This window comes from Epinephelus fuscoguttatus, linkage group LG1 (genome assembly GCF_011397635.1).
Source record: "Epinephelus fuscoguttatus linkage group LG1, E.fuscoguttatus.final_Chr_v1".
Taxonomy (NCBI): domain Eukaryota; kingdom Metazoa; phylum Chordata; class Actinopteri; order Perciformes; family Serranidae; genus Epinephelus; species Epinephelus fuscoguttatus.
In genome coordinates, this window is record NC_064752.1 from 49,890,369 (window position 1) to 49,962,457 (window position 72,089).

Consider the following 72,089-nt stretch of genomic DNA (forward strand, 5'->3'; position numbering starts at 1 on the left):
GACAGAGACTGTCAATTATATTGGACACAGACTGTAAAAAGAAGATAGAGGAAGGAAAGATGAGTAAAAAAATAAAAAAGAAAGGATAAATGGAAAATAAAAAGAAAAGAAGGAGATAGAAATCAAATATGGAAGCAGAAGTTGACAAATTGGCCAGACAGTGGCATTAACGCAAAGGTTAGGGAAAAATCAAAATCCTTTTGATTCATCCTCTGAGAATAATGAATGTTTATTATTTTAGTATTTTCTCTCAGCCAAGTATCTGTACACTTTGTAAACATGACAAAAACATGAGAGACAGTGCCATATCTAGCAGCAATATTTACTTTTAACATCTTGCAGGTAATCCCTCCAAAATGGAACAACATGTTCCTCTGCCCTTCTCTTGTTGCTTCCCACTGCAGACAGCCAGATGTGGAAAAGGTGATCCATTAAGTCAGCAGTGAGTGGGGATGGTTTGTGACACATTAAGGGTATAAAACTGTCTGGATGCATTCTGATTGCATCCAGAACACCAAGAGTCTTCAGCCCCTCCCGAAATCTATAAAAATGAGGTGCATGAGAAGACAAAAATGTCTGTTACAGATTGGGTTGATAATCATATCATTAGGCTAGCAGGGAGAAAGGGATGACTTCCTTCACCAGTGCAGAATTAAAGCTAAAAAATCCAAGATGGCAGCAGAAGTTAGGATGAAATCTAGGATGGCAAAACATGTGAAATATGTTCAGTGTCTTTGAGAATCAAAAATAAATCTGTTCAGACATAATTTCAAATCCAGTTCAGTCCCAAATGAACAAACTAACTATCATTTTTAGAAGAACCAGGAGAAAACTTTTACTTTTTTACTTTTTACTTTTTTTTACTTTTACTTTTTTACTGTTTAAAATTTTGTTTTTTGTATGTGTAAAATGTCTCAGTGGTGAAAATATAGTTGTTGTAATGTGTGCAAAAAGCTTATTTTACAGGGTACTTTACATGTAGTAAAGATAGAGATGTTTGGAACCTGTTTTTCTTTGAGTTAGCTATACAACACGTGGCCTATTTTATAAAAGCTATAGTGTCTTAAATAAAAAATATACACTACATGTTCAAATGTTTTGTTGTTCCTGTATTTATGCAGAGGAAAATGGTAAAAAATAACACATAACAGGTAAAAACAGGTCTGATGAAGGGCAGGGGCCCGAAACGTTACAACTACAATGCATGAATAAATTGTGCAAGGAGCAGCTTCTGGTGTGCGGACTTTATCTTTTTATTTCATAAAAAATAACACATACCCATGGAACAAAAACTTCACAAAATTTCTGAACAATAATGTTACACAAACCTTTCAAATGCCCCGTAGACTCTAAGGACCAACTGAAACATCAGAATATCTTGAACCAGAAGATTTTTGTCGTCAATGCATTTCAGTGGCTTGAGACACCCAGCATTTGCCAGGTAATCTCACAGTGGTTCAGTGGCGTCAATTATGTCAAAGATGTACATTCTGACACCTAGAAACACCACACAATAGAAAGAGGGAACCAATAAACTAAAGCATAGTTTGGCAACAAGAATGCAAACAGTATGTGTGATAAATCAGCAGCCAGTGTTTTGCTACTAGAAAACATCACCTGACCCCAAAAATTCGAAGCTTCGAAGCTTCGTTCGATGGCACGGGATTCGATTGTGAAAAAAAAAATTCGAAGCTTTTTTTCCCATTTTTTGGGGGAGGCCTTAAACACATGGTGCACGGAGCGGAGTCCACGTGGTCATAAAATCTGAGCTTTGCGCGCACAGGGCTTGCGGACGTCTGCTTTTAGTCATCGCGGATCTCCGCAGAGTCCGGTAGCACTCTGTCTACTGTAATGCAGTAAAAGTGAGGCCATACTGGTTCAGCTTAACAATAAAGAATGCTCTTCAACATTCAATGCTGAACTGCTATCAAGTAAAAATTCCTATTATCTTGCTCACTTTGCCAATCATATGTCATTTGTCTCAGAGGCCTGCATGTGGAATGATCAGGCCTGTATGCATGTTGATAATCTGTGTTCAAATTATTAACATTAAAATAAGTTTGTATTTGTTCAAAAATAATTCCATTTCCTAAAGCTGTTAACAAACCGATGCAGCGGCTATTTGTACGAGAAAATGATGCAGCTGGATTTTTTGAAAGTGGAATAACTTTTGCTATCTTCCATGCCAGTGGACAAATACCTTTTTCAATACTCAAATTAACTTATAATTGCTGTAAATTGTCATGTTTTTTCTTCTTGTTTTTCTGTTTGTTAGAGCAAATGGGACCCTCAAAGCTAGGTAAAATCCTAGCCTTTGCAACGGGTGCAAATGTCATCCCTCCAGTTGGCTTCTCTCCTCAACCATCAATTGCTTTTCTGCATGATCAGTCCATCAGCACCAGACGCCATTTGCCTATGGGAAACACTTGCATCAACTGCCTTAAGTTGCCACTGCTTGACACATATGAGGATTTCAGGGAGAGTAAGGACTTTGCATTAGGTAACACACAGGGTTTTGGTAGAGAATAATGTGGGAAATGTATGTCTGTTCCAAGTACCCTGTTGAGGATGTTTCAGATAGGTTTTTATGGACTGTAAACATAAGAGCTTCTGTTTTGGTTTTTTTTTTTGGTTTGTTTTTCTTTGAAAGATTAGCCATTTGCAGAAAAATCTTGCATTTAATGCAAACTACTACAGTTTAAAGGGCCAGTGTGTAAAATGGGTTGAAAACAGTGACATCAGTGGTCAAATTCTAGATTGCAGGGCTCACTCGCTCACCCCTCCCGTCGGGTAAATGACGGCGGCCTCGTAGGGACAAAAAGCCTTGCACACAAGTTTTTCAGGAGTAGGTCTATCTAGCGAAGAGGTGAATGTTTATTTAGAAATCTAAGCCATGTTACGATATTGTAATAAATCCCTCATGAGCAGGAGATCAGAGGAGCGTTCGGGAAAAAGGCCAGTTTATTTGAGCACTCCAAAAACTCCGGTGACACTCCAGGGGGTAAAAGACTCCGTCCCAAACTCTGACTCTTCTAGCGTAACAGACACACTTCATACACACATACTTGTTTACCGTAATGAGTGGGGACCCCCTCCCTCCCTGCTCCACCAACCTCCAGCCCGTATACTGACTGACAGCGTAGCCTATAAACAGAGCTCAGCTGTTTATTTAGCCTAGCAATATCTCCAGACTATAGTAGCTGCAATGGGCGACTGCTACCATCGCTGGGGAGATATATCATCAGGAGGAAAAGCGCAGAGAGTGCATCACAAGGAGTGAAGTTGCGTCTTCTTTTCCTCGCAGATGACGGTTCGGGTTCATTCTCTCCTGTTGCGTGGTAAGTGTGGTCCATTCGCAAACTTTATAACTAAAAAAACTTTTCACGACTCTCCATCGACAAACTACTAACACTCTCTGTTGTTTCCTCCTCCTCCTTCCTTCCTTCTGCTGTCTTCGTTGGTTCATTTATACACGTGAAACGCATTCTCTGGCTGGCTGGATTGTCCGCTCGGTCTGCCGTACATACATGGCGGCGCAAGATGGCAACCTCTCTAAAGCAAGGCCCTTGCTATATGTATATATATATATATATATATATATATATATATATATACATAAGCATAATTATAAGGCTACAAAAACCAAACAAATTTTATTTTATAGTGATTATACACTTGTATAAACATATTAATGGGCAGAATATTCAGATTCAGATTCAGATTGACAATAAACCATGCCAAATATTACACGCTGGCCCTTTAAAGCAAACAAAAACTTCACCTTTTTCAGTGATAAGCCATGATTTTGTTTGGTTTGGTTTTTTACAACCAATGTATTCATAGACTGTATAAAATACTATTTTTTCATTCAGTCATTTTTGATAAACTTTCGCTTTTTTCTTACATTCAGTCTGTTATGAGGCAACTTGTTTACTGCTTTGCATAAAAGTGCCACATAAATGTAGTAGTATTTACCATTTATCTGTTACAAAACAACGCACTGTGTTCTAGCACTCAAGCCACTTTGTTACTGTTGACTGAGAAAATTCACCAAGCCTGAAAATAATTGTATGCCATGGTTACCATCATCAGTCAGTGGGTCTACTGTCTCTTGAATTCTGTTAATACGTGTTTGATTTACATTGAAGTTATTTTCCGGAACAACAATATTGTTTTCAGTCTCTAACTGTAGAGGGATGTCTTCATTGATTTCCAAGGTTTCATTTCCTGCAAAGATGTCCTGAATTGCACCAGCTCCGGCACTGTTAAGAACTCCTCTCTGCCACAGTTGGAGAGGTGTTTGTCCTCCTTGTGTAGATAATCCATGGTGGTTCCACTGATTTTGGAATTCTGCCGCTGCCCTTTGAACTCTTGGCAAGTAGATGTAGTGTAGACAAAATAGATGGAGTTCATCTGTAGAGTCCAGTATGCCCTCATTTTCCATGAAGGTGAAGAGGTTACTGAAGTGGAATGAGACAACTCTATTTAGTTCTGCCCATGGACACTGCGTCCAGTAATGACACTGCATCTGTTTAACCCCCTTCTCTCCAGCATATACCGGGCAACCCCTGTGTTCTCCATGCCATGGTCACAGCGTACTCTTAAGGAAAGGCCAAAACTCTGTACACCAGTACAAAACAGTTCCAGTACACTTGATGCCCTGTTGTTATTGAGGCACTGCAAATATATGATGGCTTGACTAAAGCCATCAACGCATCCATGAAAGACCATTCTCCACCTCAGCAGTTTATGGTTTCCATCTATATGCCTGTGGGGAGAAAATCTGAGATCAGTTACTACTGTATTTAGCCCTGTGTTAGACTGGCAACCTTTCTAGGGTGTAGGGTAGGGTCTAGGGTGTTGTGTGGATTTCTGATGTGTAATGCTCCACTCAGATGTCTGTACAATTCGTTGACTTTTTTATTTTTTCATTCGTAGGTCATGACAGTGCATTATTCTAAGATACATTATTATTTATCTGAAATCTTTGTATTTTAAAATTGTGCCCCTGATGTGTCTTTAAATGTTGTAAACTTAATCCCTTTGCTGTCCATATCTGAGAGTATTTTTTTTTTTACAACACTTTGTTCATTTGAATTCTAAATACTCTTTAATTGTTTAAATGAAACAATTGTTTGAAATGGTTTCAATAAAGGTTGACAATTACCCGATCAAGTAATTTGAAATTTGGGTCTCCATAGAATGAATTTCAATAATTTAAGTTATTTCCTGACCTGTCCATAAGCACCACCCTTTGTCAAAACTTCTTTTTTCACTCTGCTTTGGCTCGCATGATGGCAAGGTCATGGGAATTTGTTCTATCTATGGTTCTACTCAATAGATATGCTTTATGTAAAATCTTATGGTGTGTTGTAGGCTTTGCAGCCTATTGGCTGTGAGCTTACAACTTTTTTAGTGCGCAATCAAAACGCATTGATTTGGCAAACCTAATAAGAAAACAGGCAAATTCACCTAAAACATGATAACAGTGGTTCCAACTATTTCCAGGTAATTACTATTAATATTAAGGTTTTTTGTGGTGTTGACTTTTATATTGTACATAAGTACTTTTACTCAAAAACTCTACTTATGTACTATTTTGAAGTAGTTGTACTTCATTAAGTGTTTCCATTTTATGCTACTTTATACTTACACTCCACTACATTTTGGAGACAACTGCACTTTTTACTCAACTACATTATTCTGACAGCTTTAGATACTTTTCAGATTCATATTAATACAAACTACATGTTTAAGTACAATTTGATGCTAATACTATTGCACTTTTGTATGCAGGATTTTACTTGTAATAGAGTATTTCTACTCCATGCTATACGTATGTTTACATCTGAGTACTTCTTTCACCACAGATGTAAAGCTATACTACAATATTACCAGTGTGTGTATTTAAGGAACCGAAGTTGATTTAATGTCACAAAATACTCACCATAATTGATTGGGAGTTTGAACATTGTAAATTCTTTGCCGAATTGCACACCAGTGACGGAAGGCCCCTCCAATTGGGTCAAGGTGTTGCAAGCAACGTCTCACACGCCATCGCTGTATTCTGATGTTGCGTGATTGAAGGCTTCCTAGCACATACTTTTCTCCTGCATTTGGGGTAGTTTGAAAGATCCCACTGACAATGTCAGTTAAGGCCTCATCAGACATTGCTGTGTAAGTCAGTGGTCCAATTTGAAGTTGCTGTCTGTGCCTGTACAATGTCCTCCTGCTGATTCCAAAGCATACAGCTATTCTTTGCCAACTCATTCCAAGAGACAAATAGTAGGTAATTTGTTGATGTAGTATATTGTACAGAGGGCGACCAGGATGACCAGTTCTGATTGTTGGCGATCCTCTTGAAATAAACATATCCCTTTGTCTCATTTCCACAGATCTTGAATTTTCATAAGAATTTATAATGGTACAAAAACATGTATACAGTGCCTCCAGTGCACCTAAGCTTCCTTGACTGTCACCCCCTTGTAGCTGCTGGCTATTTGACAGAAAGAAAGAAACTGTCCGTGCATATCCATTAAGCTCACAGAATAATCTTTCCAAAATCATGCTGTCATGTCCCACGCTGTCAGTTTCCCGTACAATGCCCTGAACACACCTCATTGTAGTCGTGAAAAAAATAGTAATGTTCTCCTCATTACCATTTACTTCCACAAAACAAAAAATGACTTTGTAAAAGAAGGTAAATAAGTGGAAAAATCATGGCTACGTTGCTACTGTACTTACAAAACTATAAAGTTATCCTTAAAAGTGCTGCAGCTTGATTTGAATGCTCCCACGTAGCGTCAATTTAGCTAGCAGTGCTCTGAGAAGGTACAGCCTTTATTTTTTGGGCTGTAAGCCAATCAAGGAATGAGGATTTAAACTGTCTTCCTGTCTGATCAAACTAACTTCCTGTTTAATTATACTCTCTCACACACAGTACTATACTCTCTCACAGTGGTGTATGTATATGACAGTATGACTGTGCATATAAGAGAGCATAGTAGTGTTTGTGTGAGAGTATAGTGGTGTATGTATGACAGTATGATTGTGCATGTAAGAGGGTATAGTAGTGTTTGTGTGAGAGTATAGTGGTGTATGTATGACAGTATGATTGTGCATGTAAGAGAGTATAGTAGTGTTTGTGTGAGAGTATAATGGTGTATGTATGAGAGTATGATTGTGTATATAAGAGAGTATAGTAGTGTTTGTGTGAGAGTATAGTGGTGTATGTATGAGAGTATGATTGTGTGTATAAGAGAGTATAGTAGTGTTTGTGTGAGAGTATAGTGGTGTATGTATGAGAGTATGATTGTGCATGTAAGAGAGTATAGTAGTGTTTGTGTGAGAGTATAGTGGTGTATGTATGACAGTATGATTGTGTATATAAGAGAGCATAGTAATGTTTGTGTGAGAGTATAGTGGTGTATGTATGAGAGTATGATTGTGCGTGTAAGAGGGTATAGTAGTGTTTGTGTAAGAGTATAGTGGTGTATGTATGAGAATATGATTGTGTATATAAGACAGTATAGTAGTGTTTGTGTGAGAGTATAGTGGTGTGTGTATGAGAGTATGATTGTGCATGTAAGAGAGTATAGTAGTGTTTGTGTGAGAGTATAGTGGTGTATGTATGACAGTATGATTGTGCATGTAAGAGGGTATACAGTAGTAGTGTTTGTGTAAGAGTATAGTGGTGTATGTATGAGAGTATGATTGTGCATGTAAGAGAGTATAGTAGTGTTTGTGTGAGAGTATAGTGGTGTATGTATGACAGTACGATTGTGCATGTAAGAGAGTATAGTAGTGTTTGTGTGAGAGTATAGTGGTGTATGTATGAGAGTATGATTGTGCATGTAAGAGAGTATAGTAGTGTTTGTGTGAGAGTATAGTGGTGTATGTATGAGAGTATGATTGTGCATGTAAGAGAGTATAGTAGTGTTTGTGTGAGAGTATAGTGGTGTATGTATGAGAATATGATGTTACATGTGAAATCAAGTATGAATTATGTCTCAAAGGGCCTTTCATACATAACTGTTGTTCTACTTGTTGTACATTTATTTTATTCAACTCAAATTTCAAAGAAGAATTGTTTTTCATGAGTTGTTTAATTCTGCACTCGTGATGGGGTGAGATTCATAACTGGAATCTCTTTTCTCAATTTGTCCACCTTATTAACAAAAACATATTTTAAGTAATTTGCAATTTCTTGCGGTTTTGTTAAAAATGATTCCCTGTATCAATAAAAGAAGGGGGCTGGTTAATTTTTCTTCCTGTTATTTAATTTAGGGTACCCTACAGTTTTTTCCCGTCATACTTACACTCATTTATTTTGACTTTGAAAAATAACTATTGATTTTAGTGATTTGATTTCTCAGTTTACAATAGGTTTCCCAGACAGACTCCCAATCTTGTTTGCAGTACCCTTTGCCACATCTCTATCAACCATAAGGCTCCGGAGCCCATTATCAATCCATGATGCCCTGACATTTCGCACAGTAAGTTTTTTAATAGGTGCATGTTTGTCCACTACAGGGTAAAATATGTTTTAATGGCATTATCAGGATAATCTTCCTTATTTACATCTGACCAACATAAATTATTACCATCAATACAAAAACATTCCTGAGAGAATGTTTTATATGATCTTTTGTAAATTTCTTTTGGTTTCACTTTAGGTATTTCTGCTTTCCTAGTTATAGCTAAGATGTTGTGATCACAACAACCAGTGGCAACAGATATGTCCTTGGAGCACATATAAACTGCATTTGTAAAACTGTGGTCTATGCAAGTAGATGTTTTCTTACCAACCCTATTGATAAAGATTCTTGTTGGTTGATTAATGACTTGTGTTAGATGATATGCATTAGTTATATTTAGAATTTTACTCTTTCGTGGATAGTCCTGTGACATCCAATTTATGTTCTGTTCTGTTTTGTACGACATCTATTGCACGTCTGTCCGTCCTGGAAGAGGGATCCCTCCTCGGTTGCTCTTCCTGAGGTTTCTACCGTTTTTTGCTCCCAGGTTTTTTTGGGGAGTTTTTCCTTATCTGCTGTGAGGGTCCTAAGGACAGAGGGATGTCATATACTGTAAAGCCCTGTGAGGCAAATTGTGATTTGTGATATTGGGCTTTATAAATAAAATTGATTGATTGATTGATTGATTGATTGATTGATTGAGTTGATTCAGGTCACATATTTGCAGTGTCACAAACACAGTCAATCATATCAAGCACTTCACTCAGATACAAGTTGTCTGCACATGGTGGTCTGTAACAGCACTCAACTGGTAGTGGTTTGACACAAGTCCTCAGTGCTGGCAGGCATGAAGTCTTGTCTTATCTTTGTTGGAATATGACTCTGAATGTATATGGTAACCCCTCCTCCATGCAAGTTCCTGTCTTTCCTGTGAACATTATAACCTTGTATATTCATTGCTTCATCTGAAGATGTATGATCAAGATTGGTTTCTGACACTGCTAAAATATGGATATTATTTGTAGTCAGTACATCTGTTATTTCTTCAATTTTATTCCCGAGACTGTAAATGTTAATGTGAGCTAGTTTCAGTCCTTTCCTATGTAATTGTATTAATACTGACATGATTTATCTATAAAATAACAAAAAAAACCCTAAACAAACAAATAAAACAAAACAAACAAAAAACATAAAGGCACTAAAGGAAATGATACAGTCTACGTTCCATTTGCTTAGTTTGATTTTACATTAGAATCATGTTTTATTTGTGATGGTGGATATGTGATTAATTTGACATATCGAAGAAATGCTTTCTCGCCCCTTTCTCTGCCAGCTCTCATTGCAGGCAGGAGTTCCTTCCTTTTATGACGCACAGCCTCTGGAAAATCCTCATTTAGATAGATGTTTGTACCTTTGAGATATTTTGCCTTCTCCAGTACAGCTTCCTTGTCCTTGTACCTTAGAAATTTAACCACAATGTGTCTGGGCCTGATGGAATTCCCATTCTTAGGTCTCCTTGTTCAATGCACTCTCTCCAAAGTGACTTCGCTGTGATCAAGTTTTAATTTCTCTTGCAACAACTGTCTGACTTTCTCCTCACTCTATTTCTCATTTGGAGACTCTGGAATGTCACCCACCACTATGTGATTCCGCCTGCTTTGCCCTTCTAAGTAGCTGGCTTTAGTGTCCAAGACCAGAAGAGATTTGGCCAGTTTACACATGTCCTGTGTGCTTGAGTGACATCCATCTGAGTTAAGTATAGTTAGTTTTCAATTCATCCACTTCTTTCTGAGTGAACTGCAGACTTGTTTTCAACTCTTGTACCTCCTTCAAGAGCTCATCCACTCTCTGATTAGTGGTGGCCAGGATCATTTGTGTAAAGCTTCAGTAACTGTGTTCTTGTTGCAGCATTCATTTTTTAAAATGAGCTTTATCTCACTCAAGCAATTCACGTACCTGATTTAGAGAGATTGGGTCCTCATTGCCACTGTTCCCATTGTTCCTCGGCATGATGATGCTTGTGACTGGTAGCTAATAACTAACTTGAGAGGTCGGTCTTAGCACACCATAAGCCCCTGCAACATCCACCAGCAGGAAAAAAATGAGCCGGCGCTCAGGTGTATTAATCTAGAGAGTAAATGACACTACACACGTTCACATTTCAACTCTTCAGTGATTAAAATGTGCACTTTGAATGTACATAAGGTGTCAGAGGGCATAAAGAAGCATCACAATAATGCCTGTTTATCAAAATGTTTTCTTAGGGCCAGGATCCCCAGAGACCTTCTGAGGTCAGGTCTAAGCCCCAAATGTCCTCAAAACCTAAAAAAAAAGACGCCCATTTAGCTAAAGATAAAAACATTAAACAGTTCATGTTATAGTGTGCAGTCCTAAAGATGAATTAATTTTGCCAGCCAAAATCTCTTACTGCCCCCACAATCAAAGCAGTTTAGAACCGGGCCTGATGGCTACATTTACATGCACACTAACTTCCACTATTATTCCAAATATGACAATAATCTGAATTTTACACTGGTCATGTCAACAGCATACTGTTTGGATACTCCAAATTAGGCCTTTTTCCGATTAAGACATGGGATATGCTGGCATTATTTGGGTTTTCATAGTATTATTTGACATGCATACAGTACATTCAGAATATGCGGGTTTTTACTGCAATTTGCGACACGCAGCCTCTTCTCTGTTTATGGCTGGCTCTGTGTGTTGTAATGGATATGGTGTACACAAACAAACTCAGCAACAGTTTGCAAGGCTGGTGTGGAGATTCATGCCCATAAGAAAAGCCTACTTTTTTGGTCAGAAGAAGAAACACACCTACTTTTACAAATTATAAAAGACTTGGATACCAACAGGTTTTTGGATATGTGCAAATATCACAACACTGACCTTTTCAAGAAGGTGATTTCAGGAATGAATGAGCTGACATTTAACTTATGTCATTTTTTTTACATCGTGTAAATACATTTTAACCCTTTCTACTCTGTATACTTGTGTCTGACATTTTTTAACCCTTTACACTCTGCATATTATGTTTGTTGTTTTTTAACCCTTTACATAAACATACTCTGTGACGCCATCAAGATACAAAGGAGACAAGCTTCCAGTCAGCCAGAACAACAAAACAAACACAGTCATGCCAGCACAGTCTAGCTCAAACTACAAGAACTACATAACTGTTAAAAATCGTTTGGCCCACCAACATTCCTTTTAGGATCTTTTTTGATGATTATGATGTGTAAAACAACAGCTGTATGTGTTGCCCTTTAAAGGGGAACTAATGTTTTTTTCAACCTGGGCCCTATTTTCCAATCTGCTTTTGTCTAAATGAGTGATAGGATGTTCAATATTTGACATTTCTCCAGTACGAAGCTAAGGCTGACCTGCCTGCAGCTCATGAGCGCGCGCTATATTAAATAATAGGGCACTCAGACAGCGTCAAACAACGTCAAAATACGTCCACTGAAAGTGCATTTTTTTAACACAGATAGGTTCGGATTGTTAGTATAATTATCTGACAGCATAACTGAGAAATGAACGTCTGTGTATACCGTCCGTGTACTCCGTATTCAAATAAATACAGGCGGTCATCAAATTCAAATGGCTCATCCAGATCCAGTTGGTCAAAATCGGGTAAAAAACTCTGACATGTTTGTTGTGGCAAGTCAAAACACTAGCCGTTTCTCAATATGCGTTCTTGTGCGGACTTGTGTTCTTGTGGACTTGAGACACGTCATCAGTCAAAGCCCAAGTACTGTTCCAATTCAAAGTTCACATCTAGCCAAGTTCAGTCCAAATGCCCGGATGTGTTCTTGCCACGCCCCTTTTACCGGGAATGCATCGGAGCAGACTTGTGGGGACTTCAGACAGCCAGGTATCCCAGCATGCATTTCGCAACAATCATCGGAAATGGCAAGTGAGGGAAAGTCGTAATTACCGATATGTTACTGTTGTTTTGTCACGGAACGTAGTGTTTTCATGCGTAGTTTAAACTTCAAACCCGTGGTCGATGTGTTAATACAGAGCCCACTTGAATGTGAGGTCCGCTAGATGACAGCGGTGTCAGCGCTCATAGATAATAAACGTATGTGTATGAGCGCTCAGGCTGCCCCACCGAGAGCAGCCTCTCTCAGGTAGTCCTTTTAAATTCGTCGCTGATATCTCTGTAGTGGTTAAATATGAAATGTAATTCGTTTGAGGTACTATGTCTAATGGGCAACATTCAGTCTCAGTATATAAGATATATTATTATATTATTAAATGTTGTAACATTGTTCATTTAATTGTTGTTCTTTGTATGTATTCTTTTGCTTATTTATGTGTTTTTACCATTCAATAAAGATTTTAATTTAAGAATTTATTGTAATTAATTTATTTTATTTAAAGATTAATTGTATTTATTGTAGTATTTATTCAACAGCATTTTAAATATTGATTATCTGATATGAATTGTATACCTGATGTCTCAAGTGTGGCTGAATAAACTTTTCCTCTTAACATCTGACCTGTTTGATCCCATTTATATTGGTGAGGATAGACCAAATGAAACTGCTGTCAGTATAATCCAGTACAGTTCAATAGCACCACAATCTACAACTCAACGCTTCAATAAAATGTTAAACTGCTTTTGTTTATTTCTAGGTGTACCAAGTAAACTGTCAAGTCTCCGTAAAAATGCAGAGAGAAAGCATAATGATGAGACAAATGCAGCGATGGACAGTAACTAAGTATATTTACTCAAATAGCCACTGTACTTAAGTACAAATTTTATTTGATGTACTTGTACTTTGGGTATTTCCATTTTGTGCTACTTTATACTGAGAGGGAAATACTGTACATCCTACTCAAGTTACATTTATCTGATAGCTATAGTTACTTTTCAGATAGTTTGTTTTATATGTTGTAAGTTTCATATTTACAAGTTGATGTGCATTGTAATAGATTAGACTAGTACACTAGTGAGTGTTAAAATTAGTTCTACCATGACAACATCTGAATGCTGCTTACATGTAGCCTACATGTAAATTGATCAATTAATACTCAATACATATTCATGCATATGATGATTACAACACATGAAATTGGGTCACTCTGCATAATGAGTACTTTTAACTTTTAATTTTAAGTAGGCCTACATTTTGCTGACAATATCCATATACTTCTACTCAAGTCAGATTTGCAGCACTTTTACTTGTGACTGAGTTTTTGTTCTTTGTTGTGATATTACTACTTTTTCTGGGGACTTTGTCCACAACTGGACAAACATATTAAACAATAGAGACATGCAAACATAGCACGTCTCATCCTCATCCTCTGCATCATTCTCCGCTGTCTTTCTCGGATCTGCCTCCTCAGCTGGGCAGCCTCCTCCTCAGCCTGCAGGTACAGCAATCCTGCTACTATAACTGCACCAAGACGCCTTCTCCGATCCATGTCCGTTATTGATTTTTGATTTCCGTCTCGCCAATGCTCACGATCACAATAACCACCAACTCTCAACCATATACAAAGGCTCAGTACTTGCTGCAGTGGTTGTAGGTTCACTTCCAGCCTGTGGCCCTTTGCTCAGTCATCCCCTTTCTCTCCCCCCTTCACGCTATGCTGTCCTGTCATTAAAGGCATAAAAAGCCCAAAAAATAATCTTTTTTTTTTAAAAAAAAAAAAAAAAAAGAGTTTATTTTCTGTGATACTGTTATCTACTTGAAATTTTGACTGTGTGAGGCTTCATGCTTTGGTCCCATTGTGTTTTCTAGCAAATGCCTCCCAGTTCTTGTCATCTGCAAAAAAACCTTTTATTTCATTTTATTTCATTTTTATTTTGTTTTAAGTCAATCAATCAATCAATCAATCAATCAATCAATCAATCACTTTTATTTATAAAGCCCAATATCACAAATCACAATTTGCCTCACAGGGCTTTACAGCATACAACATCCTCAGGAAGAGCAACTGAGGAGGACGGACAGACGGACGGACAGACGTGCAATAGATGTCGTACAGACCAGATCAAATGAGAGATTAACAGTAATCCACATGACACAATGAGACAGAAAGAGAGAGAGAGAGAGAGAGAGATATGCAAGACAGACAGTAATGATAATAGCTGACAACAAGGTGAATTTTACAGGACCACTATTTAAAGCTTTTCAATAAAGTTGTTCCATAAAGTGCTTATGTCTGCCACCATTACCCTCCTCAATATGAATGAAAAACAAGTTACTTTGTTGTAATGATATTTGCAGTTAAGCAATTAAGGAGACAGTTTCCAGTCTCACATTCCTAAATGACCACGATGTGCAAGCCCCAATCAAACTCATACATAACACTTCATCTATCATTCAAAGTGCTAAAAGTTGGAAAACACATTCCTGTGTTTACTATTATGATTTGGTTTCTGCTGCAAGATTTGGTTCATCGGGTTCATCACTCCGTATACTACATTACTCACTCTCAGTACGTAAATGAATCAGTTTTTGCGTAGCTAAATATCTCATATCAGTCATCTTTTGTCCGATAAAAATATCTCACACAGCTGGAGCTTAGCAGGAAGAGACAGATGGTGATACATGCTTAGTTTGGATGTGAGTTTTATGGATATGCGATAAATTACAGTTGTGAAATTCTTCAGTGTAGTGTAGCCTACATGCAGTTGGAACAACTGTCCATGTGTAATTTTTATTTTTTTTTACTTGATAGTCTTAAATGATGTGAATGGTATACATCAGTGTTGCTGAAAAGGCTGTTTAGTCATAGGTCATGTAGGAGCATCCGTACATGTCAGGTGTATGTGAGATTTCACGTCCTCACTCCACTCCACCTTACACTGCTGTCTTCAGTGTGCTTTTTTTTCTCATACTGCTTTATTTTAACTCTGTTTACAAACTCATGGGCAGTCTGTCTCTTTGGTGAAAAGACTGCACAAGTTAATTAAGGTCTGAGACCCTGGTAAAGGTTGTTTGAGATCCCAACTTTTTGCATGGTGCTTCTTTCCTTTTTTCACTCTAAAATTGTACAAAACAAAAATAATACAGTAATCTTGCTTACAATGTTGAAAAGCATGTTTCATCTTTGGCTTTATGTCTTTTGGACATCAGTTCATCTTCTACTTTCTTAACTATTCACAGTAAATTAAATTTTGACCAGGGGTGCCCAAACTTTAGCATGCACTGTGAAGATGGATGACATAACAGCTCCCTAAAAGTTAAGCCAAACTATCTCAACCCCTGGTGGCTGGCTGTAGTATAGGTCAAATCCCACAACATCCATGTTAACAGATGGGACATGGACCTACAGCTTACATATCAAACAGATTTTTCCCAAAGATGGTTTCTGTCATTTAGATCATTCTTATTATGCTGATGTTTGTTAAAGTTTTCTTTTTTTTCTGGTAAGTTTGGTTATAACTAGAAATTCTATGTTAAAAAAGGGAAAACTGAGGTCATGATTGACAGCTGTGTATGCCAATCAGTGTGCTCGTGATTAATGGTGCTGACGGGTGTTTGGGCAGGAACTCAATACTAGTGAAGATTGCTACTGCACAGACTCTGGCTCCAATTGACATCACCAGCAAAAGATGGCAGCAGCCGTATCCAAGATATTTTGGCTTCATTTTTGTACAGTGAGAGAAAGTGGAAATGCATCGTCCATCTTTACATCCAGTCTATGGCATGTAATGTGTTAAGACTGACTTGAAAAAAATCTAAACCGATCCATTAACCTTTTGGGGTTCAATATAGAGATAGTTTTGCCAGCTGGAATGTAACATTTTTGATTCTCACAAAACTTCACTGCATCTAGTCAGATAGAGGCTGACCCCCAATCCAAGCTTGTGATTTAACAAATGTTTTATAGCAGAAACTCAATACAAGAAGAAATTCCAAGCCTTGTTATCAGCTGTAGCAATGGTAAGCAAGTTAACTTTGTGCATCCACCTTTGAGAATGTGCCACAGTCCAGTGGAGCAGAAGTGGAATTCCACGTCTGCAATTACTGAACAACAGGGTGCAAAAGAAGTTTTTGAGCTGGAGAGGAGGAACGAGTCAGGGGGAGTGGGAGAAAAGTCAGGCGAGGGTGTAAAGTTAGGAAACAACTAATAAAACACTGACTCATAACCAAAGCCATTTTTATGTCTCTGTTTACTTTATTCTAAAAGGAAACAGACAGGGGTATACTGTAAATGAGATGATACACAACACTGAGGAGGTAAATATTAAAGAAAGGAATGGCATGGTAAATAAATGCAAGCATCAAAAGGGCATTTGAACACTCAGCAAACTGGCATTCCTTAGTACAGGAGACAACAAACAGTACAGTGCATCCTTCAGAGTCAGTAATACAGTGACTCTGTCATTCACACAAATCATATTGGCACTTAACAAAATGAAATGAATGTGCTTGGTATATCCTCAATCCAGGCTACTTGGAAGCAGGCACACAGCTTATTCCAAACAGTGGCATAAGGCACTATGCTGAAGATTTATCGTCTGTATGTCTTTGTTGTTTCATAACTGGTACTGTAGAGTAGCTTCACATTCATTTTCAGAAATCCAACAATAGAAAAGGGCACACAGAACTGCTGGCAGAGGAACTTTGGACACACATCCCTCAGATGAGATGGGAGACTATAAAGAATCCATGAAGTCAAAAACATACATGTGCACAAACATGTGTTACAAGGCACTGTAGTTAAACATTATATATGTAGTAAAAAAAAAAAATAAGAAAAAAGAATAGAGTAGGTGGTATATACACCCGGGCATTTTAACATGTTATAGAAAACATACCCTGAATCACTGTCTCTCCCAAAGTCAACAAAACAGACAAGACAAGCATATCATCTTTCTCAATCACCCTATTTCAGAAAATCTACCACACATTTCTCCAACAAAGACTCATGTTAGACTTAGGTTGTTGCAATATGCTTGAAATGTTGCTGTTCATAAATTCTTTCTTTAAAGATGTCTGTCTGTTTTGAATTCCTCAGTGAGAGGGTTTTGTCTGTTGACAGAATCTAAACCATGGTAAGGCCAGAAGACTCTCCCAAACTACAAGTACTGCTCCCTTTTCTCTGGTGGGGTACTTTTAACATTTGGTCTGCAATTCAAAAGGGAAAGAAAGACATGTTTCAGTCAAAGTACAGTCACAGTGCACAAAATAAACCCAAAAGACACATTTACAAAAACACCCAGAGGTCATAGGATATAAGTGAAATCATAAATCAGCGCAACAGAACCACAAAGGGTTTCAACTCATTGTTAACTTTCAGCCAATGATGAGACAGAGAAGGGTGTTGGCGGTGTAGTAGAGGGATGAGGGGCTGAAATGGAGAAGGCCACCTCAGTTCTTAAATAGAAGATCTGAACACATATCCTTTAAGAGTCCATATTTACAGAGAAGGCTCAGAAGGTAGGGAAATGGGAGAAGACAGCACATCTTGGTCCCCATTAGAACTGATAATGTGCAGTTGTAGTGCTGAGGACAGGGGAATATTTTACTACATGAGGTCCAAATTTGGGGTCTAATAGATAACAGGAAAAAGAGGGGAAAGACAGTGGTTGGACAGTCGGGCAGTCCTCGATAAAAAGGCGGGGGCTGATCAGTCAGGGAAACTAGTTTCACTCAACAACTCTGCCCTGAATTAGAGGAGAGAAGAAGACAGTCAGAGAAGAACAGGATTAGAAGACAGGAGGGGAAATAAGAGACACATCAAGAGCTCTCAGATTCTCACAAAAGCTATGAAGTGTTAGAAAGAAAGCAGGATGTTTGATGATTATAAAGATGTTAGTAAAACGATGGAAAGTCAGTGAGAAGGAGCATGGGAGGTGATGTCAGATTCATGTTTACTGGACTAATACAAGAGTGGCATTAATCTTTTTATCTAACTTAAGGCAAAAAGGAATAACTATACTTCCCAATATGTCAAATTATTACTTTAAATGTATGTTTTCTGTTCTTTGGACAGCTTTACATGTAGTTTTGATCAGACTTCTTGTTGAGCAATCCCTATTCAAAGCACAGCTGCTAATGACAGAGTAGTGACCCTTATGCCCCCCTTTATTTAAAGGGCACAAGGAATTTTCTTTAGACCTACAACCCCCCAGTCTGACAATAACAGAACACTCAACAAATAAGTGTCTACCAAGAAGAGAGGCCATACGACTGGGAAATGGAGGGACTGGGAGCGATTCTAAGAAAAGTGAATGGCTTTATTATCTGGAACAGCTCTTTTGGAAACACAAATGAAGGCAATGTGATGTGAGAGCATCAAGCGGGAGCTCAAGAGCCAATTATGGCCCACTGTTGAGTTTTACAGCCTATAATGTGGTGCGCAGTTTTTTAACATGCTGCAGGATTGTAATTCATCCTTGTGGGGAAGTCAGTGATAGTTCTACTGCAGTAAAGTTAAATATGACATGGTTTATATTTACAGCTCTGTTTAAAGCATCATGTTAGCTTATAGTCTATTGACAAGTAATGATACTGTGCTGGTGTTTTATATCTTATAATCCTTAGTGAGATTACACCTGTGTGAGAAGTACATGAATTAGCTTAGATCTTAGACATTGGTGTAGTTATACAAGAGATTATGATATGAAGGAGCGTATGATCTGGAATGATGGTGTTAGTAAATGGAGTATAGTGATGTGTGATGAGAACCTACACTTTTTCTTAGTGCAGAATAGTGAAATGATCATTAACAGCATTCATACTCAGTCAAACTCAGCAGATACCTTTTACTAACAATTCACCTCCACTCCTGCAGTTCACACTGTGTCTTCATGCACAGCCCTCATCAAGTGATTGTTGTGAAAAACAGAACTAGATCTTTTTATGTGAGGAAGTTCCTCAGCTGTTACAAAATGGCTGCCTGAGGCCTTGATTACACAGGACAGTGAACACACTTGCTTTTTTATTGTAATTTGGGTTAGCTTAATCACACATCAGCTGTCTTCATCAGGGCCATTAGCACAATGAGACAGGGTTTTGCATTTCCATAACAACAGGGCTACCCACTTGAAGGTGTGTCTTAAACTGATGACAGCTTGTCTTGAGTGGTGACGTTTAAAAGCAGAAGGCTGATCTATAGCTGAAGTCCCGTTATTTTTGCTGCATGTGTTTTTTCATCACACAGCATGACAGGTACAAAGAAGTTTACCTGTTGAAGGTGGGCTGTTTGCAGAGGTGCAGTAAGAGCCTTTTGTCTGCAGTTCTGATTCTAACAGCTCGCTGTGAATGTTTTTGCTTTTACTCTTCCTCCCTGCAGTATTATTAGACTATGTTTACATGCACAGTAAAGTAGAGCTACGGTTAAAGCTTGACTAGGCCATTTAATTGGAACACTGTCCTTGTCCCAGTATACAAGCACAGGAAAGTAATCAATTTATTGACCAAAGTATGTCTGACTCTGCTATGATAGGTGGCTCCTTTCAGCTTGTTAGTATTGGACCCTTTTCAGTTGACATATTACGTCACAGACCAAACAATCAACAAACAAGTTACCTATGGTTAGCAAGCGGCAAACCACGGTGGACAATTTTTCAGCTCTGTACATTTTGTCTGTCCAAAAATGCATAGCTCTGGATGTAGATTTCGTCATGTTGTTACTGGCTTCTTCTTCTGTTACACATGCAGAGCGCCTATGCCAGTGTGGGTCCGATTGACTGTATACATGCAGGAGTAATTTGACTCCCAAACACATTATCTGAGTGTGTTAGTCTGTCTTTGAGAAACTTGATTTAGTCAGACTAACATGATAAATCAATTTTCTCTGATGTCATGTAAACGCACTCAGTGTTATTTGGTCCACCTGTGGTCTAAATTTTGCCATAAAGCCTGATCAAACCTGCAGATGGTGGGACAATTTTGAGAGTGTTGATGGTGTCGATGAGTCTAGGACATTGCTCTGCAGCTGTGGCTCAAAGGTAGAGGGGGTGGTCCAACAATCGGAAGATCAGCGGTTCGATCCCTAGCTCCTCCAGTCTGCATGTCGAGGTATCCTTGAGCAAGATACTGAACCCCAAATTGCATCGCTGTGTGTGTATTTAAAAACTGAGTACCAGGTGGCACCTCATATGGTAACCTTGGTCACCAGTGTATGAATGGGTGAATGTGACTCATAGGCCTCTAGTTTCGCAGACCGGACAAGGCCAACTGGGCCAACTGGCCAACTGGGTGTGGTCAGGCAGATTTTGCAAGTTTGGCACACCGTGTGCCCTGGTGCAGCTACTCCTCTTTCCCACCTCTGTTCCTCCTACCTGCGCAAGTCGGAAAGAGGGAGGAGAGAATGCGTGGAGTGGGTTTTACACATCCGATTCGCGTCACACCAATCAAATGAGCCCCTCTCCTCGCCCTTAAATGCGCCGTGCGAAGGCGTAATGAGAGTTTACTCAATTCGCCATGGCAGAAGAGAGCAGCAGCATCAGACGGCCAAACTTCTCCCAGGAGTAAAGCCAAACTTCCACTTACATCGGCTGCGCTCCGCCTGCGCTGATGGTAGACCTGGTTTCAGCTGGCAAGCTTTTAGCGCACCTTCGGCGAAGCCTTTTGGCACGAAACTGTCACTGTTCCAAGCTGGATCTGTCGACACCTCCCCCTGCTGCGCCGCCACACCCATCTCAGTACACCTCGGTCTGCCAAACTACCAAACTGAGCATGCCTCGGGTTGCACTGCTCGAAACTAGTTCTGCGCAGGGTTTGCCACCCTGCACCGCGCCGGGAAATTAGAGGCCATAGTGTAAAAAGAGCTTTGAGTGGTCGGATGAATAGAAAGGCGCTATACAGTACAAAATGCAGGTCCATTTACTATTACTTGTATCTTTGAGCAAGCTCCTTCATCCATATATCAAAGGTGAATTATTGGTGAAGAGATCTCTAGTAGGTGTTTTGAAAAAGGTAGGTTGTACACTTTATTACTTTGCAATTAGGGGAGGCTGGGCAAGACAGCTAATGCCAGCAGGTTTTTGCAGTCGTTGCTGCTTTCTAGTGTGTACAATAATGTAATGTAAAATGAAATTCCTGCAGACAGATTTATTTCTTTTTTAACCAAAGGGGGGAAATGTCAGTTTTTGTATACATGTCGACAGGGCCTTAGACCTCTGTATGGCTAAACTTCTAGCTGGGCCTGGTCTCCATTTTTTGCTTTAGAATGGGCTCCTCAAACTTTTCATCAAGCACATTTAGACAGTTCATTTTATCTTGCTCACTTTCTTGTACATCATTCTTCTTTTTTTGCTTCATGCAAGGTACAGTACTGTTAAGTGTATAGTTGCACCACAGTAGGCTAGAACTAACTCTGAGAGCTCCTCTGCCTAGTCCCTCTCTTGCGCTCTGTTACCTGCAGCTGTTCCTAAAGTTTGAGCAGAAGAAATCAGTGTCCTCTGTGATCAAAGTCTAACTGACCCATTCTCTTGGGTGACATTGTACAAGTAATCCTCTGTTTCTGCCGCAAGAGCACAGGAAGCTGCTCTGTAACTTCTAAGTTTTTGCACAGTGATTTAGGACTCTCCCCTTTCACAACAAAAGTGCAGTACTAGTATTTTTAGCTCCATGTCCGTTCTCTCTGGGTATCTGCTGTGATACACCTTACATTTTGCCCTTTGGTGTTTTGATTTGTTTCCTTTTCTATTGTACTTTAAAGTGGATGACTCAGAGTGAGTGGTAATGATTTTTGGGGTCAGACTGATCAGCTGCACTCATTTCAAATAGATAAAATAATGGCGCTAATGGCCTTTATACACTCAGGGTGTTTTTTTGTTTTTTTTTGTTTTTGTGCACGTGTGATTAATTCACACCTGACTATATTTTTTTCAAATTGTTGTTTCTGTCATGAGAACTCTGATAAAGGGAAATATCACATGACGAAACAGTGACAGAATTTTTTAAAAAAAATCAGAAAAAGGTCAATTTTTCTGAGCTTTTGCACCACCAATAAAGGCATCAATCAATCATGTTGCGCCTGTACCTTTCAGGATTATATAACAACAACACGGAGGCTCTGTAGTCTGAACCAAGATGGCAAACTCATACCAGTGAATACCAGATTCACTCCCTCTGTTCTTACCTTTCACAGTAAAAGCCCTTGACATGTACGATGCAACTGTTAACCAGAGGGAACTCAAATCCATTCAGTATTTGGCATAAAGGAAACAAGATAAAATAACTTACAGTAGCTTAGGCTTTACAACAACCTACCATAGACAGAATGCCAGATGCTGCTCTGGGTCGATAGAATCCAAGTAGTTGTCACAAATTGCCATTGCTGCCCTTATGAATAGTTTTGTTGAAAAATATATGCACGCAAGTATTTTGCATTTTCCTGTTATTTGTCATGGCCCTGGTATGTAAAGGTCTTACGGCACATGGGAGGTTTCCATTCACAACTGCAAGCACTATGTCATTATATAAGTAAGCTGGACGATTGACATGAAATGTAAGTTGTCTGCTCACAATTAATTTATTAAAGTTGGCAGTCTTTTTAGCCACCAAGATACATGCAACTGGTGGATAATGTGTTGTGAGAAATATCGTGTGAGTACCTGCGTCTGCACGTGTATGCCAGTGTTTAAATATTACATCACTGTGATAATGGCGTGTATGTACACATGATAGTCTTGTTTTGTTTTAGCAGATATAATTTGAGGATAAAGGGGGGTTCTGCCAAGTGTGTCCGATGCTCTCTGTTTGAGTGGTTGCTGGAAGGGGGTGGGGTTTACACGTACTCCCTTGCTGTGGAAGGCTGTGATTGGCGATAATATTGCTGCCCTCGCATATCTTCTTTAGAGCAGGAGCAACACAGCAAGGAGCCCCCCAGGACCGTCAGACTGGCTGCCGCCCAGCCCACAAACAGGGCTGAGCCGAACTCATACCTGTGGAAGAAAGACAGAGAAAAAGATTGTTGAGAGGACAAGGCTGTGAGTCTCAGAGATCTGACTGTTTCCACTGCCATCAAGATGTTTTTATCATTAGCTCTAACTCATTAGAAATCAAAAACAAGACTTGGAAATATCAAAGAATATTAAACACAGTAGCCTGTATGGAAGATATTATACTTTTACTTAAAAACCTGATGTCTGTGAGAGTGTGACACTGCCTGTCTCGAGATCTTTCCCTTGCCACCTCTGTACTTCCACAGTTTTAATAGGCCCACCTCTGAGGGACGGCAAAGCAGACCCCCAGGAACTGTGCTGAGCTTTGCAGCTGAATTTCGCAGTGACCAAACTTTGGAATTACAAAATCTAAGTCTGTCACATAATGCCATGGGCCCCAAAATGATTTTTTCCCATAGACATACATTGTGAAAGAGATGTCCGAAAATCAGTGTTTTTTTTTTTTTTTTGAGATTTACAAAATGACTCGATTTACAATCAGGATTTGATTCATTTGGTCTGACAACATTTGGAAAGTGTGTGCCATATGTTTTATCCCCTTTCAAGTTAGTGGTAAATATCATTGTTTTCCAATGATGTGGAAGCAGGGCATTTCATACATGGAAGTTGAATGTGCTTCATGCACCACCGAGCAACTTTTATAACAAAAGGGTTCCCGTCTCCAATGCTGTATCCACTTCCCTTTATACATATATCATATGGGTCAAAGGCACCTCCAAAATCAGATAGGCCTAACCTTTTATGTCGTAGTCTTCATCTTCATCTCACTACATGCTAAAATGGAAAGTAGCTTACGCTGGCATGGATAAAAATAATTTTATTTTATGGTAGGAAACACATTCAGGAGTAAAATTTAAAAAAAATAAATCCATTTAAAAAAAAAAAAAAAAAAAAGGATACTGTTTTGCTGTTTTAGATAGCTACTACCAAAACAATGATGTTGGCATCATGATGATGATGTTAGCAGCTAAAGCAAGCATTGTTTACCAAGCATAACATTAATTGTCAACGGTTAGCCACTGATGTAAGACATTTCTATCAACAGTAAGTAGGAACTCTTAGCAGCTACAGCTGGACAGTTATCAACCTTAATGTTAGCTGCTAAAACTAGTCATAAGTCAAAATCAGTAAGTGTCACAATTAGAAAGTGCTAGCAACTGAAGCTAGCCATATTTATAAGTCACAATTAGAAAGCATTAGCAGCTAAAGCTAATTATGTTCATAACTCAAAGTTAAAAAGTGTTAGCAGTGGGGCGTCGGTGGCTTAGTGGAGAGAGCAGGCACACCATGTACAAGGCTGCTGCTGCAGTGGCTGGTGTTCAACTCCAGCCTGTGGCCCTTTGCTGCATGTCATTCCCTCTCGCTCTCTTCCCCCTCTCTCCCCCCTTCACACTTAGCTGTCCTATCTATAAAGGCAAAAATGCCCCAAAAAATATCTTTAAAAAAAGTGCTAGCAGTTATAAGCATGTTTAAAAGTTACAGTGAGAAAGTGTTGGCACCTAAAGCTAGCCATGTTGCTCAGTCACAATTATAAAGTGTTAGCAGCTAAAGCTAGTCATGTTTATAAGTCATAATTAGAAAGTGTTAGCAGCTAAAGCTAGCCATGTTTATAAGTCACAATTATAAAGTGTTATCAGCTAAAGCTAGCCATGTTTATAAGTCACAGTTGAAAAGCATGAACAGCTAGAGGTAGCTATATTTATAAGACAAAAAGAACATGTTGGCAGCTAAAGCTAGCCGTGTTTATTACCAACACTTCAACAACAGGAAACACTTTACAGTTTTGCTCTCAGTTTGTTGTTCCTGCCTCTAAAAGGATCCTGGTCCTCATGTATTACTTTCCAATAGTCCTTTAACTCTCAAGATGAATTCTGCAGCACTGAACATCTATGACGTTTGAACTCAAGTGTTAGGGCCCTATTTAGATGGTCTAAAGCGGACGGCGGACGGCACATAATCCATGTCGCAAGTGTCATTACTATTTAGATGCCGGCGCAGTTGTCATTTTCACACCCTGCGCCCTCTTCGTCTAACTAGCAAATGAACTTGCGCTTCTCTGGGTGTGTTGGTCTAAAAATGAGGAGTGGTCAGGCGCAGTCATGGCGCATTGCTAGTTAGATGACGGGAAAAGCAAATGCGCCAGTGACCAACAAAAACCTGGTCTAAAGTCAACGGTGCAATATTTCGCTGTTAAACAAGTTAGTAATATGCGTCTCTAGGCGGGTGCACAATGCACGGAGCAGCCACACATATGCAAAAGATAACAAATAAAAATATGATTACAATGTGAAAGGTTATTATTGTGCACATTAAAATATTTATCAGAAACACGTCTTAATGGTCAGTCATTAATCAGAACAATCTAATCGCAGTAATAATGATCATCATAATCCGGGAGGTCCAAGCTAGCAGTGACCGAATATACGGAACTGTGAGCAGACATCCACGGGCTGATGATGCATAGCCTGTAAAATGAACTTGTCTTTCCCAAATGAATTGTGATCATTTTGGCATGTAAATCACAAAATCAAAGATGTGAAAACGTTTGATAAACTTTATTTTGACATAAACACAACAATAACCAGCTTCTGTGAACTAAAAATGTAAACTTAGAGCCACGTACAAATGTAGCTATATTTAAAAAAAAAAACTTTTAAAACGTAAAACTGAAGATCATCTTGTCAGGAGGAGGAGGAGGATGCACAGCGGCCGCACAGCCCGCTGCACAGCCGGGGGCACCCAGGGGAAGCTCCGCAGCCCGCGCGCAGCCAACCAGATGGGCCCGGGTGCAGCCATGGGACCAGCCCTTCCTGCACCTTCAGGCGGGGGGGTTCAGGATGCCGGAGAGGAAGATGGGCTCTCTAACCTCCGGGTTAAAATAAAATTGAATAACTTACAATTTGTTGACAGGGTTTCTCCCGTGCGTGCGCGCTCTCTCTTTCTCTCTTGCAGTCTCACTCTGTTTCTTTTCTTTTGACTTTTCTAAGATGACAGATGCTGAATATATACTCCCTATCTGATGCTGTGGCTGTTTGTGGCTGGCTGAGAGGGATGTGAACTTATTAGATTGCAGCTGTGTTAATCAAATCAGGTTGGGTTTCCATTACGCGTGCCAAACGGTGCCAATCCCCTTTGATCTCACATCAGATGTAACGGGACAGTCGATATAGAGATACATTTATCGTCTCCTCAGCTGTAAAATCCTCACTCTTTCCAGTTGGAAAGAGTGCACGCTGTCCGCTGTCCGCCGTCCGCTTTAGACCATCTAAATAGGGCCCTTAAACTGCTGTAACAACACAGCATTGATTTAGGCTAGATGCATTTGGCCCACTGCTTGTCACTAGTATCAATATTAGGGCAAGGGATGGAAATTAATTTAAATGTAAAACAGCTGTTACATATCCAGCTTCAGATTGGTTGTACAATATGAGCTACAGCAAAAGTTGTGAAATATGTCAATGAACAAGATAAAAAGAGAGTGGGTCAGCAAGCCATAGAGAGGAATAACACATCAGACAATACAATTTCAACAGATCACTATTAGGCTACTTTGGAGGCAGACAACATCTTCAGTTTCTCTTTTCTACCCCTGCACAATCAATCTCTTTTCACTAACAATTCAAACAAACATCAAACACTTTGTTGTCTCATTATATGGATAATGACTCAAATGAAGCAGAACTTTTATAATTTTGTATAATGTGCCTACCTGAATACCTTTGGTTATTCAGATGCAGTAGAAAGACAACTTTAATGAAGAGGGTTTTGTTCAAAGGCTCAATCACTCTTGGATTTGTCACAAGGCATGGTAAACACAATAATGTGTTTACATAGCAGTACCCAGTATTCCATTTTCCACACAATTCCACACAAATAAACAGAGATTAACCAATTAGATTGTGTCGTGTTGACCCTGTGACAAAACCTCCAATGGATAATTTGATGGTTGGATTATGGAATGAAACCGGCAACATTTGCCCAGTGCCTCAAAACAGTTCCATACAAAATAGCCTGTATACAAAAAAATCCCTTTTGTCAGCCAGTTTAAATAATTTTGACAGTAAGCATTTCAATGGCACATATACATGCTGAATAAAATGTGTCCCATTTGCCATCAGTTTATTCTTATCTTTATTCTAGTGCGCATGCGCCCGCGCGTGCAGCCTGTTGCAGTCGCTCCTGCTCGTTTTTCTCAGTTTTCTTACTTTTTTTGCTTTATTAAGTTTGGTATTTGTGCTTGCTTTTTGTGATTGTAATTTTGAAACTGCGCCCTCTCAAAACATGCTGACTGAGAGAGTTGTACTCGTTTTCCTCACCCTGGAATTACTTATTTCATTCGGACCCGGCACCATTGCGCAACAACTTCATGGCCGCATTGTTTACTCCAGAGATCAGCTGATCGCGCTGAGGCCGGCTGGCTTGGCGGCCGGAACATCGGAGATACCAGCTGAACTGTGGAGGAAAACACACAGAGGATGCAGGGGAGGAAGTAAACAGCGGCGGAAAAAAGCAGGGTTGAGACAACGGAGGCTTATGGAGAAGAGAAGATATAAGCCGTGTCTCCCCTCTCTCATCATGGGCAACGTGAGGTCACTGGCAAATAAGATGGACGAGCTGACAGCGGTTGCCAAAAGTCAGAAGGAGTACCAGGAATGTAGTCTTATGTGCTTCACTGAGACATGGCTTCACTAGGACATTCCCGACAACAACGTCTCCATCAGCGGCTTCCAGACTGTTCGGGCCAACCGGGACTGCACCGAGAGCGGTAAGTGCAAAGGAGGGGGGCTTGCTGTTCTAGTAAATAACCGCTGGTGCAGTCCTGACCATATTTCTATTAAAGAACGAATCTGTTGCCCGGACATTGAACTGTTTGCTGTTGGACTCAGGCCGTATTATTTGCCCAGGGAGTTTTCACATGCCATTATTGTGACTGTTTACATCCCCCCCTCTGCCAACCCGACGTCAGCATGTGACGTCATTCACTCCGCCATAGCCCGCCTGCAGACTAAACACCCGAGTGCCTTCATAGCTATCTCGGGTGACTTCAACCATGTCACCATGGCAACAACATTACCCACATTCACACAGTATGTGAGCTGCCCTACCAGAGAGGAGAGGACACTGGACTTGCTGTATGCAAACGCCAAAGATGCATACAGCTGCTCTCCCCTCCCCCCTCTGGGTAGGTCAGACCACAACCTGGTGCACCTCAACCCCTGCTATGTACCACTAGTCAAGAGCCAGCCTGCGACCATGAGGACAGTGAGGAGAAGGTCGGAGGAGGCTTATGAGTCACTGCAGGGCTGTTTTGGTGCGACAGACTGGCAGGCACTCTGTGAGCCACATGGGGAGGACATCGACGGGCTCACAGAATGCATCACGGATTACATCAGCTTCTGTGTGGACTCCACTGTCCCAGCCAGGACTGTCCATTGTTACCCAAATAACAAACCGTGGGTAACAAAGGACATCAAAGCCATCCTAAATGCAAAGAAGAGGGCCTTCAGAGCTGGGGACAGGAGGAGGTGAGAACAATACAGGGGGAGCTGAAGATGAAGATAAGGGAGGCTAAGGAGAGGTACAGGAGGAAGCTGGAGAGGAAACTCCAGCAGAACAACATGAGAGAGGTCTGGAGTGGAATGAGGACCATTACTGGCTTCAGGACCAACAACCACAGAGGAGTTGAAGGCAGCGTGGACAGGGCCAATGAATTGAATCTGTTTTTTAACAGTAAACTTAGAGCCCCCCCCCCACCCCCCAACCATCTCCCACTCCACCCTCTTCCCCCACTCCTCCCTCTCACACCTCAACACCCTCCTGCTTGACCCCCCCTCCTCCTCCTCCTCCTCCTCACACCTCCTCCCCCCATGGTCACACTGACTGCTCTCTCCATCATGAGGACTACACCCCTCCCCCACGTGTCGTCACCTCCACGATGTGCTTCACTGCTGACCATGTGAGAAGACAGCTGATGAGACTCCACTCAAATAAGGCTGCAGGCCCTGATGGTGTCAGCCCCAGGGTGCTCAAAGCCTGTGCCCCCCAGCTATGTGGAGTACTTCAGCATGTCTTCAACATGAGCCTGAGTCTCCAGAGGGTCCCCTTGCTGTGGAAGACATCCTGCCTCGTTCCTGTGCCAAAGATGTCACGTCCCAGTGGCTCCAAGGACTGCAGACCCGCGGCATTGACCTCCCACATCATGAAGACCCTGGAGAGACTTGTCTTGGAGCAGCTCCGGCCCATGGTCAAGCCACTTTTGGACCCCCTCCAGTTCGCCTATCAGCCCCGACTTGGAGTTGAGGACGCCATCATCTACCTGCTCAACCGTGTCTACACCCATCTGGATAAGCCAGTGAGCACTGTGAGGGTCATGTTTTTTGACTTCTCTAGTGCGTTCAACACCATACGTCCAGCTCTACTGGGTGACAAGCTGACAGCAATGCAGGTGGATGCCCCCCTGGTGTCCTGGATTGTAGACTACTTGACTGGCAGACACAGTATGTGCGCTTGCAACACTGTGTGTCAGACAGAGTGGTCAGCAATACTGGGGCCCGCAGGGGACTGTCCTCTCTCCTTCCTCTTCACCCTCTACACCACGGACTTCAGCTATCGCACTGAGACCTGCCATCTTCAGAAGTTTTCTGATGACTCTGCTATAGTTGGATGTATCACCAAGGGTGATGAGGATGAGTACAGGGCTGTTGTGGATAACTTTGTCACATGGTGTGAGCAGAACCATCTGCAGCTCAACGTGGCAAAGACAAAGGAACTGGCGGTGGATCTGAGGAGGACCAAGACACCGGTGACCCCTGTTTCCATCTTGGGGGTCAGTGTGGACACTGTAGAGGACTATAAGTACCTGGGGGTACACATTGACAATAAACTGGACTGGGTTAAGAACACTAATGCTCTCTACAGGAAGGGCCAGAGCTGTCTCTATTTTCTGAGGCGACTGAGGTCCTTCAATATCTGCCGGACTATGCTCAGGATTTTCTATGAGTCTGTGGTGGCCAGTGCTATCCTCTATGCTGTTGTGTGCTGGGGCAGCAGGCTGAGGGTGGCGGACGCCAACAGACTCAACAAACTGATCCGCAAGGCCAGTGACGTCGTGGGAATGGAGTGTGACTCTCTGATGGTGGTGTCAGAGAGGAGGATGCTGTCTAAGCTACGAACTATCTTGGACAATGTCTCACACCCACTCCACCATGTGCTGGTCAGGCACAGGAGTACTTTCAGTGGGAGACTCATACCACCAAGATGTACCACTGAGCGCCACAGGAAATCATTCCTGCCTGTGGCCATCAAACTGTACAACTCCTCCCTCTGAGTGGCCCTGTGACTATTTCACCCACTGCAATAATTTAATCTAACTTGTGCAATAACCCCATTCACCCTGACTGTATATATTTTGTTTGTGTAAATAATCTTGTTCAGTTTACAATATATATATATATATATATATATATATATATATATATATATTTATTTAAGTTTATGTTTGTTAATAATTCCTGTTTATTTAACTCTATATTTGTTAATACTAATGTTTAAATTTCTTATATTTTCACGTATCTTTCCTCTCTTGCAAGGAGCACCTGTAATATAAACAATTTCCCCTCGGGGATCAATAAAGTATTTCTGATTCTGATTCTGATTCTGATCAGTTAGCCTATTAACAAGGCTCCCGTGCTTGACATAGAAAATTCCCTTTTCCCTCATTTCTGAGACCATTTTAGGGGCCACAGCATTCTGATCTAAAGAAAGGGATAGTATGCATACATAATCTCCTGTCTGAGTCAAATTGTTGAGCTATAGAGTTTGTCAGCAGTTCTTTTTTTATACCTGGCATTGGGCGGTGTATTTGGGTTGAAGAACTGATAGGACACCTGAGTGGCATACCAGGACACAGACACCAGCGTACATAGACCTGTGGAGGGAGAAAAGATTAATAAGGGTGCATTAGTCCTCTGAATCAGTAAGGCCTGCAAGCATTCACTGCAGTTAAAACAACACACAGATGAATTGGGGAATCCTTATTCAGTTAATTTTGTCCCCTAGGCTTGTGGTTTATGTCTGAGGTCAGTAACTAATGCCTCTAAAATGACCACTTCCTGTTTACGGCAGGGACTCTAATTACAGTGAAGACTCCCAGTGAGAGATTCAGGCTAGAAAAATACCAGACTACTCTTGCTAAATGCAGTCATTGCAGGAGATAGCCTACTGCAGTTTATTATTGTTTGAAAGAGCATATACAGAACACAACAGAAATCCCACCTGCAAGCAGGAAGAGAACTCCTCCAGTCACGGCGATGCGAGTTTTGGTAGCTGGATTATTATCGCCCACCTTGGTGCACTTCATGCCCACCACGCTGACGATGATGGCGATAAAACCCAGCAGTACTGACACTACCATAAGGGCCCGACATGTCTGGATGTGGACTAGATTAAGAAAAGGAAAGGAGACAGGGATTGCAGAGGGGACCACAGAATGGTGAAGAGATACAATAGAAGATATATATGGAAGAAAGGTAGGAGAGAAATAAAAGAGGAGGAGGAAAGAAAGTGGTGAGGAGATAGGAAAACAAATAGATTCTTTTAGTTCATCACTTGGAATAAAACACACATTTCTGGACATTGAAGTGATGATTATAATGGAATGAAGCAACACACGCCATGCAGGGCTGAGGGGAGACCACATGCATTTCTGACAGAAAGCTCATTAGGAAGATTTTACCACTGCCCTTTTTTCCAGCAGGGTATTTCTATTTTTTTCTTTTCCAGAGGTGAGTTTCTCAGCCAAGCTCTGAGACCTTAAATGATCCTGTAAATCTTCTCCAGTGTGGTTTTGCCTTCTCAAAAATCTAATGTGCTGCCCACACAGGCCTCAACACACATAACTTAGTAGGAGGAACATATTTGCACATATTTACACACACACACTCACTCACTCACACACACAGACACACAGACACACACACACACACACACACACACACAAATATATATGTAGAAATACACAATATCTGCACACACACACAATTACTGTAGGTGGAATAACCACAGATGAAACACACAACTCTCCCTCTCACACAGAGCAGCTGTAGGAGGGCCTGCTTTACATGTTTCACACAGTGGGATTAGTGTGGCTTTGTCACAAAGCAAGATTGTTTTCACGGGGTTGTCGCCAGAGCGATCAGACATTGCTGCCTCAAACACAGCCACTCACAAACATGTTAACGCAAAGCAATGCTAAGCACTTAATGATACTGTCAAAGTACTGATGTAGTGTGTCTTGTTTACATCAAGCGTGGGGACTGTTGAAATCCCAGTAGCGGCGGAAAACATGTAAAGTCCTACACCTTGATTCTGATGACTAATGCTGACTAATGTGGTTTTTAATGTAAACTTAACAGGGCCTTTCATACAGGTTTATCAGCCATGACTCAGGCATTAGCTTCAAATAACAAGGACTTGAAGTGTTAGTGTTTATACATCACAGAAGAGACGCAAGAATGAAATTACACCAAAGCCACAAGCACAACATCACTGAACAGGTGAAGGTCAAGACAGGTCCCCTCACTAGATTTATTCCAGGGGTGGGTTTTGTTTTTTTTTTTTTTTCAAACTATATTTTTCAAAGTCAGGAACGGACTTTTAAGTTCAGTTAGATTGAATGGGATCAATAAAATAGAACAGAATAGGTTGACAATAGTTTTGCTTTTATCTCGAGCTTTCAGTCACATTTCACTGTCCTAAAAACTATCAAACTTAAAAACTAAGCTATCAAGAGAACCTTCAGTGACATTTTTTTGTAAAATCTACTGTTCCCTGGTCAAGAATTGACTGGTCTGCTTCACTAGAATAGAAAAGAACAGAATAGATTACCAAAAAACAAACAAACAGTGTGCTTCCAAATGTGTCTTCTTTTTTTCTGGAGCTTTCAAATGCATCTCATTATCTTCAAAGCTAGAGTAAAAACCTAGTAAGTAGATCTCAAGTAAAACATTTTATTTCAGAAAACTCTTTCCAGGGTCAAGAATGAACTTGTGTATTCTACTAAAATAGATTGACCTAAACAAACAAATAAAAAAAACATAAATTAAGTGACAAATGTTACTTATTTTCTGGAGTTTTCAAAGCTCCAGAAAAAAAACATTAAGTGGACCTTGAGTTAAGATTTTTATTTCAGACAACCATTTCCAGAATAGTAGAATAGTTTGACAAAGAAAAAAAAAAAAAAAAAAAAACTTAACTCATGGCCCATCTACTAACTTCTTCCACTCTCTTAAGTTCTAGAAAAAATCTCGTCAAGCTATTATTTCCAATATCAGGAATATAATTAGATTTGAAGAGAGCAGAATAAATGGTTTAGCTTTTTCCAGAGCTTTCACTCACACGTCATGGTCTTAAAGGCTTCAGACCATGAGCAATCATACCAATAGTTAGGATTCTTTTGTCAAATTATTATTTCCACTGTCAAGAATAAATGTCATGCTGAACTAGAATATAGCAGAATGTGACTTTATGTGTTAGAAAAAAGAAAATGACTTCAAAAAGAGCTGCAGAGCAACAGCCTGAGCAGGAACCTGAAGTCATCATTTGTCATTGTGACAGAAATACACACACCATCATTCATGGTGCTCTGAAGGGACTCATGATGGGATAGAACAATCTTTGAAGTCTGATTTATGGCTCCAGAGCTCCTTTTGATGGACTCTCTGAATAGTCTTCAACAGAGAGAGGTTTGATTTGCTTTGCTTTCATCTACTCCGAGCATTCCTCTTTTTTGTGAGTGTGAGCAGGGGTTCAGGTCAATGCTCTGACCAGTTTCACTTAATAACAAACCAGAAAGGGTGTTTGGGGGCTTTTGGGGTAAATTAAAGGCTAAAAGGCAGCAGGAAGATCCGGGTAGTCTGGCTCACCCCCTAGGGCCTCTCTCTCCAGTGCCAAGGTTGGCAGTGCCAGCCACTAGCTTTCAATGAGTATGTGTGCTTACTGGTGTGTGTGCGTGTGTGTGAGTATGGGCACTGTAAGGTCCCATTGTGAGGTCACTTGTGACTCTGTCATACGTAATATCTGTTTGCCCACTCACTACACAACTCTTAAACTGAACTTATATTTGACACCGTCACCCCTTACCTCGAATTCATGGCACTTGCTCACAAATTTAATGTTCTTAATTGTATTACCACACTTAGTGGCTTAGTGACACTTAGGGCTCTAGTTTCGCAGACCGGGCGCAGTGCACCTGCGCTTCGCCAACTGGGTGTGGTCAGGCAGATTTTGTAAGTTCGGCACACCGTGCGCCTTGGCGCAGCTACTCCTCTATCCCACCTTCATCCCTCCTACCGGCGCAAGTCGGAAAGAGGGAGGAGAGAAGGCGTGGAGTGGGTTTTACACACATCACACCAATCAAATGAGCGCCTCTCCTTGCCCTTAAATGCGCCACGCGAAGGTGTAATGAGAGTTTACTCAATTTGCCATGGCAGAAGAGAGCAGCAGTGTCAGATGGCCAAACTTCTCCCAGGAGGAAACTGATGTTTTGGTCCGAGAGGTCCAAGCTCGCAGTGTCCGAATATACGGAACTGCGAGCAGACCTCCACGGGCTGATGATGCAAAGGTAGCCTGGGAGGAGGTCACCACAATTGTAAATCAATGTTGCGTTTCTCTCGTGCGTGTGCGCACGCTCTCTCTTTCTCTCTCGCAGTCTCACTCTGTTTCTTTTCTCTTGACTTTTCTGAGATGACAGATGCTGAATATATACTCCCTATCTGATGCTGTGGCTGTTTGTGGTTGGCTGAGAGGGATGTGAACTCATTATTTTGCAGCTGTGTTAAGCAAATCAGGTTCGGTTTCCATTACGCGTGCCAAACGTGCCAAACTGTGCCAATTCCCTTTGTAACTGACATCAGATGTAACGGGACAGTCGATATAGAGATACATTTATGTGCTGATTGCAGATAGTTGCATTGAATAGTGGTTTTTGTGGCTATTTATTGCATCGTTAATGTGCCTGACATTCTAGAAACCTGCCTGTGAGGTTTTGGTGACACGTGTGCGCGCTGTTCGCCGGTCAGCCAAACTTTGGCTTACACTGGCTGCGCTCCGCCTGTGCTGACAGTAGACCTGGTTTCAGATGGCGAGCTTTTAGCGCACCTTTGGCGAAGCCTTTTGGCACGAAACTGTCACTGCGCCAAGCTGGATCTGTCGACACCTCCCACTGCTGCGCCGCCACACCCATCTCAGTGCACCTCGGTCTGCCAAACTACCAAACTGAGCTCGCCTCGGGTTGCGCTGCTGGAAACTAGCTCTGCGCGGGGTTCGCCGCGCCGGGAAACTAGAGCCCTTAGTTTTCTTAGGATAATTGAGATGCCAGCCTGCACCAGTTTTCCAATTGTTTGAGACTAAACTATTAAATCTATCAAAAGAGACAAACAGAAAAGACACTGTTAGTGTTCATGACGTGGGCACACACATCTTATTCCCTCTTCTGGATGGGAAGACATTAACTTCATAGAATATGTTTGCGATGTGGAACTATTATTCACAGTCATTACTGAACCTGAACACTAACCAATGACAAATACCATTCTAGTTTTAAAGGATAAGGTTTTTAACAAATCCCATGAAAAGACTAAAACCCACACTGAATGTGTCTATTTACAAATGCTGTGTATGTCACAGTCTAATATATCCTCTTCCTCAGTGCCATAAAGCTCCACTGTGTCTAAAAACTATGAACCCCTTGAACTCTGCCATAGAAACAGTCCTCCAGTACATATGTTAGTATTTTTGCTCATTGTGATATCATTTCATTATTTCAAGTCAATAAACCATAATTGATAAACATATCATATTGAAACTGACCCTTCACTAAGCCTCACCACTGGAGGCAGGCTGGCCAATCATAGCAAGGAATTGGGCCAGCTCAGACCAAGATCCGACAACATCACGGCTGTGCTCCATTTCCTTTTTCACAGGAAATGTACCATTTGCACAGTCTTTTTCAAAATAAATGCACTACGTCAGTACAACACCACAAATTAACATTTTCTTTCAACAACAAACACATATAATTACATTTTGCATATACGTGTATGGCTTTAGGCAACAAAAGCATGTGGTTGGATTTAGGAAAAAGAGCAGGGTTTGCCTTTACAATCACAGGGGATGCAAACACAGACCTCTAAGGTGAAAGTCAGTGGTTGTTGGACCCATCCAACAATTCTCCAGCCAGCCCCCTTAACTTAGATTGTTGTCCTGTTGCATTCCCCCTGACACCGCCAGGCACTGTAACAGAATTATGGCGACCAGCTGCATCATGCCGACATGAGAGGACAGCTTCTTTCGTCGGTGTCAGGTTGCATTATAGGCTGGTTTTGTTGATTTCAAGTTAAACATCGTGCCTTGGGCATGTTGTGTATTAATGACACTCGTTACCTGGAGAGGTTGGAAAGAGATATGATTCTTCCTCCCTTTACTGAAACCAAAATCAGACCCTGAAAAGTGTAGGGTTGGCTAGCCTACTGAATGTGTGAACATGTTGCTTTTGATTTTTAATGATTATAACAGTGAATTAAGTCCTACCCTGTTCTGCAGGAACCAGTGAAGGGAAACTGCTGTGTGTCATCACAGTGTGTGCAAATGAGCAGTGTTTGGCTTCCCCCAGAGCTCCCTGCATGTCCAGTGATGAAGGTCTTGGCTCTGGTGGCGGCACAGGGAGAAGCCAATCATTGTGCATGAGCACATGCGGTGATGACACACAGCTGGTTGAATATTTTGAATATTCTCTCATAAAGTCTCCCTTTATATTCATTGTCTTCTGTCTCAATCAGCAGTGATGTGGTGGTTCACTTTTACAATGTGATTTGTAGCCTATAGTTAGGCTTTTGCTTCTAATTATCTTTATCTTTTTAACCTGTTATCACTGTTTGACATCCTGGATATATTCTTTAAACACATATTGTAGACCCCTCTGTCTGCTTCTCTCTGAAATCACCTTTTTTTTTTTTTTTTTTTTTTTTTTCCAAAAAATTGATATTTCTTCGGGGAGTGCAGTTAGTTACCATTTGACGGACCATCACAAAGGGGTGGGGCTTAGCAAAGGGTCAATTATGTCATAAATGTAATAAATACAAAAAATGTATTTATTGAATTTGAAAAATAAACAAACATATTGATCCAACAGATTTTTAAAAATAAAAGTTATCTGAACCATGTACATTTTGCAGTTTTTTAGAGATGCTTGTTTTTATGAGCAGAGTGCAAAGCTGCTTTGCTTCATCTGCAGTAGAAATATTTCCCCAGGGCCTACACTGGTATTTTTAGGTATTTCATATCCCTAAAGTCTGTACAACCTGAAAGCTAAAAGGTTATGTAAGTCAATAAACCATAATAATTGATAAAGTACTGAAATAGTGTAATAATTAAAAAAGAAAAAAGTACAACAGACATTCCTATCAACCTGTTTCTCACCACATGTTTTCACCATCTTTTGAATTGCTTGTAGAATAACATAAGGAGAACATCGCAACTGGACAACAAAATGACACAAAAGACAGAAGTCTCAGATTTCTGCTGGGGAAAAAAAGACAGTGATGCAAGCCAGACTAACACATTGTTGGTTTTCATCTTTTTATACGACTTATGGACCATTATAAACATAAAATAACATGGATATTATCCTCTAATAAGTGACAATTAATGGGTATGTGTGCATGTGTGGATTGGTGTTAAATTATATTGACAATTTAAAAAGTGCAGTGTCCTCATTGTCTGAATCGCAAGCTGCATTCAGCAAGCAGAATTACACTTTTAGATGAGTGTACATTACAGAAGCAGGGACAAAGAAAATGTCTGTCAAAACAAATTGAATATGAGGTTACTGTGAAACATGACGGAACAGGTTTGCAGAAGCAGGTTATTATGTCTTTAAAGGTAGGGTCTGGAGGATTTTCCAGTTGCTGTTTACAAACACACATTCAAATTTGGCCCCTCCTATCAGGGTCAAATCTCCAGGGTGTAGGGAGCCCGGAGGTACGGAAGAAGGCTTCACAGAAGAGGTTCAGGCAAGGCTCGCGCTGGTGCATGCTCGGACATGCTCGGACACGCTCGGGCACGGCACCTGCGCTCTCTCATTGGCTGGGGAAATCTCCGCCCAGAAGCAGTCCGAGCTCACAAACACATCAAAATACAGTTAAAGGGCAAGAGCTCTGCAAACAGAGTCACCACCACACATGAGTAGAAGCCCATAGGTGATGATTAAGCAGGATTTCATTTGTATATGTCTATATTTTGTTTTGTTTGAAAATCCTCCACCTTTAAAGGGATACGCCAACATTTTTTTTGTTTGCGTGTCTTGCCTCACTCCCGAGTCCATGACAAGCAGGTAGATACCATTCTTTCGACTATACGTGCAGTAAAAAGGGAGAGCCGGGCAGAGCTCGCCCACCGCTAATTAGCTTAGCTCAAATGCTTGGAGTCAATGGGTATTGTTAGCCTGCCTCTGCCTGCAGTCATCAGATAAACTCTTCAGCAACTCTAAACGGTCCTGTGTGCTTGTTGTGACTCGTTTTTACCGCGTTATGTTACGTTATCTATTTTTAGACTAAGATTAGCACTTTATGTAAGTTTTGAAAGAAGTACATAGAAAACTAAACCGCAGTTCTGCGCATTCGCGCCAGTAAACAGCTGAGGAAGAAAGCAGAAGAAGAAGAAGAAGAAGAAGAAGGGCGGTAATGCACCTGAGAAGTTGTTTGCCAACCGCCATAAAAAGAAAGAAGAAGAAGAAGAGGAGAAGAGCTCATCAGTGGATCGGTGAAGGAGTTTGTAGGACACTGTGACACTTTTTTTGGAAGAGAGGGACTCATAAATCCCAATTTTACAAAATGCCTCGTACGTGTGCTGTACGGGGTTGCGACAATAAGCAGAAGATAGCGTCACATCTTATTTTTCACTCAATTCCAACTAGAAATCCGGAGAGGATGAAACAATGGCTAGGTGCTCTGAACATGGATCCCAACACCCCACAAGAAGCAGTCAAGAGGATGCTAGTTTGCTCAGAGCATTTTTCACGGACGACTACTACGAAAAACTGGAATTCAGAACCCAAACAATGAGACTTTTCTTGAAGGACACGGCCATCCCATCACTCGGTGTCACACAGACAGTAAACGAGGTAAGTACTTGTGTTTTGTTTTCACGTTGTAACGCTTAGCACGGCATATTATCTTGCGCCAGACAAGATAAATAGGACGGCCATTTTACTGTATTCGCCTCGTAACTCCGGGGGTCACATCGTGTTTCCCCTTATTGAGTACCGTTACAACTATGTTGGCAGGGAAAACCAGTGTGAGAATACAACTGCGCTATTTTTATCTGTAAAATCAAACCAAGTTATGGTAGCTCTGAAGTGCATGTAAGCTACATGACAGTCATAACATACATAACGCTACAAAAACAACAATACCAAAAAGCGATGTATGTTTACATTGTTTGGCCCAACAACCTCAAGGCTAGCCCAAGTAATTTTTCCAAGGTTACAGTATGCAATGGTTCAGAATATCTATCTATATATTTTTGTTTATTACATATGTTCATCTTTTATGAAACCTGGATAGTGTACAGTAATTGGATTATGGTACATGAATTATGCCTAATACCATTTTTTTTCCTACTGAATTTCAATACTTTTACTAACTAAGATGTTATTCTTTTCATTTGCCATTGAATGTGTAGGGTATTGGATGATCTGTAATGAATTGCATTCAAATGTATTGCCTTCATGTATGTATTGTGAGTAATATGAAAAGTAATCCTTTTTTGTTGAATAGTGTTATCTTACCTATTTCAGGACGAGGTGAGAGATGTCCCGCTAGATCCGACAGAATTGGTGGCTGATTTCAGCTATTGTGCCAGTGGTGTACCACAGTCAACCCCCCACAAAAGCCATGCTGCTGAGGGCCCCCTACTCACTCTTCAGCTGACTAGTCCTGAGCAGACAGGTCCACGCACAAAGCCCTCAAGATCTGGGAAATATTTTGCCCTGGCACCAAGTTGGAGGGGACAATCGGTATGCTACTTACTCTGTTGTCATGTCTACTTTGTGATAAATGCAACAATTTCTGAAATCCATCTCTTTGTTGTACAGGGCATCGTCATCCACAATGACTGCTTCAGGCAGGGCACGAACAAGCCTACTATTTCATGTAAGTATATGCTACAAGCCTAGGAGCCATGACAATAAAAACTAATTTATCAATTTATTGCATCATATTTATATTTCATGCTTTTATTTAGCAATTATCCAGAGCACCAAAAATTCAGTAATTGAACAGGCAGATATTTGTATATTCTCCTTTCTGAGAAATGCAGTGAGAAACAGTCAGTGCTGAAAAACAATACAATTGAGTAGAGAGACTAAATATTGTCATGTTGATTTGCCAACCACAGGAAACTAGTGAAAAGGAAACAGATGAAATGGATATTACTCCACAGTCATCTGCCTTGGACATCAGTATGACTTCAGAGCCTGGTGATGACCCTGCTGATTCCAGTTTTGTCCCCTTTACAAGCCCCTCCACCTCAGAAAAGGGATCTAGCTCGGAAAGCGCATCCAGCGTTCCACAAAAAACAAGAACATGGATGGAAAAGAAGTGGATAGTGAATGAGTCCAGACTTATGGAACTATTTCAAAGATGCAGTATTTGTGGAGCTGAAATGTGTGACAACAGCCTAGCATCATCTGGCAGCAGACTCAAAGTGAGATGGCAATGCAACAACAGTCACACTGGAGAATGGGAGTCATGTCCAAATGTCCGTGGGATGGCTGAAAACAATCTGCTTAGCAGCAGCAACGCTGTTCACTGGTGCAACTTACACTGACATTGCTGATTGGGCAGCGGTTTTGAGGCTTCAACTGCCCAAGAAAACCACATATTATAACATACAGTCTAGCTACCTGATTCCTGTCATTGAGGAAGCATACAAGATGCAGGAGAATGCCATCTTTGCACGGCTCATCTGCCAGACTCTGGATGGTGAGGCGGTGCATGTGTGGAGATGGAAGAAGTGATAGCCCGGGCCATTCAAGCAAATACACAACCTACTCCTTCATGGATGACTCCACAAATGAAATCATACTCTTTGAATTGATTCAGGTAAGAAAAACACAATAATAGACAAAAATATAACAGTTATTGTGCTCAAGTCTCTTTCAAAAATGTAATCACCAGTAACTCGTAAACCTTTCTTGTTCCCCCAAGGTGACCCAAGCAAAAAGTTCTGTTGGTATGGAGCCATTAGGTTTCAGGAAAGGACTGGAAAGGCTCTTGGATGAAGGGATCCATGTAAAGGTCGTAACCACTGACAGACATCCGTCCATCAGGAAAACTTTGAGAGAGACTTTTCCAGACATAGACCACCAGTTTGATCCTTGGCATATAACAAAAGGTTGGTCTACTTATAACAATATTGTATGTGCCCATATAGCACAATACCTGTCACTTAGTATAATGCTGTGCTGTGTTTTCACTGAGAACAGCCATAGAAAATAATTTGTCTGTGTGCCATTTCTGAATTGTAATGTCCGTTTCTAATCCTTTTCCCCTTTTATTTTAGGAATAAAAAAGAAATTGGTCCAAGCCTCTAAACGCAAGTACTGCAAAGACATTGGTCCTTGGATAAAGAGCATAACCAATCACTTGTGGTGGTGCTGCAGCACATCGAAAGGAGATGGAGAGGTAAACACAATCACACCTCGTTGCAGACAGCCCTACAGCATTTCACTTTTCCTTGCGGACCTAGACCATACAGTACCTCATTTTCAGTACTTCATTCCTAAAATGATGAAACATTATTACTGATTTGCTGACATGTCTATGGCATACAATGTTTCTAATTTTATTCAGTGTATAGTTAATATGGAATGTTACATCAATGCTACAATGATTTCTTCTTGTGGGGGAATGTTATTGTCAGGAGTTGATTCGGATGGAAGTCACTCCTTCATCATATCCGTGGAGTCCATCGCTGGGAGGAAAATGGAGAAGAGCACAAATGCTACCACCCGATTTGTCAGCAGATGAGCAAAGGAAGAAGAGATGGTTGTTGGAAGACTCAGCTGCGTTCAAAGCCTTATATGAAGTGGTGATGAACAGACGTCTCCTTCAAGATTTGGAGCAAATGACGCTGTTCAAGCACACGGGTATGTATATATGTGTTGGAAGATAGTGAAAAGGCCCAATAAAATGCAATAAGATGTAAATGTGTGTTCAGGAAATCTTTCTGTGAAAATGATTTACAGTAAATGGGGTGGTTATGTAGCACCACAGACAAGAGGAGCATTGGTATGCATACTGTTCTACGTTTTTAGTTTTTATACATACTTGTATGTTTATATACATACAAGACATAAATACATTATTCCACAATGACAATCTTCAACAGGTCATGCACACACACTGTGATAAATATTGCATAAAGTATGTGGTTTATAGTTTGTAGTTTGTAATGTCAATTATGTTTTTGTGTTTTCAGGAAACCTTGAGGTTTTCCATAATGCCCTCCTGAAATACTGTCCAAAGCGCCTGCATTTTGACTATCCTTCGATGCAGGCACGCACAAGGTTGGCTGTCATGGATCACAATGAGAACCACAACACAAAGCGTGAACAGGCTTTGACTGCAACAGGTAAATACTAAGAATATAAGTAGTGGCAAGTTTACACAAAATACCTAAAAAAAGATCATTTTAGTTTTTGAGAATTTTCATTGCACAAGTTGTCTACCGTAATCACTGTAAACTAGAGCTATATAGGACTTATTTCATTCTGCTCAAGGCAGTAAATAAAATGTTATGGAACAGCATCTGTCAAGAAGTCATTGAACGTTTTGAAACATCTCAATTCATGCTTCTATATCATTTCAGGCCTCCAAAGACACAACGTTGTCTTTCAGAAGCAGTCCAAGCAGTGGGTTTCCCGGCCAGTTTACAAGGAGACAACTCAAAGATTCAGAGATGACCTGATGGAGCAAGTACTGCACAGACGGCTGGATCCCTCAGTCATATTCAGAGACTCCACATCAAAAGTGAACGTCCCCCGTCTAGCTGCCAACATCGCCCCATTTCCTAAACCCAACAAGGAGGATGTCATAAAAGCACACAAATCTAGGTTCACAGGCTCCTCAGAGGAATAATATTCAAGTTGCATGTTGCCCCCCCTCCCCCCCCCCCCCTTTTTAAAAACCTGTACCATCTTCCGTTGTAAACAACAGGGCTAACCACGATGACACCCAAGTGCCTTCCACACTATCCCAAAAGCAGTCATAAGCGTGCCTTTTATTTATTTGTTGATTTTGGTGTGATACATTGTAAAATAGGATGCTACAGTGTGATATTTTTTTTATTTGGGACAATGTAATATAGTGTGATGTAGTGTGACATAATGTTATAGTTTTATAGTGTGACATACAGTAATATAGTGATATAGTGCTACTTTTTCTGTCCCAAACCAGTCTGTCGACTGAACAAATAACTTGATTACAAAAGACTGCAGGTTCATCCATACCTGTCCATTTACCGCAAAGTATTCATTCTTACCTCATACATGTACATATTGTAAATTAAATAACACATTTTATCATTTTGTGAGTTGTCATTTTACTTTTGAAAATCTGATCATGTTATTTACAAGTTGTACATTGAAATGTTTGATAAAAATAGCTTACAGATGTTATTACACAGCAATCTCAAACCCTGCCCTCTTCCTGATCCTCCCATCACAACTGTTGATGTCCTCAAACAAACAAGGAAAACAGTTATGGTGGAAGGATTGAGAGAAGAGGGCAGTGTTGGAGATAGATGAACTTGTTACACAACAAAAGAGAAACTATTTTGAAATTATTTAGCTGTCAGAAGGCCGAGTATTGAACTAATATATGGTGTGTAATCTATTTACAATTTCAGGAGTCACCTGTCTGTTCACAGATTGTTACTACGCTGCATGTAATAATAACAACATAATGCTGTATTGAAACTTTTATTAGGGTAAAAAGAGATTATTATAGGAAGGTAGTGAACACAATTATTAGCCAGCAGATATGTCACAAGGATATGAATAGTGAATGTATCAACCAATTGTGTGATCAAGACAAGTCTTTATATAGTGTTTTGATAACTGGAATGGCTTGTAAGCTTTTGGGTCTACAACATATCCATAGCATCCTGTGCCTCTTGGAATCCTTGGTATGTTCCCGTTGGTGAGGATATCTTCTACGAATAGCACTGACGACACACGATGGCAAAGGTTTACGATTGCCTTTCCCCAGCGTTTCTCCCTTCAGGGCCCACTCCAAAACAATGCGGTAGGACACCAACCTGTATTGTCTGAGAAACAAGAATTTTTTTACTCAATAACCACAAATACATAAACGATTGTAACTTTTTTCTTTATACATATAGAGACTAATTGTTCATACAGCTTGCTACAACAATATGTGCCCCATGCATCTTTATTATAGTTATAATGATTATATTATAATTTATAATAAAATTATAATAGTCACTTACTCTACAGACAACTGTCCGTTAGGTCCAGATGTCCTGGGGCGTTTTTTCCAGTTTATTTTGGGTAGATGGAAAAAAGTTTCAACAACTGCGGGATTTACTAAAGCTGGAAAAGCATCATTCGTTGTGACACAATCTCTTTGTGTACTGTCCTCTTCGCCAGATATATCAAGCCTCCCCTTCGATGGCAGCACCAACTCCCACTCAGTACAGCAGAAGCACTCGTTTTCTGTCGGCATAGGTTGACAAGCCCCACATCTACACCACCAGTCCATGCCGGTTCTGACTCTCCTCCGGCCCCAGGCTGTCTCAGCTTCTCTTCGCACGCTCAGCTTCCAAAATATGTAGTTCCTCCTCTGTATATTCTGGTTCAAATAGGTAAGGTTGTGGATCTTCGTCAGTCCCGAAAAAATCATCTTCGTCCTCTCTTACAAAGTCGGCCATAATCCGTAGTTGCAATCTTCTTCTTCTCCTAAACAGAGGCTTTGTTCTGTTTACCTACTTCCAAGCACGTCCGCGGTGGTTTGCGCATGCGCAAAAACTGCGGTTTAGTTTTCTATGTACTTCTTTCAAAACTTACATAAAGTGCTAATCTTAGTCTAAAAATAGATAACGTAACATAACGCGGTAAAAACGAGTCACAACAAGCACACAGGACCGTTTAGAGTTGCTGAAGAGTTTATCTGATGACTGCAGGCAGAGGCAGGCTAACAATACCCATTGACTCCAAGCATTTGAGCTAAGCTAATTAGCGGTGGGCGAGCTCTGCCCGGCTCTCCCTTTTTACTGCACGTATAGCCGAAAGAATGGTATCTACCTGCTTGTCATGGACTCGGGAGTGAGGCAAGACACGCAAACAAAAAAAATGTTGGCGTATCCCTTTAATAAACCTTTAATATCACATTCAGATAATTGTGGCTTTACAGAGCTGTCCTTTCAGCACCACCATCTGCACTCCTCTGATAATAAAAACCATCTTTCTCAACTGTGTACTGTATCCTGATCATCATCTCCTTTTTGAGCAGATCCAACAGTTTCCACTACGACTGCTTGGCTGCATCAGTAGAGCGCAGCACAGTCTGGTGGACAATTATACCCTCCATCACATGCTGCTCCTGCTGTGCATGTAGCCAGGGAGGAGAGTTCCTTCACAGCTCAAATCAGTGTTACTGTTGGATCAAACCAAGAGCAGCCATGTGTTTATTCAAGGTTCAGACCTGCAGTGCCTTCTCGACCCCAGTCACATGATTGGGTGCTGATCTGCTCCATTTCATTATCTGTCTGGGGAATCACCTGGATAAACCTGTGATTGATCAAGAATGCTGGCCACGACGTTTCACCACTGTGTTCATTCAGAGATACATACACGGATCAGCCAAAACCTTGAAACCGCTGACAGGTGAAGTGAATGATTTTGATTACTTTGTTCCAATACATTGTTATGCTGGGAAACCTTTGGTTCTGACATTCATGTGGATACCACCTGACATGTTCCACCCACTCAAACACCGTTGCAGACCAAGTACCCCCCTCAAGGCAATAGCACTACCCAATGGCAGTGGCCCCCCAGCAGAAAAAAACAACATGCTACACCACAAAAACTGTTTAGAAATGGCCTGTGGATTGTGACAAAAACCTCAAGATGGTGCGTCGGTAGCATAGTGAATAGTGCTGGCGCCCCATGTACAGACGTGATGTCTCACTGCAACGGTCGCAGGTTCAATTCCAGCTTGCAACCCTGTGCTGCATGTCATCCCCACACTCTCTCTCTCTCCCCATTCCACACTGTCCTATCAATTAAAGGCAAAAAGCCCATTCATTCATTCATTCATTCATTCATCTTCTAACCGCTTTATCCTCTTGAGGGTCGCGGGGGGGCTGGAGCCTATCCCAGCTGACATCGGGCGAGAGGCAGGGTACACCCTGGACAGGTCGCCAGACTATCGCAGGGCTGACACATAGAGACAAACAACCATTCATGCTCACATTCACACCTACGGACAATTTAGAGTTATCAATTAACCTAGTCCCCAATCTGCATGTCTTTGGACTGTGGGAGGAAGCCGGAGTGCCCGGAGAGAACCCACGCTGACACGGGGAGAACATGCAAAGTCCGCACAGAAGGGCTCCCACGCCCAGGATCGACCGGCAACCCTCTTGCTGTGAGGCGAGAGTGCTAACCACCACACCACCGTGCCGCCCAGCAAAAAGCCCAAAAAATATAATTTAAATTTTAAAAAATAATTCAAGGTGTCAACCAGGCTTCTAAATTTCCCAGGTCCCAATCTGCTCAAGGATTCTTGTGATGTGTTGACACCCTAGATGACCCCAAACTTGGCTCTGACCTGTCGAGGTATGGACACAGGACCTCTGGGAGTGTCCTACAGTGTCTGGCACCAGTGTGTTGGCGGCAGATCCATTTTGTCCAATGGGTTGTGAGGTGGGTTAATGGCACGTGCCAAAGATGCTCATTCAGATTGGGATCAGGGGAATTTGGAGGCTGCGTTGACACTTTGTGTCTTTGTCACATTCCTTGGGCCATCCTGAGCGATGTTTGCAGTGTGGCATGGTGCATTATCCTGCTGGGGGGCCACTGCCATTGGAGAGTACTGTTGCCATGAGGGAGAGGTACTTGTTCTGCAACAGTGTTTGAGTGGGTGGAACATGTCCAAAGGTTTCCCAGCAGAACAATGGATTGGAACAAAATAATCAAAGTTTTTCACTTCACCTGTCAGTGGTTTTAATGTTTTGGCTTATCAGTGTATATGTAATGGGGTGGGGGAGAAAATCGATACGGCATAGTATTATATAATATTAATAATATTTTGCATGGCGATATTGTTTCAATCCACTGATGTCAAGTATCCATCTTATATTACATACATTACTAAGTTTTGCAAATACACATTTTAATACAACTTTTGGTACAAGAAATCAATTGTTTTTTCAGTCCACTAGATGGTGCTGATTTTTTTTCCCTGTTGAGGTCAGCAGAGGTTAGAGCTTAGTTTCTCTGCCCAAGCCTGACCCGGCCCGCGGGCCCAAGCCGGGTCAGACCGAGAGCCCCCCTCCCTTTTTTTAAAGCTATGATTTGATAATGTTATAGGCTATGTATTGTAGTGACCCTGCAGTAAATGTTCTGTTATAATGTCGACGTTCTGTGAGTTAATGGCATGTTTGGGATTGAATGAGGTGCAGGGTGCGAGTGTGACGGATGATGAGAGCTCTGTGAGTGCGCGTGCTGGTGTGTGTATGAAGGAGCTGGAGGAGAGAGCAGGAGTGCACAGATGGAGTTACAGCTAAGTTGTTGTTTGTTGGTTGTTTTGGCGTTGTTACGGCCAACAGTAACCTGTACTGTTCAGTAATAAATGGTGGTTTAATTGCCGAATAACTGCGTCATCCTTTCCACGCGTCCTGGCGGACGCTACAGTAGGCTATTATAAAAAATAAAATTAAACCACACTTTGTATGACACATAAAGTTACAACAAACTTAGTTACAATGTTGCAACATTGTGCACGCACAGCCCTTCACCACCTGGATCCTAAAATAAACACCTGTTTTATTACATAATCATGCTTCCGTGTTGCGCCATTCATTAAGATCCTATATTTCTGTCATTCAAATAACAAGAATTGTGGTTTAATACTCTTAATTATAACAGCCAACTTATTGAAAATGTCGGGTTTAAATCGGGCTTGGGCGGTTAATTAGGCCTACAGTTAATTGGACGGGCTGGGCCGATCTAAGCTCTAGCAGAGGTCTCAGTCAGTAGCATTTAGCAGGAAGCTGATTTAAACAAAGATGGAGACACCAGAGAAAGAAATCAGAAATGCACCGTTGCCGTTTAAATCAAATTTATGGACTTATATTTGATTTTTTAACATGAATCGAATTTTAACATGTAACTTGCAAGCAGTGTCATATGAGAATAAAATACTCTGGAAATACTACGAACATGAGGGCTCACCTCACGCTCCACCATCCAGAGATAGCGTTAGCTGCTGAGGCAAAATTTTAATAATACCAAATCAATTGAAATTTATGCTAATGGAACACTCTTGAGCAATCCAGCTGAAGTAGCGGTTGCTCTCAATCACCATTTCATTGATTCAGTAGATGATATTATCAAGTGCTTTTCCCCTGAGCACATTATTTCCAGCCAAGTCAGACATACTGAACCTGCTTTCAATCTAGAAACTACTACAGAGTCTGATGTTATGAGAGTGTCTGGATCTCTTAGGTCCTCCAGGGCCAAAGATGTCTTTGGTATGAACACAGTTATGCTCAAAGAGCTCTCTGCATCCCGAGTATGTCCTATTACACAAATTGTAAACCTTTCAATTGACCAGGAAATATTCCCAGATGTGTGAAAACTAGCTGCAGTGTCTCCCATATTTAAAGGCGGCGATCAATAATCCATCTGCAACTATAGACCTGTGTCTTGCCAGTGGTTTCCAAAGTGGCTGAAAAACTTGTTGCTGAACAAATTATAAATCATTTACCAAATACTAGTTCCTACCCATTGCATCCAAATCAATTTGGCTTTCGTACTAATCATTCCACTGAAACAGCTAATTGTTATTTCACTGAAAAAATTAAGTCAATGCTAGATAAAGGTGGAGTGGTTGGTGCCGTCTTTCTAGATTTGAAGAAGGCCTTTGATACCATCAATCATGGCGTACTTCTTGGTAAACTCTCTAACTTTTCCTTAGGCACCACCAACTGGATACAGTCATATTTAACAAATAGGTCTCAGTTTGTTTGAATAAAGAACCATCAGTCAGATGCTATTTCCCTGGCTGCAGGTGTTCCCCAGGGATCCATTTTGGGTCCACTGTTATTTTCATTATATGTGAATGATTTGCCAACTGTTTGCCCTAATTCTAACACCATAATGTATGCAGACGACACAGTAATTTTTATGCATGGTAGCAGCGCAGCCCAAGTCGCTGATCAATTAACCAAATCAATGCAACACATCACAGTATGGTTAAAGCAAAACTGTCTTCAGCTGAATGTCTCTGAAACAGTGTGTATGTTTTTTAGTAAAACTAAATCTCACTGTGCAGAGCCTGATGTGGTTGTACAAGGGGAGAGACTACGTGTTGTTTCAGATTTTAAATACCTTGGTGTGCTCATAGATAATAATCTCACGTTTAAAGAACATCTCAAAAAGGTTACCAAGTGCATTAAATTCAACTTGGCAAATTTTAGACAAGTCCGCAGTTGCATGTCAACAAAGGCTGCACTAATGTACATGCACGCAATGATCTTCTCCCACATAACATATTGTCTCACAACCTGGTCTCAAGCTAGCAACACTGCTCTCAAACCACTACTTTCTCTATATAAAAAAACTCTCAAAGTGCTGGACAGGAAATCCAACAACTATCATCACTGCCATATTTTATTGAAATACAAGTTGCTACACTGGGAAAACCTGATTAAGTATTCACACTCCTGTCTTATGTACAAAATCATACATGGACTTGCTCCACCTGTATTGAGCCAGTTTATAAAAATATCATCAACATCCACACGGAGTGCAGCTAGAGGAGACTGTGTTGTTCCATATAGAAAAAGTGCTTTTAGCCAGTCTGCATTTTCAATCAGGGCTGCTCATGAGTGGAACTCCATCCCAACTCACATTAGAAATTTATCAAATTATGCTTCTTTTAAACGTTTTTTTAAAAAGTTGTTGATTAGTGGTCAAAGCTGTCAACATTAAATTTTAGTGCTTAAATTTTCTCCATGTTTGCTGCTCTGCATGCCACTGCTTTTTGATGCCATCTGTCATGTCACGTTGTCTGTCAGTTTACTAATTGTCTTGCATCATTGTTGCTCTTTGTGCATGGCTTTTTATAATGTGCTTATTGTCTATGTCCTGCTTGCTTGTGGCCTGTCAGTTTGTTTATGTGTTATGTGTAATCAATTGTTGATGTTGGTGCTGCTACTCAGTGTTGTTTTTTGTCTGTTGCAACTGTTTGCTGTTTGAGCTGAGTCTCTGTTAGCATGCATGTGTATGTATGAATTTTTGCATTGTTCGTTGTATTTTAATTCTTATTCAGATTTAGTTTTCTTATTCTTTAATGTATTATTTGTATGTGTGTAACTAAATATTTTATATTCTTTTAGGGTGACTATTCAACATCAGTCCAGGGACAGCAGATGTAAAATAGCCTTTTGGCTAATTCTGGCATGTTTACTTTTTTTTTTTTTTAAATTAAAAAAAAAAAAAAAAGTTTTATTAATGTGCATTGTCCCTGATCTCTAAACCTTAAATAAAAAAAATAAATAAATAAAAAGACAGCCTAGCTAACACTAAATACGCTCCACCAAAAAATCAACCAACACTGGACACACTTAGCTTGACAAAACTACCATCCAACTCTGAGAGAGCTAAGTCTATCACCTACTTCATGTGCAAAGATCTGCGTCCACACAGCGTTGTTGAAAACAAAGGCTTTTGTTACATGCTAAAAACACTGGAACCCAGGTATGTGACTCCGTCTCGACATTTTTTCACCGACCCAGCCCTACCCAAGCTTGACAGAGAAGTGATGCATAAAGTTGAAGAATATTTGAGTACAGCAGGAAGGGTGGCATTAAATTGTGACGCCTGGACTTGGATTCATTCAGTGGATTCATATATGACTATAATGGCACATTATCTCACAGAGGACTGGCGACTGCTGTCTCATGTTTTCCAAATTTGAGCAGTACACAAATGTCTCACCGAAGCAAACACTGCAGACCTCCTGCAAAATGCAGCACAAGAATGAGGGATTGTGGTTTTAAAGACAACGCTTCTCACATGAGTGTTATCATTCAGTTAGCAGGATACCTGCATGTGAAGTGTTTCACTCACACACTTAATCTGGCCTCACAAAGAGCGTTAAATCTGGCAACAGTTCAGTTGGTCAAATCAAATCAAATCAAATCAAATCAAATCAGGCTTTAATTGTCATCTCACCAAACAAACAGTAGTAATGCAGGTAACACATAACAATGTTTGATGTATGCAGCATTTCTAACAGGTTTTATGATGGTGTTGGTCAGTCTGTCTGCTTTGCATCACTTTTTGCTGCCATAAAAATGATTGAAGACAGATCACCAGAAAACTTTATCTTATGAGGTAAAACTGATGTTGCAAAGTTTTCCTTTGGGGAAATAATTTGCAGTTAGAAAAAAAAGGTGATAAATCACAATGTACCCCAGTATATTTTATCACAATATTCAGCATATTGCAGTATCACAATAATATCGTATCTTGACCTAAGTATTGTGATAACATCGTATTGTCGGTCCTCTGGTGATTCCCATCCCTAATATATAATCCTTTTGAAGAGTTTCTTCAGTGTTTGTCTTCAGTTGAAATCTGCACTCACTGGGTATGCGAATGTACAAATGGAACAATGTGTGCATGTGGGGAAGACAGAGCGCATTCTGGGAATATCTCTGGTGTTTGGCTCAACACTGCCCTTTTCTTCTCCTAACAGCCCCTATTCATCCACAAGGACAATACGCTGTTCTTATTGCTGCAATGAACCAAAGGAGATGGGAGATCAGCTCAGGCATCCGTCACACAGAACGCCACACAAATTGTTTTGATATAATGACTCACCAAGACATCAAAATGTTTGCAAAGGGCCTCATTTGTTGTTTTAAGGCAAGTGTGCCACAGCAGTCATTGTAAGCACATCAGTTTAAAACCACAGAGAAAAACAGTGTGCATTGTTCCATAAAAAAAAAAGATTTCTGACCAAACCCACCCCCTGCAGTCTGTCATTAGAATCTCAAATAGGATAATTTAAGCAGACAGTAGATGGATGGATTCCTATAATCTGTGAGCCATTAATTATGAGTCACTGGGTCCTACTTACAGATTGGAAATGGCAGGAGGCTCATGTTCTAAGCTAATTTATGTCTGAACCCCACATTCCTGACCCCCTCCCACTCCTCCCACATTACATTTCATGATGTTATGGATTTTTAATTAAACATCATTAAAGATTTGAACAGAGGCATTTAAAGTGAGATTTACAACTTCTGAATTTAATGTGTCCCAGATAGCGAGGGCTCGGGAGCTTGTTTTCCTCAAGATTTTGCTGCTGATTACTGCATGTGACCAAATGAATGGGCCAGCTACAATAACTGTTGTGATTTGTAATACAACATGGTGGATATTTGTTCAGACTAACAGAAGGCAATGGTTTATACCGGATTTTTCTTTTGATGAAAAGTCACACAGAAGTGCCCTATCAAAAAGGTGATTCTTAGATAAAATTAAAAGCAGCCGAAAAAGAAACAAAGCAAGAATACAGTGTGAAGTGTAAAGTGTTCTTTCTTGGTTCAAGCAGATTATGCTTTTCATCTGACAAATAATGCAGTGAATATTACTTAATCAGCTACACAGTGCCCCATCATAAACACACTAAGAATACTGCATATTTTGTTAGTTATATCATGTTTCAAATTTTCTAATAATCACAGACTCACGGCATGCCTACATGAGTGTATAATTACTCTGGAAGAAGTTTTACCAAACAGTTTGAAAGACAGGGGGATCAGCAGCCAGTGGGAGCACAAGCCACTACAAGTCAAATTCAAACATGGTACTCACTGTCCAGCGAGAGCATGGAGTCAAAGATCTTGCACTGCACCTGTCCCGTACTCTGCGAGGCGCAGCTCATCCACAGCCCCTCATACAGCCCCACAGCTGTGATGATGGCATCGCCAGCATACGATGACTGCTTCCACTGGGGCAGGGCGGTGGTGGAAATTATGCCGATCCAGCCACCCAACGCCAGGAAATAACCCAACAACTGAAGACCTGAGTTGGCCATCCTTATCTAGCTCTGTCAACTCTACTTCTGTCTGATCTCACTCCCTGTTTTACTTGCAACAGCTTTTGTTGAGACTCTGGTGTGTCGTCCTTTCTTTGAGCAGTCCTTGTAGACACACCACAAGCAATCCTGTTACTTGTTTTACTTTTCTCTACCTGGTCCCTCTGAGCATCTCTTTCTGCCTCTCTGCTTTAACTGTCATCTGTAGAACTCCCCTCTTTCCACTTCTCAAACTTTTTCTTTCTTTCTTGAGCTCTCCAGGTTTTTCCCGTCAGCTGGGACAATGAGTTGATGTCTCCCCTGAGCACTGTCCTGTCTTATTCCTTGAGTTCTCTAGGGCTCAGTCAAAAGTGGAAGAAAGCCTTTCTGGTGGTCAGTGTTTCAGTTCATCAAGCATTGTCGCTGGGCTGCCTCATTCTCTGCATGGCTTCTCGCAGTTTTCTCTCTCTCTGCTGCTTGCTTACTTTCCCCCCACTACAATCTTTCCATCTGCTCCAGGCTCAAGTGGCTCAATGAGGGGTAGCAGAAAAAAGGAAAAAAAAAATGTGAACACAAAAAGTCCTTAACAGGCTGACCATGGAGGGATAGGGTAAAGGGCTAGCCTGTGATTGGACTCCTCTGTGTTGTAGGAACGCCTACTGGGAGGGGAGAGGGTTGGGCTGGCTGGGAAAAACTGCACTGTTTCAAACCAAGAGGGAAAGAAAAAGCAAAAGATGTACAGTAGCTTAGTGGGAAAGAGCATAGGTGTAGTCATAATCATAATCAGAATCTTTACTGTCATTGTACAAGTACAACGAAATTGTATGCATTCCCATTCAGTGCAAAACAAAAGCAAACTATCTTAACGAAGCATAAATTAAATCCTATGTACAAGGTTCATTACTGAAATAAGTCAAGCATTTCTTGCAGAATTTTCTAGTCCAGTTGAATCAGTATCTTTATCATTCAATCAAACCTTTTTACAAACCTCAGCATGCCGTTTCACCAGGTTTTGGGTGCATTGATCCTTTAAAGGTTTGCCGCCCCTGCTGGAGGTGTGGAGGAGATGGTGGTAAAGTGCAACAAACACACGTAAATCAGCATCTAAACAATGCCTGGCTGAAAAGGACGTGTCACATCCAGACAGGCTCTCTGGAAATTATAGGCCGCTGAGGCAAGCCTCCCCCATAACCATGGCAACCACGACAAATGAAGAGAGAAAAAAAAGAGAACGAGCGAGAGTTCACCCAAATGTACTTCCTTACGAGCTGCAAACGCAGACACACTCCAGTCTTTTGTGTCTTAAAGTACAGAAAGCTGTTTTCCCACAGTTACACACCCGATGGGTTCTGCTTCAGCTCAGCTCATTACATTACCATCAGTTTAGAATAACTTTAACTTTAGAATAACTTAATCATTCTATTTTGGCAATTATACTGTCTACACACTCTGTCTCAGAGACATGGCTGTTTTCTCACATCTGTAAGAGACATGTCTCACCCCCACCCTGCACACACACAGGCACGCATGCACGCACGCACGCACGCACATACACACACACACACAGCCTATATGCACAACAACCATGTTCTGCCTGTACTCTCAAGGTTGGTTAAACCTGATTTTGGAAATAGGATATATTTCGCACCTAAGAATAAATAGTAGAAATATAAAGCAAGATGAATGGAGGAGCAGGATGTTGGTGGTCATCTAATTGCTCTTCTTTAATGAGCATCCATTTCACTTACTGTAACTTTGTTTTTTTTTTCTCATTTGATTCCTTGTATATTCTGTTTGCACTTTTGTGTCTTTTGTTACCTCTCCTACTAATTCAACCTTCAACTTGATTTACCATAACATCAGGGGAAAAAAAAGAACATGTGAACATGCATTTGACCTCACTTATCCAGTACTGAGTATGTCTTTGAAAACCCTTCACTACATACACACACGTAAATTCACACATATATGGATAAAAAGAGCCATACGTGGAGGTCGGCACATGGTTCAAACCAGCCGTGGTTAATTCTCATCCAAGCCTCTCCATCCACACTGTTCTTTCAGATTCAGAGTGTTTAGGTTTGCGGTGTCTAATGAGGAGCTTGACATAACGAGTGAGTTGTGGTCAGATCAGAGAGGGGTCAGCTGAGCCCCAGAGGCAAGATGAGATGAAAGAGCAGCAAAACAAATGCTCAGGTGCTGTGTAGTGGGTGGAGCAGTGGGTGCGAGGGGGCTCTGATTATCAATCATAATAACACACTGCTATTAGTGTGGTTATGGTGGAAAAAGGCCAAGTGACAAACTCAGCAAGATGTGTACATACAGTACAGGCCAAAAGTTTGGACACACCTTCTCATTCAATGCGTTTTCTTTATTTTCATGACTATTTACATTGTAGATTCTCACTGAAGGCATCAAAACTATGAATGAACACATGTGGAGTTATGTACTTAACAAAAAAAGGTGAAATAACTGAAAACATGTTTTATATTCTAGTTTCTTCAAAATAGCCACCCTTTGCTCTGATTACTGCTTTGCACACTCTTGGCATTCTCTCCATGAGCTTCAAGAGGTAGTCACCTGAAATGGTTTTCCAACAGTCTTGAAGGAGTTCCCAGAGGTGTTTAGCACTTGTTGGCCCCTTTGCCTTCACTCTGCGGTCCAGCTCACCCCAAACCATCTCCATTGGGTTCAGGTCCGGTGACTGTGGAGGCCAGGTCATCTGCCGCAGCACTCCATCACTCTCCTTCTTGGTCAAATAGCCCTTACACAGCCTGGAGGTGTGTTTGGGGTCATTGCCCTGTTGAAAAATAAATGATCGTCCAACTAAACGCAAACCGGATGGGATGGCATGTCGCTGCAGGATGCTGTGGTAGCCATGCTGGTTCAGTGTGCCTTCAATTTTGAATAAATCCCCAACAGTGTCACCAGCAAAACACCCCCACACCATCACACCTCCTCCTCCATGCTTCACAGTGGGAACCAGGCATGTGGAATCCATCCGTTCACCTTTTCTGTCTCACAAAGACACGGCAGTTGGAACCAAAGATCTCAAATTTGGACTCATCAGACCAAAGCACAGATTTCCACTGGTCTAATGTCCATTCCTTGTGTTTCTTGGCCCAAACAAATCTCTTCTGCTTGTTGCCTCTCCTTAGCAGTGGTTTCCTAGCAGCTATTTGACCATGAAGGCCTGATTTGCGCAGTCTCCTCTTAACAGTTGTTCTAGAGATGGGTCTGCTGCTAGAACTCTGTGTGGCATTCATCTGGTCTCTGATCTGAGCTGCTGTTAACTTGCGATTTCTGAGGCTGGTGACTCGGATGAACTTATCCTCAGAAGCAGAGGTGACTCTTGGTCTTCCTTTCCTGGGTCGGTTCTCATGTGTGCCAGTTTTGTTGTAGCGCTTGATGGTTTTTGCGACTCCACTTGGGGACACATTTAAAGTTTTTGCAATTTTCCGGACTGACTGACCTTCATTTCTTAAAGTAATGATGGCCACTCATTTTTCTTTAGTTAGCTGATTGGTTCTTGCCATAATATGAATTTTAACAGTTGTCCAATAGGGCTGTCGGCTGTGTATTAACCTGACTTCTGCACAACACAACTGATGGTCCCAACCCCATTGATAAAGCAAGAAATTCCACTAATTAACCCTGATAAGGCACACCTGTGAAGTGGAAACCATTTCAGGTGACTACCTCTTGAAGCTCATGGAGAGAATGCCAAGAGTGTGCAAAGCAGTAATCAGAGCAAAGGGTGGCTATTTTGAAGAAACTAGAATATAAAACATGTTTTCAGTTATTTCACCTTTTTTTGTTAAGTACATAACTCCACATGTGTTCATTCATAGTTTTGATGCCTTCAGTGAGAATCTACAATGTAAATAGTCATGAAAATAAAGAAAACGCATTGAATGAGAAGGTGTGTCCAAACTTTTGGCCTGTACTGTATATTTTAAGATGTTGTGCATCCCTGGGAATAATCACTTTGGATCTAAACTAAACCATTTTCAAAATATGACTTCACAAAAACAAGGGGTCTCTTGGCTCAACTCACACACCCCACAATGAGGGGTGAGTTAAGCCACATGGAACCAATACCAAATAACTTTTTGAAGTTTTTATTTAAGATAAAGTCCAATTTCAAAGGCCAGTTTTCTTCAACAAAGCCAACATTTTCCAAACAAGTTCAAAATGAATAACAAGTTCCTACATTTCTGACATATCCAGTCTCCTACTCAACATCCCATTTGTCAGTGCTGCAGGGGATATGATCACCTGCTCTCTTCTGGCTATGCCACCAAGGCTTTGCAGTTTTAATAGTTTCTTGGGCACATCAGCTCTCAAGAATGATGACATCATTCTCTTTGAATGTGAAGGTAGGCTTTACATCTGCAGTACCCCCATGACTTCACTTAAGAAACTTAAGTAATCTTTACAATGATCAAGTCACCAGTGGACAGATCCTTGTCACCATCATCATCACCATCACTCAGGTAATCTTCTGAACTATCATGGTCACTGGTGTCATCAAGCGGAATGTTTATCTCACTTTTTTCTGAGCAACTGTAGATCAGATATTTATACTTGGTTTAAATTTGTTTTGACCCTTTTCATGTTCTTCATTTTTCTAATTCTCCTCTTCAGTCCTTCTCTTCAGTCTGTCTCTTTTTAAACCTTTCTATTTTCTCAGCCTTCTCCAGCTCTAGTTTTTCTACAAGAGAAGCTGAAGCCCTGCCTGTCTTTCCTTACAGACATGTGGCATGATGATTTAAGGTCTAAAATTACCATTACGTAATAAAACATTATTTCAGTGTTAAGAATGCAGTGTAGAATTATAGTAAAATAATACTGATAAGGCTCAACTCACCCGCGGCCTTTTGGCTCGAATCACCCCACCCTCGCCATTTTAAAAACATGCATCATCCAGCAAAATAGAGCTAATATCATGCTAACAGTATAGCTTCATATTGTAGCTTCCTAAAACACTAACACATGTGTGAGATTATTTTAAACTTGTCTTTAATTGGTCACACACAAGAAACATGAATCCTTCAACGAAATTCCCTGTGAACAACAAAAACAGTTTCTTGAACTTAAATGTGGGTACCAGTTATTCCATGTGCTTCTGTCCTTCACAGGGTGTGTAAAATGGCTGTGGTCACGTAACTATTTGTTTCTACAGTTGTCTACAAACAAGTGGTGGCTCAACTCTCCAATCGGCTCAAATCACCCCGCTCTCCCCTATATGTGGTCTTCATCACCTCTATTATTACAAAATACATGGAATTATCATAATTATCATAATTAAAATGACATTTTATCAGATCTGCCAGCTCCATGGATATGGTTGGGTTCAGTTTCAGCAACTAAAACGACATTGTTATCATGATTCATGCTTAAAACAAATCAGCATCATCTTTGAAGGGACGGGATATAGGCCACAGTCTCCCGCACGTAAAGGCCATGCTACTTCTGCCTTTCAGACACATCAGTAGTTTTTCACCCCAACCACAAGAAGTTTCTCGTCAGGTAAATGGAAACATACAGTATGTCCATTAAGTATATTAACAGACCACAAATGGTGCAGTTTTTGTGTCTCTTCATAAGATGGCTATGGGAGCTTGTTCAGAGAGGACAAGAGCTGTGGTCAGGAGTGCCAACTGTTGGCTTTTTGCTTTTGTTCCCCAAGCTATGTCACTTTATTTACTGGTTGTAAGCAACTCACCTGTGCTGGAGATTAGTGGCTCGAGGCTACATTAGCTGCTACTAGAACATAGTCTGACTCTCCAGATGCAGCCTGTGGCTATAAACTTGCCATTGGGCAGTTGATTCTGTCTGGCATTCTCCCTTCCATCCACCATCTGCGTGTTTCCAAATCCCCTTTCCTACGGAAAACAACAACAACAATGTCCAAGGTCACAACTTACACACTGAAAATGGCAAGACTGGATTTGATGAATATTTGGATCATGCAATATGGCATGCCTGCTTTGTTGTTTTGGTTTAATGTCACAACCTTGAGTCTCAAAACTTTACAGGTGTCTCACTCCAAAGATGCGAATGCTGGCACTTGGTCAGTGACTTTCAGTGTCAGACACCAATATAAAAAAGCTGTTCTTTTGACAGGCCTTGGTAGCGTCGGGGGAAACGCAGTGGGACAACAATGACAGTTAAGGGAGCTAGTCTGGGGCCATTAGTGGCCGTTTTGGTAAGGAACCGGAACCAGGGCGAGTGAGACAGGATCTGGAATTCGATGGATGCGCCTTTCTGTCAAAATAAAAGCACCAAGCCAATAAAAATGCAGTGAAACTTTTAATTTAAAGAATATAATTTACAAGAAAAACCCCAAGCCATTAAGTTAATCAATTTTCTTAAATCCCTCATCACTCCAAATCGATGGTGTGCCAGAATTTAATGTTTTACTTTGGTGAATTTGGTGAATTCTGCATCCGCTCTCTAGACCGGAACCAGAATCCAGACAAAATTCAGAGTGAATAAAAACCAGGCTCTTCACATAAAGTGACGCGAGGCTAAAGTGAGCAGAAGTCTCAGTGGGGTGGGTGGAAAGAGTGGTGGGAGGGAGCAACAACCACTGACTTTCACCCGGGAGGCTAGTGTTTGTTTCTTGTACAAATGTTAAGCCAAACCCTGTTCTTTTTTCCTAAACCCAACCACGTGTATGTGTTGTCTAAAAAAAGAAAAAAAATTGTTGGTCAAATTGTGGCGTTGTACTGACAAAGTGCATTTATTTTGAAAGAGACTGTGTGCAAACTGTGCATTTCCTGTGACAATGGAAGACGGTATTATGAAAACAAATAATGCATGTAACCATAACCAGATGTCGACATGTGACAAGGCTGACTCAAAGATGGGCATGGTCTGAGCCCAGGGGGCCAGGAAGAAAGGAAGCAGGGAAGGGTGCACTGTTTCCACTTGATAAAAATGGTTTTCAGCTTACAAAAGTAGACAGGAGGTCTGCGTTGCCACGACGCCTAGTTACATTTTTGGGGAGGCGCACTTCAGACTATGGTGTAGGGTACGCCATAGGCTCTAAGTCAATGCAGAGCCTACACCATTACCAACCGTTTTTATAAGAAGTATTGGTACGGCAAGATACCATAAGCATTTTTATTCAAAATTTGACTTTTTTTAGTTCAAAATAAAACTTAACTCTCAGTAGAGAGTCTCTCTGGAAAAAAAGTGAATTGTCACTGGTACTGGGGGACATGTCAAAATTCAGACGAAGTCCATCACCTCATCTGACTTTAGCTTAATCTCCCTGTGGTGTCAGTCCGCACTCCCACACTGTCACCAATGTGATAAAGCCCTTCACTTGTCTCTGCTTTTATCTCTTTGATTTGACCCTCCCCAAACAGGAAACCAGCAAATGTTGTTAGCAAAGTCCCATACACACACAATTAAGACATCAGGGGCCTATCAGATTAGCCACTGCTGTCAGGGTTACCATGAGACACATGTGGACATGTAAACAGTATTGAAGAGAATTTTGTAACACAGCAGGCAGGTTGTGGATTAGTTTATTTGAAGGAACAGGAAGGGATTATACAGTGAAGCAGCTTCACTTTGATGTCACATGAAGGAAATTTGTATGCTCTCATACATCTGGACGCCACTATACATCACTGGGATGTGAACTTGTACATTAGTTAGCAGTATCCCCAGAGACCTTGTAGTGCTCTCCAGAAAACTTTAATTACAGTATGTCAAGCCTTTCCTGTTAATGTTGTTTACCTGGAGAAGGTGGTGTTTGAATGAATACTAACTCAGCACAGAAATTAAAAATGCATGTCTGTGCCTCTGGGAGAGCTCCTCCGGTCAGCTCAAGTGCCCCTGAAGGGACTGTTGCCTCTGCTCATTACAGAGTTGAAGAGGGTGTCATTTCCCCAAATTACACAGCAACATCAAGTGCTGTGACACACAGAAAAACAACACTAAGAATGTGGAGGAGAGTTGAATGTTTGCTGAGGTTATTGTTGTTGACTGATGTCCTAATTGCTCTGATTAAGTCATTTAGGATACTTAAATCTTCAAACTACTTTAAGAGGTTGGTGAGAGCCCTTTCCATGAATGTTCCAAAGTCTTGTACATCTAATGACACAGAGGCTGTGCTTCTACAAATTCTTTTCATCCTACTGTTTCCTAAACTCACTGTGGTCGACCTTGCTTTCATGCCTGGCTTCAGTTCAGTTGCTGGGTCAGCGCCTTCTGGTGACGGTAGTAGTGAAGCGTGTGACTGTCAGGAGAGGAATGGAAGGAGACCCCTCCTTTCCATCATTTGCACCCATTTACCCTCCAACCTGCTTATTCCCCTTCACTTTCCTGTCTTTCTGTTATTTCTTCCTCCTCTTCCTTCCTTCCAGCTCCTCATCAGAGGATACATGGTTCTGTGGGTGCCATCAACTACTCCCTCACTCCAATGTCTCTCCCCACCTCTTACCTCTCTCCCCCTCCCAAGATTTTCCAGACCCCTGCCGCACTAAGCTGAGCTTAAGAGTCAGCTGAGCTGATCAAAGACCGTAGCCATGAAGTGGCTAACAAGAGGCGAGAGTTCCCAACGACACAGGACCTCCCAGGGGTTTCCACCACCATAGAGCTACTGTAACTAGAATCGACATGGAGGGACTCAGCTGATAATACACTTTGCTTGCGTGGCTGCATGAGTAACCATGTGATATACTTACACAGATGGCTATCGGTTTTCCTGGGAAAATGTTTTTATCCTTGTGGAGGCTGAGCTCGGGTCCATGGGACATTTTGCTGGGTCACTCTAGTGATTTGAAGTCTGCAGAGAGAGCCACTCTCCATTACCTAGCATCCCCCTAGCTTGGAGAAAGCCTAAGTCTTGTTCCCACCACTCTCGTCCCTATCATCCCACCATCCCCTCCTTCCTCTCCATCTCCCACTCTCCTTGTCATGTTGACCACTTCAGTCTCCTGTCCATGCTCTGGCCCCCTATTTTCACTCTAATTAGCCCTAGCAGGCTTCCCCTCCTTTTCCTTCCCCCTTTGTTCCCCTCTCTTCTTTTGTCCTTCATGACATTTTCCTCTGTTTTCCTCCGTACTGCCTTTACTCTGTATACTGCAGCCCTGCTGTAGACTGTTGCTTGACCAACCTGGTCTCACTCCCAACTTATCAAATACAGCCGCATGGTCAGTGTCCTAGAAGCACACTTTAGCACCAGTATGAGACAAGCTGGGTGGCAGCATTTGTTGAAGCTACAGGCAACTACCGTAGTATAAAGAATGAGAAGGTCGGCATTGGGTGAGTGGGAGGGGAGGTGGCAAACACTGGACTTTCACCAGGGAGACTACCCTGTGTTGCTCTGTAACCAAAAGTCACTTGAGTTGTTTAAATAACCATGTTGTGTACTGTGTGTAGTATGTTTCGCATAATATCCTAATATGTCACATCAAAGTCCTACACACACGGGTAACCCGCAAAAAGCTGTGTAACAGGTAAAAATATGTATATACATAAATTCACTGGTATGGGCAAAGGTAAAAATGAACTACTCGTGGGCTTGCAGCAGGTGAGAACAAAAACAAATTTTTAATTTTTCAGAATAAAACAAGTAAAAAAGATGTGCAGTATATGTGTAATATATTGAAATCTAAATCACTATTATCAAGCCGCAGTTCATTTTATTTTGAAAGTCAGTGACACAAGTCAAACCTTTGACCTCGTAGTCACATTCGTCACCGATGTGGAGGACTCCAGCGATGAAACTTTGCAGCCTAAGGGTTTGGCGGCAGCCCTCATAGAGTTCAAGACACCCAAGGAGGATCCTTTTGCATGCTAAAATATTCTCTAACCTGGCAGTGATTGCGCAGAATGTTTTTGCCATCCCAACATCAAGTGCAGCCAGTGAAATATACTTTTCATGATGTTTTTTTCAAAACCTAACCACATACTTTTGTTATCTAAACTCGGGGAAGTAAATTTAAAAATGAAGTTTTTCAGTTACATTCTATGTTTACTTTGAAAAAGACTATATGCATTCAATGAGCAGAAACTCGTCTGGTGTAAATGTTTATTTTGAAAAGAGATGATGTGACAAGCATAAATCAATACGCCACCCCTGAACATCCAAAACCAACACAGGAGGGTACCTAGCACTCTATATTTTGACATGACAGGCCATTGACCAAGCACTGATTTCAGTGAGAATGTGTTGACCCCAGCAGGAATAAGACCACAACCATCTACATTGCTGTCTGTTTGTAAATGTTTGACGAGGGGTGTCACTTTGTGTTTGAAAGTTGGACTATCATTTGGAAGTAAAACATTAAAATAACTGATCTGTAGAGATTTGTCTTTATTAAAAAACTTCAGTGTGTCAGCAGGCATTCCTCAAATGCAGTCAGTGTCAGGCAGTGTCGGTCAGACCTGTTGTTAGTAAACTAGGCAGCTGTTGTTCTCTTTGCTAATGCAAAAATGGAAGAAACTAGCAAAGCTGTTCAGATAATCATTCTATCACTCCATCTAAGAAGTAATGTGAGGATGAATTTTGGATTCTATACCAGATGTTTAATCACAGATAAAGGTAAGGCTCTCTGTCAACTTTGCCTAACAGTAACATTACCACAAGGACAAATCTAACAAGAGCCAGTAATGGCAAAGGGAATTAACCACATTTCAATTCTTCAGTGTCATTTAGGATTAGGCTATATGTGTTGTATGGGAATTAATTTGAACAAATAACTTGTTTGCTCTCATTCATTCTATTAGTACTATAAAATCTGATTCATTGAGTTTTGGCTTGTTTATTTGCATGTTAAAATCAAATAAAGTTAATTAAAAAATAATAAAATACAGTGGGCAGGGAGAGGAACAAAATTCATTTCACGTTAACCTTTTACCTTGAGGTAACATCATTAGAAATCACTCTGTAAATTTCCATTGTAATGTTTACAATTGTATTTATCGATGAAGCCAGAAGAAACTAGAAAAGCACTCAGAGGGTGCAGACCTCCACCAAGTAGGTGATATTCCCTCCCCCTCTGCATCAGATTTTGCAGCCTGCATCAGAATTAGGTTATTTGCATCACTACCATTATTAGGTTGTATATGCCTTCACCATGGAGACACTGTGGTGTATTTATTTCATGTTTATATTGTAGCAACACAGAATATAATATGTTTTTTTGTATTTTTCACTTTCTTTTTTTCCAACACAGAACATTAATTTCAACTTTAGAATTACAACCATATTTAGCAAATAGAACAAGACATGCTTTCCAGCCACCAGATGGCGCTATTTTCACCGTCTCATTAGAAATTGGAATTGCTGCTGAGGCTGTCAGACGATAGATTTTATTTATTATTTTATCCACTTTGTTTCAACCGATCACCACCAAAATTTTATCATCTGTTCCTTGGCCCATGATCCACCTTCCTAAAAATTTCATCAAAATCTGTTCATAACTTTTTGAGTCATTTTGAAGACAAATAAACAAACAAACAAACACAAACAGACCAACGCCGGTGAAAACATAACCTCCTTGGCAGAGGTATCTAATCAATTAACTAAACTCCATAACTGCCCTAAAGATATAAAAACCTGAATGAGCACCAGTTTCCTGATGTTAAATTCAGACAAAACTGAAGTTATTGTTCTTGGCCCCAAACAACTCAGAGACTCTTTATCTGATGACATAGTTTCTCTAGATGGCATTACTCTGGCCTCTAGCGCTACTAGAAACTTCGGAGCGATATTTGATCAAGATTTGTCTTTTAAATCTCATTCAGAACAAACCTCACTGCATTTTTCATCTGCGTAATATTGTGAAAATTAGGCCTATCCTGACCCGAAAAGATGAATTGGTCCATGCTTTTGTTACCTCTAGGCTGGATTACTGTAACTCTCTATTATCAGGTAGCTCTAATAAGTCTTTAAAAACTCTCCAGCTAATTCAGAACGCCGCGGCATGTGTATTAACAGGAACTAAGAAACAAGATCATATTCCTCCTGTTTTAGCTTCTCTGCACTGGCTCCCTGTAAAATCCAGAATTGAATTTAAAATCCTACTGTTAACTTATAAAGCTCTAAATGGTCAGGCTCTGTCATATGCTTTGTACATCTGTCCTGATTTCCAGCTTTTCAGGATTATGCTGTGGCTGAATATAATTTGTATAGCTTCTTAGGAGGATAGTGATGGTGAGATACTGGCTACCGGCATAAGCATATAAAGCAAGTAGCAGCAGTGACCTACCATCGGATATTGGCACCCCATGAGGACAGAAACAGAGGGCTCAGTGAAGACGGAGCACCTGCCGCAGCAGACGAACATGCTGTCTACAGTCATTTTGACTTGACCCAGCGGACTTCAATACAAGCCAAATGGCTGTTGATACAGGTGACCAGCATTATGTTGTAAAACCAGCCCCTATCCAGCTGAGTCACAGGTTACACCATCAGCCAGCTTGAGTCAAGCTCCGACTGGCCAGTTCACACCACTGCATCTTTTTTCTGCAACATTCCAAAATGGTTTCATCTCATTGTAAATCTTTGGTCTGAACTGGGCTTAAGAGTCAAAAGTGCTCACTGTGTAAAACTTTTTGCTGAAAGGGGAAGAAACGTTGTGGCCTGTTTTTGTTTTTTAAACCAATCTCTTTATTGCACAATCCAAATCTTTGTCTAAATGTACCATTTTCAGTGTGTAGGTTTTTAGCTCAGAGGTTGTTATTGTTGTTGTTTCCAGTAGCAGGGGGATCTGAAACAGTAACATGCAGATAGCAGAAGGAAGGGAGAATGCCGGCCGAGATCAGTGACCCAGTGGCAGGCTTAAAGTCACAGTCTGCATTCAGTGAGTCAGACTAGTGTACCAGTGTAACTGTCCACCTCATAAAATCTAGTTCATATGGCACTTTGTGTTGATTGCTAACGTTAATGTAAACATTATACCTCAGTGGTGTAGAGGTAATTGTTGAGGTGGGTTTGATACTAGGTAGGGGTGGGAATCTCTAGGCACCTCACGATTTGATTGTTGATCTGTTCTGTACGACATCTATTGCACGTCTGTCCAACCCGGAAGAGGGATTCCTCCTCAGTTGCTCTTCCTGAGGTTTCTACCATTTTTTTCCCCTGTTAAATCCGTTTGTCCAAAGGACAGAGGGATGTCGTATGCTGTAAAGCCCTCTGAGGCAAATTGCGAATTGTGATATTGGGCTTTATAAATAAAATTGATTGATTGATTGATTGATTGATTGATTGATTGATTCCATTACAATTCAGAGGGCAACAATTTGATGATAAAACAATTGCTGGTGCATCATGATGCATCAAGATTTTTGATTTCTATACATGATTTATTTTTCTCACTGTGTGACTACTTGCTACCTTTAGCATACTGTATTTGTAGGATCCATAATTAAATGAACAGATGAATTAATTGCATACAGTGTAGCTCTAGCACAGTCAAAATGCTTCCAAACCCAGGCTTTAGACCAGTTGGACTCTATCCACCTGCGGTTGCACACACTGATTTTGTGTACTTAATGGTACAAAGCATTTTTATTTAAAAAAGGTAACTCCATTAATCAGTTCATTTGAAAGCACCTTCCAGTCTCCTGCCTGTATGGTAATAGCAAAACAAGGGGCACCACTGTTTTGTTTTAATGTCTCCAGCAGTGCAGAGCAACCTCTCCACTACATATTACTTTTGAGAAAAACCACAATGGCAAGCAGGCGCAGTGTTTTAGACATGAAACAGACTGAGCAAAGAGTTATTTTCTTGATCACCATGTCAGTTAAAGTTGTTACTGTAAATGCTGCAGTGTGTGTTGGTCAGCCAGTCTTGTTTGTTAATATCACTGCTGATCGCTGCTCTGCAACATAGGAAAGTTTTTACAATATACTCCACCTTCGCCTAATTATTTAGACATTAAAGTAAAACATGCTTGCAACCACTGCCTTTTGTGAAGATAAACCACAAGTTAACTCTAGCGTGTGTCACCCTGTGCTGCCCTTGTGGTTGAGTTTCGCCTCTTTCATTCTGTCAGCCTTACGTTGCTAATGAACATTATTAGTGACATTCATGAATCCATGCCAAATCATCCACAACCATATCATGATGCATCATTCCAATGCCTATTTGGCTGATAGGTGGGTATACTGTAAACAGCCGTAAAAAGAGGTGGGTAAACCCCATATACCTGCGTATACCCCCCACTACACAACTGTCATTCGTACTTAACATCTGCATGTTAGTATTGTTATTGTTAGCATGTTAGCAATCAGGCATAAGCATTTAGCTCACTGCACCACTGAGCAGCCTCACAGAGCCACCAACATGACTATTGATTGTCAATGTTTAGACAGCATGAAATGTGTCAGATATTAGTTCACTCCCAGGAAATACTACTTACCGGATACTACAGTTCTCTCTGTTTGCTTAAAGATCTTCTAATAATAAAAATGCTACCTCAGCCCTCTTGATAAAATATGTAATTAGCATTTTATGTATCGTGACTCTGCCAAACATTTTTCTGAATTCTTTGTCACTCAGTGGAGCTTGCAGCAGATGTTTTTGGTAATACATGATTTTTGAAGTTCACATTTCATCTGTAGACCCAATATGAGAAGTCAGAAGTCCCTTTGTATCTTGTAAGTCCTAGAATAGCAGCATACACACAGTGAGGATGGGAGTATAGTGCAGCAAATGTTTGGTTGAGATGACCTTCAGCTACAAAATGTGAGAAATTCACAGTGATGGGGTTTTAGTGTGTGTGTGTGTGTGTGTGTGTGTGTGTGTGTGTGTGTGTGTGTGTGTGTGTGTGTGTGTGTCTGTGTGTGTGTGTGTATGTGTGTGTGTCTTATGTGCTAGTCCAACATCAACAGACAAGCAGCGGAGGCCTGAGGGTGAACAGCTGAGGGTGACTATAGAGAGATTAAAAAGGGAATGTGGGACTTAATCCACTGTTATACAGCAGTGCTCTGAGTCTCCACTCACAGAGAGAAAGCAATGAAAAGACGAGCATTCCTACCAGCCCTCGCCACACAGCACACAGACCAGGGGCTACAGACGCCTTTCTCCTGCCATCTGGCCTTAACCAAACACTGAACAGCCCCTCAACCCTGATCCGCTCTAGCCCTCCACCCAAGACCCTCTTCTGCCTCCACACGCTCTTTCTCCTCACCATTATTATTAACATCATTATTATAAATAAATGCTAACCCTCGGTTCAAATCTGGAGAGATTTGTGTCTAGATAAAGAATAAGTAACTGCCCTCCATTAGGGATATGCTGCTGAGGACTGAACAAGACTCTGAAGTCCATACTGCTTCTGATGTGCATTTACAGTCAAGCATAGACGATGACATGCATGGTGTAAGTCCATAAATCTGAAGCAGGGTGTTGATTGAAAGGTTAGAAATTGTTAAACTATTCAAACAAGTGTATCCTACCCTAAACCACAAATTCATTTTCTTATTTCTTTTTTTTTTTTTGACTAATCACAAGGTCTGCCATTACCACAAGGCCTACTTACAAGCTTTTTCAACTTCCTCCTCATATCAGAGGCAGACAGTGCAGGCAGTGCGTGTGGTGTTATGCAGAAATATAATCAGGAGGTAATGACTCTCTTCTGTTAACTTAATTAACATGACTTATAATGCATAACACTAGACTAATTGACTTGGCTACACATGTACTAAACCTGGGGTACACACAATAACAACGGCTCGGCCCCGCACCCATCACTTCCTGTGTTTACGTCACTTTGGCATCCTTACGTCTTAGTCTGCATTAAATAGTATCATTATATTACATAACCCTTTCTTTGAGCCTTTTAAGATGTGAACAAAATTAACTTTACTGTACTCTCATCTGCATGAATTACTACCAGGACCAGTCTTATCTCTTGAAAATTATGAATTAAAATGATCACAAATGCATGCATTAGCTCTTTTTGTGTTCCTCAAGATAACGAATAATATATATGACCAAAAAAAAGCATTTTCAGCATCTTTTTTTTCTGTGACAGTCACTTCATTTAACACAGTCTCTGAACAGAACTCTGCCACTTGACGCAGTTTATTATTTAACTACCTCACATACTCTCCATATCTGTCTGGTGGCTTCACAGGTCTGCCCCTGGAGGTCATGACTTTGTGAATCACACTGTTTAAGGACAGTAGCAGACTTTGTCCATCCTCTCTCATTGTCCAGCTTCAGGCTGGACAGGCTGGAGTTCTGGTAGGGGTCTGACTTCATGCCTGTTGTTGTAGGAACTTCTGTAGCCTTGTTTCGCTCTCTCATCAACCTGTCTCGCATGCTGGAGATCTGGCCATGCCGGCTGTCCAAGGTTGGAACTGTGGTGTGGATCTGTCTACCAAGCATGAGCTGTGCTGGGCTCATGCCTGTAGCCTGTAGCCTGTAGCCTGTAGCGGGGTTGCTCAGTAGATCATGAGGGATAAAAAGGAATCATCCTGTCTCAAGATCTGTTTGGCTGTTTGAATGGCCCTCTCTTTACTTCTCCATTAGTTTTAGCATAGTGGGGACTGGTTGTAATATGTCTGAAATCATACTCCTGAGAAAACTGTGCAAAAGCTTTCCCAAAGAATTGGGGACTGTTATCAGTTCATTTGGGCAGCCACATCTGGCAAACATGTTTTTCAGTTTAGCTCTTGTGGTCTCACCTGACATATCTTTGAGGTAGCCTATCTCAATGTAACGTGAAAAACAGTCTACAACTACCAAGTAGTTCTGTTTTCTCACTTCACATATGTCAGCTGCTACTCTTTCCCATGGGCAACTTGGCAGTGTTTACATGTGCTAACTATTTCCTGAATGTCTTTGCTTATTCTAGGCCACCACACACTACACTTACCTCTGTCTCTGCACTTCTCAATGCCTGGGTGCCTTTCATGAATGCGCTGCAAAATCTCAGGCCTCACCTGTTGTGACACTACTATTCAATCATTGTACAGCACTAGGCCGTCTAACACTGTGACAAAATGTTTGGAAGTGTAGTAGGATTTTACCTTGTCTGGCACCTTAACTGCATATTTGAGCCACCCAGACTGCACATAGTGTTAGACCATCTGCAGTTCTGCATCCTGGAGAGTCTGTTGCTTCCCCAAGTCTAGTTTGGTAGGTGAGATAGGCCATGACCTGTGCACTGCTTCATCATAGGCCTCTATTTCACTTGTCAGTTCTGTGATTTCTTTTGTAACAGCTGGCTCGGGATGTCTAGAAAGGGTATCTGTTATTACAAGATCTTTACCTGGCACATATACAGCTGTGGGGTTGCATCATACGTAGCAATAGTCTCTTACATCTCACAGGCACTGAGTGGAGATCTTTGCGGTATATTAGGGGAATCAGGGGTTTGTGTTACTCAGCAGGGTAAAAGAATGTAAGCCATAGAGATTAGGGATGGGATTTAAACTTTCATCTTTTATTTTATCGATACTCCTTATCGATCCAGTATTTTATCGGTATTCTTATTGGTTCTTTTTCATTTCTAAATAATTGTTTTTTAAAAAATATATTAATTTAAAAAGATTAAATTCAGAACAGAATGGCTGTTCACCGGTTACATTTGTCGTGTGTGTGTGTGTGTGTGTGTGTGTGTGTGTGTGTATGTGCAGGAGTTCAGCCCTGGCACAGAGCACAGGTGAAAGGCTGCCAGATGATAATTAATCAAACCAAAATACCGGAAAAAGAACCGATACCATCAGAGCTTGTCAATACTACAATCTTTAATCATTTAGCCCAGGGGCTAATTTAGTACCGGGTTTCGGTACCCATCCCGAATAGAGATATCTGGTGAACTTCTCACAAGCCCAGACTACTGCGAGATGCTCCTTCTCGATTTGAGCTGAATGTTGTTCTGCATGTGTGAGTGTTCTGGAACAAAAGCTCACAGGTTTCAACTGACCATCAAGGTTCTGTAGCAGGACTCCTCCTAAACCATAACTACTAGCATATTCTCAGCTGTTCACCCTCAGGCCTCTAGCATCTTATAATGGTTGGCTTATTCATATCATAGACTGCCAGTACAGGAGAATTTGTAGCAAGCTGTTTCACCCTCTTTAAGGCTTCCTCCTGAGCTGGAGTCCAAGTGGCTCAAGCTCAGTGAGACATTCCTCATGGTTTAATTAAAACCTGCTTTCTTTAGAGTGTGTAGGGTTCTCTGAAGTGTCACTTCATGCTCTTCTAGCATGTCAGAGTAGATGAGCGTATTGTCCATGTAAATAGCCACACCTTCATGGTCCTTCAGAAGCTCTCTCATCTCACGCTGAAAGATTTCAGGTGCAGCCAGTCTATTAAATACATATTGTAACATACT

At 41.0% G+C, this 72,089-nt stretch overlaps 1 protein-coding gene and 1 long non-coding RNA gene across 4 annotated transcripts in view; one reads left to right on the plus strand and one right to left on the minus strand.

Moving 5' to 3' along the window:
• LOC125886195 (uncharacterized) overlaps positions 1–2,393 on the plus strand; it is a 3,370-nt gene extending 977 nt beyond the window's left edge. Inside the window, exon 3 of the long non-coding RNA XR_007449013.1 lies at positions 2,276–2,393. This is a non-coding gene — a long non-coding RNA (uncharacterized LOC125886195). The remainder of the gene's footprint in view (positions 1–2,275) is intronic.
• Positions 2,394–14,623: 12,230 nt separating this feature from the next.
• On the minus strand, positions 14,624–54,329 carry cldn19 (claudin 19). Of its 3 annotated transcripts, none has more exons than XM_049571823.1 (5): positions 53,570–54,329; positions 31,654–31,818; positions 31,222–31,306; positions 23,212–23,358; positions 14,624–17,587 (listed from the first exon to the last, which is right to left on the minus strand). In XM_049571823.1, exons 1-5 carry the CDS (start codon positions 53,790–53,792, stop codon positions 17,539–17,541), a joined length of 669 nt encoding a protein of 222 aa, XP_049427780.1. In that variant the 5' UTR covers positions 53,793–54,329; the 3' UTR covers positions 14,624–17,538. The 3 variants fall into 3 exon arrangements, 2 of the variants coding, with proteins under 2 accessions (XP_049427780.1, XP_049427789.1); XM_049571832.1 differs by having other exon boundaries at positions 14,624–18,126; XR_007448955.1 differs by having other exon boundaries at positions 17,538–17,587; positions 22,685–23,358.
• Between the last annotated feature and the right edge of the window lie 17,760 nt (positions 54,330–72,089).

What these genes read in the sequence shown, in the direction of transcription:
- cldn19 (XM_049571823.1), bottom strand. Translation starts at nt 53,792, where the DNA reads ATGGCCAACTCAGGTCTTCAGTTGTTGGGTTATTTCCTGGCGTTGGGT. An exon ending in AGTTCTCTTCCTGCTTGCAG is followed by an intron (nt 31,307 to 31,653) that starts GTGGGATTTCTG and finishes CTCCCTCCACAG; the next exon opens with GTCTATGTACGCTGGTGTCT. An exon ending in AATACACCGCCCAATGCCAG is followed by an intron (nt 23,359 to 31,221) that starts GTATAAAAAAAG and finishes TTTCTTCCACAG; the next exon opens with GTATGAGTTCGGCTCAGCCC.